Genomic DNA, 71,654 nt, shown 5'->3' with positions numbered 1-71,654 from the left:
GCCCATGGCCAGAAGTGAAAAAATCTGGGAGCGCAAGGTTATGGGTTGAATAATGTAAAACAGTGTGAGAAATCGATTTTGGGGGACAGGTGTCAGGGAATATAGGAAAATTGAAATTTTCCGACATTTTCCTTTAAAAGTAAGTACTTTTGGCTTGTTTGCATCAAGTGACCCCAAAAAAGGAAGCTCACCAACTACAGTGGTGGCCATTTAAAAAGACAAGTGCGTTTTAATGTCTTGATCCCAAGTAGATACAATGATTTCACTGATGTGGTCAATGGAATGAATGACTTTGAGTTCTTTTCCCTGGCTTTGGATGAGAGCTGCGATATACGGGGCACTGCCCAGCTGCTCATCTTCATGCGCGGGATCAGTGCAGACTTCAGAATCATGGAGGAGCTGGCAGACATGAGGTCAATGAAAGGGACAACAACGGGGAGTGATCTCTTAGCTGAGGTAAATGCATGTCTGGAAAGCTTGGGGCTGAAATGGGACAAACTGGTGGGCATGACAACAGATGGGTGTCCAAATCTCACAGGAAAAAAAGTTGGTCTATTAAAGCGAATCCAGGACAAAGTGTGATAAAGTTCAACAAATCCAGATACAGGTCTTCGATAACTGATGATCACCTCGCAGCTGTCCTGCCACATCAGACATTCAGCCAGATTTTAATGCACTTGTTGATGCCCAAGACAGACTGGACTTTTCTCATTGAAGAAGTAAACATTGAACATGATACTTGACACTTTATATTCCTTTTAGTACTTCAGTTGTGGAGTACTTTCTTTGTAGTAGAGGATTTTGCAATAGTCATAATACTTTGATCCTGTGAGTTCTTACAGGTTTTCAAGTCATTCCAGTTTCATTTTGTAGTTATTGTATTGTTACCTAAAGTGCTGTTACTTTTGTGTGTGTACCTCTTTTTAAGGTTTTGTCGTTTAAAGTACTTTGTGGTACTTTTTCCCATTAATTTTAATCTGATTGGGGGTACTTTTGTGTTATTTAGTCCTTTTATTCAAGTTGAAGCACTACAGGTCCTTCATGCCTTTCCAATACTAAAAAACATTTATTGTTCATGTATACAGTTGATCAGTTGTATACAAAACATTTCAGTTGTGAAGATATTAACAAGTTAAAAATAAAATTAAAATGTGATGACTTTGTTTGTTTATTATTAACTATTAATTTGATAGAATTAATACTAATTCTCACTTCAACCTAAACCACAATTCATGTTTATAAATATTTAAATATTCTTATTTATTACCAAATTAATCTGATTTAAATATTTTATTATAAAAAGAAATATGAGAAAACATAAGTCAATATTAAATTTGAGTCATTGCTGGTTCGGCCCTCCAACACATTTCAGATTTTTCATGCGGCCCCCTGAAGAAATCAATTGCCCACCCCTGCTTTAGACAAATGCCAGAGTGGCTAATCAGGGGTTTCAGGAGGATTCCAAGTGGTTTCCTCACAAATTGGTCCAATGTTTTGATTAAGGAGGGTATGTGGCTGCCTACAGAAAACATCTGCACTCAGTTCATTTAAAAAAAGTTATTGCTTGTTTTGCACAGCTGCTGCAAGCATTTTAAATCTACGAACCTATTAACTTTTCAGAAAGGTGCCGGTGTCACCGCTGTCGCTGCACTACAGTCTGACTCTTACTTTAGTCTTTTTAATCCATCCCTTGACATTCAATTTGTGAGCAACCTTTGAAAAGACAAACCCAAAGTCACCCAAAATAAGCAAACCTGGCAACACTGGTTGGCTTTTGCTCTCTTTAATTATATCATCTCATGAAAATGTGGTTTCAGACCTGAAAACACGAAACAAGACACAAAAACAAATTAGATTAAATTTAGTTGATCAGCTTCTGAAAAAAAAAAAGAAAAACTCCCCCTTGAGCTGTCACCTTACCGTGGGGTGGGGGGGGGGGGGTTGCGTGCCTCAATGAGTCTGGGAGCTATGTTGTGTAGTGGAATTTTTTTTAATCAAGGTGGATAAAAAGTTTACTCAATAACAAGAGAAAATCTAGATTTTGTCTTAAGTTTATTCAAAGGCACAAAAGCATTTGAACAGTCTCCTGCCCTGAACAGAATGAGCACAGCCAATATATAGTGCGGAGGTCATCTCTCCCCGTCAGGTTGGGAAACAATAACCCCCTCCTCTGTGCTCTCTTATACATCTGAAACAACACAGTTTGTGAGGTAGCCTCTTTACGACCCCCTGAACTAACCTCCCCAAAAGGTGTCGACCATAAACATTCCCCCGATAGAGTAAACATCTGTTTTCCCTCACTGACCATACAGAAGGGGTCACAAGTTGAATAGGTCAGATGGAAAACAACAGACTTTGGATAAAATGAGACAACTAATACCACTAGTACTTACTTACTAAAAGACTGCAACTTAAGAATTTTCCCATCACAGTTGTCTGGGGCTTTAAGCCCCTGGTAGGGTCACCTATGGCAAACAGATCCTAGATGAGGGACCAGACAAAGAACAGCTCACAAAACCTCTAAGATGAATGATATTTTTGGATTCCGTGTTCCCTTGCCCGGACGCGGGTCACCGGGGCCTCCCCCTGGAGCCAGGCCCAGGGGTGGGGCCCGCCGGCGAGCGCCTGGTGGCCGGGTCTGTGCCCGTGGGGCTCGATCGGGCACAGCCCGAAGAAACGACACGGGTCCCCCTTCCTGGTGCGCGAGGCTGAGCGGTTCCGGCTAGATATAGTCGGACTCACCTTGACGCATGGCTTGGGCTCCGGAACCAGCCTCCTCGAGAGGGGTTGGACTCTCTTCCACTCTGGAGTTGCCCACGGTGAGAGGCAAAGAGCAGGTGTGGGCATACTTATTGCCCCCCGGTTGTGCGCCTGTACATTGGGGTTCACCCCAGTAGACGAGAGGGTAGCCTCCCTCCGCCTTAGGGTGGGGGGACGGGTCCTGACTGTTGTTTGTGCTTATGCACCGAACGGCAGTTCAAGGTACCCACCCTTTTTGGAGTCCCTGGAGGAGGCACTGGAGAGTGCTCCTCCGGGAGACTCCCTCGTCCTGCTGGGGGACTTCAATGCTCACGTGGGCAATGACAGTGAGACCTGGAGGGGCGTGATTGGGAGTGGTGTTTTGTTGTTGGACTTCTGTGCTCGTCACGGACTGTCCATAACGAACACCATGTTCAGGCATAAGGGTGTCCATATGTGCACTTGGCACCAGGACACCCTAGGCCGCAGCTCGATGATTTCGACTTTGTAGTCGTATCGTCGGACTTGCGGCCGTATGTCCTGGACACTCGGGTGAAGAGAGGGGTGGAGCTGTCAACTGATCACCACCTGGTGGTGAGTTGGCTCTGCTGGTGGGGGAGGAAGCCGGTCAGACCTGGCAGGCCCAAACGTATTGTGAGGGTCTGCTGGGAACGGCTGGCGGAATCCCCTGTATCCCCTGAGTTTCAACTCCCACCTCCGGCAGAGCTTCAACCATGTCCCGGGGGAGGTGGGGGACATTGAGCCCGAATGGGCCATGTTCCGTGCCTCCATTTTTAAGGCGGCCAACCGGAGCTGTGGCCGTAAGGTGGTCGGTGCCTGTATTGGCGGGAATCCCCGAACCCGCTGGTGGACCCCAGTGGTGAGGGAAGCTGTTAAGCTGAAGAAAGAGTCCTATCGGGCCTTTTTGGCCAGTGGGACTCTGAAAGCAGCTGATGGGTACCGACAGGCCAAGTGGAACGCAGCCTCGGCGGTTGCTGAGGCGAAAACTTGGGCTTGGGAGGAGTTCGGGGAGGCCATGGAGAACGAATTCCAGACGGCCTCGAGGAGATTCTGGTCCACCATCCGGCGGCTCAGGGGGGGGGGGGGGGGAAGTGGTGCACCGTCAACACCGTGTATGGTGAGGGCGGGGCTCTGCTGACTTCAACTACGGACGTCATGAGTCGGTGGGGGGAATACTTCGAGGGCCTCCTCAATCCCACCAACACGCCTTCCGATGAGGAAGCAGAGTTGGGGAGCTCGGACGTGGGGCTTCCCATTTCTGGGGCTGAGTTTGCTGAGGTGGTCAAAAAACTCCTCGGTGGGGGTGGATGAGGTCCGTTCTGAGTTCCTCAAGGCTCTGGATGTTGTGAGGCTGTCTTGGTTGACACGGGGGCAGTGCCTCTGGACTGGCAGATCGGGGTGGTGGTCCCTCTCTTTAAAAAGGGGGACCAGAGGGTGTGTTCCAACTATAGGGGGATCACACTCCTCAGCCTCCCTGGTAAGGTCTTTCCGGGGGTACTGGAGAGGAGGAACCACCGGATAGTCAAATCTCGGATTCAGGAGGTGCAGTGTGGTCTTCGTCCTGGCTGTGGAACAGTGGACCAGCTCTATACCCTCCGCAGGATCCTGGAGGGAGCATGGGAGTTCGCCCAACCGGTCTACATGTGTTTTGTGGACTTGGAGAAGGCGTTCGACCGTGTCCCTCGGGGACTCTTGTGGGGGGTGCTCCGGGAGTATGGAGAGCCGGACTCCTTGATATGGGCTGTTCGGTCTCTGTATGACCGGTGACAGAGTTTGGTCCGCATTGCCGGCAGTAAGTCGGACATGTTTCCTGTGAGGGTTGGACTCCGTCAGGGCTGCCCTTTGTCACCGATTCTGTTCATAATTTTTAAGGACAGAATTTCTAGGCGCAGCCAGGGCGTTGAGGGGGTCCGGTTTGGCGACCTCAGAATCGGATCTCTGCTTTTTACGGACGATGTGGTTCTGTTTGGCGTCGTCGGACCGTGACCTTCAGCTCTCATTGGAGCGGTTCAGAGCCGAGTGAGAAGCAGCTTGGATGAGAACAGGGTCGGACTGGGAAAAGAAATGGGCCCTGGCATTTTCCTTCTGGACCAGCCCCCTATTGGCCCGACGAATCCACCCCCAAACACGCAGTCACCCGTCCATATCGAACCCCAAATGAACAAATACTATACACCTAAACACCATGAACACACACCTAAACACACACTTTCACTGGCATTACATCTTGATCATAGTACAAAACAGAAGCAAAAGCACACAGACGGAAAAAAGCTTTTGTGTCTCCAAAATATGTGTGTGTGTGTGTGTGTGTGTGTGTGTGTTTACTTTATCTTACCTTACAGGAGACAGTCTCAGGGATGGCCACATGTTAGGCGATGAGAAGGCGTCTCATTAGGCTGCTCTTTTCGGCCACCAAGTCAACAACTTTGTCTGTGTCCAAGGGCATCAAAATGTATTTTTCACATTAAATTAGCATGAATGCCTCCAGGTGGTCCTGGCCTGTGGTGCTCCATAATCAGTTTTTAATTAATTTCAGTGTGGAGAAGCTGCGTTCACATGCCACTTGGGTAACAGACAGGGTGAGAAGGAATTTATATCCCAGTCCAATAAGGTGGTAGGCATCCATTAACAACGTTAACAAGAGAGAATGTGATAGCAGCACACTGGACAGTTTTTGCGTGATGTGCAGGCCTTAGTCAACACTTCAAATTCCCCTTCAGATTTGTCCTGTCCATAGTCATCATCATCATTCTCAGTGCTGGTTCTCACCATATATTCCTCAGAAACAGACAACTTCGGTCTGTCCCAATGAGAAGCCTGACTTTCCAGCTCCACCTTGAGGGCATCTGCTGTAGCACAGCTGTCATATCTGAGAAGCTGTTTACTCAGCTCCTGGAGCTGAGATGCCTGCACACCTTTATTCTGTATTTCAGCAAAGGAGCGTGGGTCAAGAAGGCACAATTCAGCATAAAGTTTACCATTTTTTTCAAAACGCCGGCTAATGCTCTCGGTTACGGTGTCCAGGATGACATTATGGACTTTGTTTTGGTAGTTTGTGTTGCTGTCAGTAGTGGTCTCATCCTCCACCCTCTCATCAAACATCCTCTTCTTCTTTCTTGGTCTTTTCCATGGCAGTGCATATTCAACCTCCACTTCACAGTCCACCTCATTTTGCAGCTTGTCATTTGCACATGCAACGAAGGCATCTGCTGACCTCTGAACAGATTCAAAATCCCTTGCATACTTTCTGAGGTTCTCCTGGGTGCCAGTGACGAGGCGATGAGCTGTGACTAGATTCATTCCAGAGGTCTGTAGGTATTTCGACAAAGCAGATGTCTGTTCAAAGATGCGTAGGAAGATGTGAGCTGTCAATGTTGTTTCATATTTCAGCAAACTCTCCACATAGCCTTTTGTCTTTGTGCGCACAGTGGATGCCATGTGGGTGTTGTCTCTGATGCCAGTGAGAGTTAACACAACACTGACATATGCACAATTATCAGGGACACCATACGCTCCAAATATTTTGGTTAGGGCAACGTCCTTGGCCCACCACCTTGTCTGCCCGATGACTGTGAGGCGCTTCATGTGAGTATTAGCTACCTCTTCCCAAACACCCATTCTTTGGTGGGATTCTCTGAGGAACACGGCAATTTCATTTAATAGAGAGAACAGGGAAGCACTCTCTATGACCACACCTGTTGTGTCTGCAAGCACCAGGTTCAGTATGTGGGCATAGCACCAAACGTGCACTTGCCCTGGGGCATGAGATGAAGGCAGAGTTGAAAATCCTCTATATTCCCCTTGCATATTTGCTGCCCCATCTGTCGCGTTACCTGCACACAGCTTCAGGTCAATGCCCATTTGGCCGAGGAGATTTTGGATTAATTCAACGAAGTACTGACCAGTGGATGCCTTGCAATTAATCACACCTATCAGTCTCTCATGAAAAGCATCAGTTACATATCTGATGACGACAGAGCACTGGTCATGTGAGGATATGTCCTGTGTTGTGTCAATCTGAATGGAAAACATCTCTGCTTGTCTGACCTCAGCAGCAACCTTATCTTGAATGAGGCGGCCAATAACCTCTATCACTGTGTTGACAGTTGACTTGGACAGGAAAGTGACCTGTGACCCTCTACCCCTGCCTGCCTGAGCCATGTAGCTTTTTGCTTGCCTCAATGCATTCATGTACATGTTTATGCAAAGAGGGGTCAAACTTACTCAGCAACAGTACAAGTTCCAGAAACATTCCATGATCCATTGTGGCATCGTCAAGGATGTATGCTGCCTCGGATATCCCTCCTCCTCGAAAGCTGAGCCCACGCTTCCCAATGACTTTGACAATCTCAACGACTCGTTCCATCACTTGTCGGCGCTGTTTCACTTGCTCACGCCTTGTGGACATCTGCTGCTCACACAACAAGGATGCGATGTCCTTCTTACTGGCCCATAGAAGATACGCATCAGCGCATTCTCGGTGCTGCTCACTTCTCTCATGCTCCTCGATGCGCTGTTTTATGACGCCAGTCCTCCATACCTTTTGTGAACGAATTCACGTGAGAAGAAAAGGCTAAGCAGAGTGAACAAAATGCAGTCCGTGTGATGTCGTCATAAGTTAGCCATGAACGTTCAGTACCATTCCTGCAACACAACCACTTATTCAGGGTCTTTTTTGTGTTCGGTGTTGGGTGTTTTTCAAAAAATAAAGACAGCTCGTTTCGGCCAGGGCGGGTGAAATAATCCATAGCAGGCTCGGCCTCAGACGTACCTGACGGGACGTTGACAGTAGAAGCACTAGAACTACTAGCGTGATGGAATTCAGGTTCTGTCATCTCATGTGCATCCTTTCCCACGACCTGCTCTCTGGACACGGAATCCTCCAATTCCAAGTCAACATGGACATCAATTGGCTTTGAACCTGGACTAACCTCTCCAGTAAAGTTGTCCTCATTTCGCTTGTAGTCGTAGAAGTTGCATTTTCGCCCGTTGTAGTAGGCACTTTGGGAGCACTAGCAGCAACGGTAGACGGAGCACTGCCCACAGTAAACAAATTATCTATTTTAAAACACCCGGACGCGTTAGCTTGTAGAGCTTTCTGCTTTTTGTCCCGAATCTTCTCCGCTCCCCCCTTCTTCCTCTTTTTGCCACCTCTTTCCATAATTTATCCAGTGAAAATATAAACGCAGCAACATGCATCCTAGTTCCCATGGACCAGCGCACCACAATTAGCAAGGTTGCCAGATGTGACTGACTGATGATTTAGAGTCCAAAAAATAATCAAAAAACGCCTGGATGCACTAAGTCTCGCCCAATTTAAAAAAGGTTTATTGATCTCTGAGGCCATAAATGTACAGAAAAACTTGTTTTACCCCCAGACGGCCATCCTAAACTGCCAAATTGGGGAAATAGCCCAATCAGGCAACAATGCACAGAGCGGGATTCCCTCCTCGAAACGTTAGCACCCGGATGGACCATACGTCAGTCCTAGCACCGCTTTGAGTGGTTGTAATGTCAGACATTACATTTGCGAGGCCAATTAATTCTTAATGCTAACACTTATTTTGCTTGCAGTATGCAAGTTTGATAACCAATGTGACTGCTCAACATTTCAAAGTATAATCATGTTTAAATGCTTATGTTACTACCTGCCATTTTCCAACGTCACGTCATTTCAAACGATGCCATTGGTTACCAGATGCATACCCCCATCATGCACTGCAACACATTTTTTTGCTAAACATTCATTATAAATTCGCCAAACACAATAGGAACATCGTAGTTTGGTTCAAACAAAGTATTTTTTTTATTATAATGTAGTTTGTTGCACTTTCAAGGATGTAAGGCTACAGTTTTAATAAAAAGAAAATTATACCATCTGCCAACCGTCAGGAAGATGTGTACTACAACAACATATATACCCATATAAGCTACATGCACCAATTTTAATTTGACAGTTAAAGTTGAATTCTCCTATCGCTCTTTGAGTCTTCACTAGTGATGCCCATTCGCCTCATACTAAATGGGGCCGGTGAGGAAAGTTGAGGGCCGGTGTAAACTTTGTATGCTCGGCCCTCGCACGTCCAAAAAATGGACCGGATGAGAATCAGCACTTCAAAATCTGAGACCATGGTCTTCGGCCGGAAAAGGGTGGAATGCTCTCTCTGGGTAGGGAACGAGATCCTTGTGGAGGATCTCCCCAAGTGGAGGAGTTCAAGTATCTCGGGGTCTTGTTCATGAGTGAGGGACGAATGGAGCAGGAGATTGACAGACGGATCGGTGCGGCGTCTGCAGTGATGCGGGCTCTGCACCGGCCCGTCGTGGTGAAGAAGGAGCTGAGCCAGAAGGCGAAGCTCTCGATTTACCGGTCAATCTATGTTCCTACCCTCACCTATGGTCACGAAATTTGGGTAGTGACCGAAAGTACGAGATCGCGAAGACAAGCGGCCGAAATGAGTTTCCTCCGCAGGGTGTCTGGGCTCTCCCTTAGAGATAGGGTGAGAAGCTCGGTCATCCGGGAGGGGCTCGGAGTAGAACCGCTGCTCCTCCACATCGAGAGGAGTCAGATGAGGTGGCTCGGGCATCTGGTTAGGATGCCTCCTGGACGCCTCCCCGGTGAGGTGTTCCAGGCCCGTCCCACTGGGAGGAGGCCCCGGGGAAGACCCAGGACACGTTGGAGAGACTATGTTTCTCGGCTGGCCTGGGAACGCCTCGGGGTCCCCCCAGAAGAGCTGGAGATATATGATAATGGACATCATTGTGTCAAGAGAGATTTATGAGGGGGGTAATAAATACGTCATTTATGAGTGGCAATAAATGACGTGTGTCCTGATCTCCGTACGTCCGGTCACATGAGAGCCTAGCTATAGCATCTGGTTGAGGGTGTGGGGTGAGGAGGGTGTATTTATAGCTAAGTTAGTTAGTTTTTTGGTAATAGTACTGATTCTATAAATAGATAAATTTTAAAAAAAGGTTTAGGGTTTTAATAGAAGTGGTTTAGTTTAAGACGGTAAACTGTCGAGATTTTAAAAAGACACGTGTATTCTTGAGTGTTTCAAAAAAGACAGTCAGAGAGGGTGCTCAGAAACTGGTTTTACATTTGGTTCCAACAGGCTGTTAAACTCATGTTGCCAACTTCATGCAGCTGTAGGGAGTGGTGAGATAATAAAAAAGATAGCTGATTCACCATGAGAAGGACAAGAAGCCGTGCGGTAAAAGAAGAAGAAGAGAAATCTTCGCAAGCGCAGGAGCAGACCCGGCGGCAGAGACAAGCTATTGGACGGGCATTGAAATGAGTAGGGGGGGGCCCCTAGCGGGGGGTCTGGGGGTCGTCCCCCAGAAAATTTGGTATTTCTTAGATGCAGTTTTCTGCATTTTAACCGAATTGTGGGCCCCGTTTCAGCCCAATAAGGAACTGTCCTTTTGTTACTAAATACGTTACGATTTCATTATTTCAAGAGACGGTTGGCAACTCGTTTAGGCAGCCCTGGCAAACACATCACGCTTCCATTAAAGTAGGCATTCGGAGACATCTCGAATAGCCTGCACAGTTTAATCCACTCTGTATAATCATCGGTGCATAAATTGAACGCAAAGCCCAGATCACGTTTGCCCCTTTCTAGTTGCCATTAATACTAATACACACAACGAGCAAACAGGAGCGCAACAACAACAACAACAACGCCCACGCACGGCCACAGTGAATTTAGACTGGCGTTGAGCCGACATCAGAACGCATTTGAACATGTAGTTCAGGGTCGGACTGGGAAAAAAAAAAAAATAAAAAATCGGCCCTGGCAATTTTCCCCGGGACAAGCCCCCCCTCAGTATTAATTAGTATCTCCAATCTAATTAAATAAAAATAAAAAAACGAGCACAAACCGCTCAGTCAATGGCATGTACCCATAGAAAAATACACACACAACACACAACCTGAATATCGGCTAACAACCATGATCAGTAACCTACACAAACCCAGACACATAATGGCTCGGCGGCCAGCAATCGGATAAACCAATGAAGTGAATCAATCCTGTGAAAGAATGAAAACAAGTGAATGAAACCTGCACTCACCCATTATGAAGTTAACTCTGCCAGCCCCATAATCTTGCCCCTGCTCAGCCAACTCCTTGACGTCGGGTATGGTTGGTAACGTTACGGCGGCTAGCATTAGCAACGAGGCTGCTAGGCATGCTAAATCGGTAAGCATTAGGCTACTGAAGAAAGCGAGTCTTTTTAGCTACGTTATATTTTCATCTTTCTTCTCGGCTATAACCTTTGTTTACGGCCACTGGCCCTAACCTGACGCGTTAGCTTAGCTGTCAAATCACCGGAAGTTTTCACCGGAAGTACTGGCGCACACACAAAAGCTCTCTCCAGACACATCTTTCTTTCATTCCGCCCAGATGAAATTTAATGCCACTCTTTGAAAATCAGAGAAATTTAAGACATTTTAAGACCTTAAAAAACGTATTTTTTATTTAAGACTTTTAGATCGTGTCCCCTCATGCACTGCAGTGTTTGAGGCAATCTCCGGTCAAACATCAAAGTGAACCCAGGGGGGGCACACCGGCGTGGATGGGGGGGCAATGCCCGCGAGTGCCCCCCCGTGGCGCCGGCGCTGCGCAGGAGCGGGTATTTACTCGGTGTTCACTCATTTGTGAGACTCCGGTGACGATATATCAAGATCCTCCACTGAGAGTATGGTGTTTCTGTGCAAGGACACAGCAACCTCCGCCTGAATCTCTACATGAAGAATAGTCGTTCAGAGATGCACAGTCAGAGGGGGTGGTCAGAAAGTGTTTTTTTTTTTAAACTCATGTTACAAGTCAGCCAATTGATCATCAACGCGTGAGTCCGCAGCTTCAAGCTTTTATTACTGCATCAATTCACAAGAGATGTGAGTTTCCACAGCAAGGTTCCACGGGAAGTACCCATAGTGAATGAGTTTTAAAGTGGTTAACCTATCTGCTAATTTACACGGGACTGTTGCTTCAGGCAATCGGCATGGCGGGAAACTGTTTTTCGCCATCAATTGAAATGGGAATTGGGGGGTCGGTCTTAAGTATAAAAAAAGCGACAATCCAACAGTAGATAAGAACTCTGCCAAGAGGACAGCACAACATGGACTCGGGTACGTGTTAAAAACTTTTTAAACCATTTACGTTGAAAATAGAAACAGGTTAGAGAATACAGTTCTTGTTTTCTGTAGGAAAAGCGAGTGGAGTTCGAAACCTTAGACTGACATCCAGCGATTTTGATGATATATTCAACCCGTTTAACAGTAAGTATTCAATCTTAATAAGATATGCATACATTTGTTCACACTTCTAATTTCTAAATGCCATCTCCAGAACTGGATGCTGAGGACTTAGATGACTTTGTATTCACACAGAGTGACTACGGTAAGTGTTTTTTCACAATTTCACTATCCTCTGACTTGCATAATAATTAATTAATTAAAAATACTACCTGTGTGGTTACTTACAGATCTATTAGCAGCCACTGAACACAAGGGCACCAAACGGAATGGATCAGTTTTTAACGGTGAACTGAGTCCGTTGAACTCCAACCCGTTGTACAGGGTGAGTTGAAAAAACTAAAAAAACGTTTAATTCTTTTCATTTTTTATTTTTTTTCTCTCAGTGGATAAGTTTACATCTGTGTTTACATTTAAATGTAAAACCGGGCTTCCTACGTGTGTGTACTACATCACTACGGGAGTGACGTATTAGGGGTTGGTATAACCGAGGGATAACCGAGGGATGTCAGGTCTGTCAGTTGGATGAGTACAAGTTCATACATTTCATCATCTGTCTATATGGTCGATCAGAAAAAAGTGATATTGTTACTCAACAAAACATTTTATTTTTCTCCTTCCAGACACCTCTCCTGCATAACTGTTGTTCTTTCACAGCCACACCTCGTGGTAGAGAGATGGACTTCACTTGATCCATCCAAACAGCTGCCTGCCCATCGAGATGGAGAGCATCAGGATTGCATATCAGAAATTACTATTAGTGTCTTACCCAGGCCACACTTGAATGTTATGAAAATGCAGAAATAAATATGCTTGTTGATGGGTCACATAGGAAGAACCCTGATGACACAAATATTACAAAAGTTGCTGTCGTAACAGAAGCTGAAGTTCTCTTAAAACGACTACCACCAAACAATTGTTTTAATCAAATAGCTGAATTGGTAGTTGTAACTAAAGTTAGTAAGTTAGAGAACAAACAGGTGGTTAACATTTACATTAGCAATCAATATGCTCCCTCAAAAGTATGCGGGTTAACATAGCAAGGGAAAATAGATGTATGAGTACATCCACAGGTGAATCTGTACGTCATAAAGAATTGATTTTAGCATTATTAGATGCTATTCAGCGGTTAGCTAAAGTAGCAATTTATAGATGTGCTGGACACATAAAAAGCTTGTATAAATCATGGTGCAGTATTGAGTCATTGACTAGGTCATGTCTCAACAGGGGGGATAGTAACAATAAGAAACAAAGGTTTTTACAACATATGGGTTAACTAAGTACTTAATAAATAATAAATAAGTAAATAAATTTGTGTCTAACAGGTCAAATATATGCAAAACGGAAGCCACAGGGCACTCAAGTGAAAATATGAGGATAATTCTTTAAAGCTAGAGAACCCTTTTCATCACATTTGTATGAATTCCATTGAATTAACTAAATGGGAAGAGAAACAATTCTGCCAAGTGATAATAAATGTGTTTACCAAATGGGTTGAAGTATTTCCTTGGGCAGAAGCAGATGCACTCTCAGTAGCAAAGGCACAGGGAAAATAAATATTTCCTAGATTGGGAATTCTGGAAAAACCTACAGTAATAAGGGAACATACGTAGTAAACAATGTCTTCTCCCTGATGCCAAAGAACTTAAAAATATACCTTAGAAACCACTAGACATATCACCATATCAGTCAGCAGGATGACTGGAAAGACACAATGGAATAGTTATGTCAAGACTGAAGAAAAATCATAGAAGAAACAGGAAAATGGTTTCACTGTTTACCACTAGTAGTCCTAAATGTCAGATAGGGCGGATGCGAGGAAGCATGCGGATACAGAATTCTTTCAAAAACTAAACTTGGTCTATTATCAAAAAGGTTTGAAGGAAAAGCGCAGCTGGGTCGGATATTAAAAACCAAACAGTAACAAAAACAAAACATAACTAAAGTTAAACAAAACAGGACTATGACTATGACTGAACACAAGAAGGGTACTTAATTTCAGTGACTAGTGACTAGTGAGGATTTGGCAGTGAACATTGTAGCGTTATTGGGCATTTATATATGCATCAAATATAAGGATTTATAAGACGTTCTCACTGTCTCAATACCTTAAACCTCGAATTTAAGGCACCACCTTCCTTTGTTTTAACTTATTTTAAGTTACAGTCAGGGAGGAAAACTGTTAAAATCTTACGATCCTGGTATGTTAAATTAATAATCAATTTAATAATCAATTAATAATCAGTCTCATATCTCGCTACTTTCGTGAAAGTTCTCATTTGGTTGGACAGACATTACGTAAAGAAAGCATACTACACAATCTGTGATTATAACTTATATATATGTAGATATATGAACTATTTATTAAAATGATATGACCAAAGACATGAACCTTTAGACAAACATGAGATGCATTGAATATGGGTGATTATATAAAACACTTAGTGAATGGAAAATAAAATATGGGGAATGGAGAGATACTGGATGTATTCAAATAGTTTGGGTTGGCTGACTATTTGACGCTAAATACTGACATTTCGGATTAATTTATCATTCTGTGAAAGCCTCGAGACATCCATCAAACCCACTTTAAGGTGAAAACGGGTCGGTCTTACTGTGCTGAAGTTCTGCTTAGTCAGCTCGGAACACGGCAGCGGCCACGCGGGTCCGAGGGGATTTCTCTTCCGCTCTCTGGGCCTTCCTGGTTGTGGTGGCTGACTTTAGCGGACTTCTCAGTTGCTTCTTTTCACCGGAAAACGGGAACGATGGTGCCGAGGGCTTTACTGTGGGATGAGCCTCAGAGTGTCAGAGTTGGTCCGTTGCTGCTTTCTCTGATGAAGCGAACTTAAGTTCACAGAAGGTTAATAAAAGGTTGCTTGGAGTTTGCTTCTTGGTAGGAAAAGGTGATGGTGGCGTGTAACGGCGGAGGTTAGAGCGTGCGACGTAAAAAGGACATAGATGACGATGGACGAACAAAAAACACGAAACACAAAAAACACGAAAAACGTGCATCTTCAGTTCAGCATCTTCTGTTTCTTTCTTCGAGTCTTTCTTCCTTGGGTCCTTCTGCCATCTCCTTCCTCCCTTTTGTCGTCTTCTGCACGGCTCATCCTCTCATCTTTCCGCTCTCTTCAAATCTCTCTGAGCAACTGATCTGATCAATTCTCCATTGTTCTTCTCTGTCCTGTTCTCTCTCTGAAAAACTCTCTTCTGAAATTCTGTGTTGAAACTCCTTCTTCTCTGCGTTTTGGATTCGCGGGTTCCGTGGTTTGACTCTTGGAGGCGGGGCATGACGTAAGCTTACACTACTCTTTCAGCCAATGATATGCCTGAACTGTGGTGAACGTCTGCCTGGGTTTCTCTATGTAAGATGATCTACTCAGCCTTTTATATGGGGATTTCTGGATAGAACAAAGAAAACTCTTATTTCTCCATTACTCCCATCTCATAGAACATTTGTCTCGGTGATTCTGAAAACACCACATCTTGTTAAGATATGCAGGTTATATATATATTGCAAGTCTATGTTATATATATGCAGATATAACATAGACTTGCAATATAAAGACATCAAAATAACACACAACGTAATACAGATGATTATGACTTTCAAAATTCAGATGGATATCTATAAAGTCGTGACATATGAATAGCGAACCACACAATGTTGATTTTCTGTGTTAACAATAGCCGCTTTCGGACAGACCGTTCTAAGAAAGTAGTTATCAGAACTACCCTCCTCGAATTTCGTTCTGATAACTATCCTTCCCCAGCGGAACTGTTTCAGTCTGCATTCGCACATGAGTCGGGACCTGATAGGGACTGATGCGCCGCGCGCAGCCGTCTGCTTCAGTGACGTGTTAGCCGTTTAGCGCTACATTCAAACACAAAATAAAACGGTAAAAGTAAGGAGAGTAGAAAAAACACCACCAAGAAGCTAATATGGAGAGCGGGGAGGCCACTGTGTTTATGGTCTGCATGATGGTGATATTAATCATGGACAATCACATCAGCCGTCTAATATCGAGGCTGGAAAAGCTCACAGAGAGAGTCAGGAGAGATACTTTTTCATTTCATGAAGGAAGAAAGGAGAGCAGAGCCCTGCAGACAAAGGAGACAACGTGTAAGTTTAACTTATTAAACACCCGCTGGTTGTGTCTGTGTCTTATGAGGAAACATTTCAGCCATGATAGCATGACATGGGGCGTAGCTACCGACCACCACACACCTCCGTTAGATTAGTTCTATAAGAACTATGAAAAGACCCGACCTCGGAGAAGGAGCTAAATAGTTATAGGAACTAAGGGAGAAAGCCCCGAGTTCCTGTATGTCCAAACACGGGAGAAAACGGCCCCGCGGATTAAAAGGTTATTAGAACTGCCAAAGGTTCCTACAGTCCGAAAGCGGCTAATGGGGACACCAAACAAATAACAAATAGATACTGAAGGGACATCGTTAAAAGTTAAATTGTTGCATATATTTTGTCCATTTTACTGAGTCCTTGTGTTCAGCTATTCAACAATATAGACCACTTGGGGGTCAATGTTGTTCCATTGGCGAGTTGGGCATTTCCCAACAAGTTTATTTCTTCGTCAATATTTAAGCCAGAATCGTACAAATTATCTCTATATGCGTCTTGTGATCTAGCTGGAAACCTGAAAGAAATTGTATACGGTTATCAAACACATTTAATATAGTTTAAGATTCGATTAAAGGTGAGTCTTAGTGAAGTATTCTCAGTTCGTGTGTAGCCATCTGGTCGGTTCTCTGGTGGAAAAGGGTGTTAAAGTGTCAACTTCGATTTATGGTCAAGATAACATATTGAGGCACGGCACTGTGACTGCTACAACATGAAAAAACCGGATTAGTGATTGAGTGCAGTTGATGGCAGGATAGGGGAAGGACTAAGGAAAGGTGGCATGACATGACAAAACTAAATACGAAACCTGAACCTAAACCTTAACAAAACTAAGAAATGGTAAAAACTAAGAACTAAACAGAAAACTAAAAGCGTGCCAAAACTCCACAGACACGACACTAAACATGCATATCATTTCAATTATCGCAAGATTAATGCCATTTGAGATAATGTACGACTATTTGTACTCCCACAGTGGAAACCATTCACCAAACACGAGGAAGAGAGACAAGAAACCGTTGCAGAATACATGGTTAAAATGTTAACAAGGAGAGAGATCTCTTCTGTCAATTCTGTTCCAGGTGAACCTGTGGAGGAATCTCTGAAGACAGTAAAACCCGGAGACTGGATCTTCGTCAAACCAATAAAGAAAAAGGGACAAAGAACCGGCCCAGTCCAAAGGGGGGAAGGTCCATATCAGCTACTACGTACAACACCCACAGCAGCTGGAAAAAGTAGAAAGGACTTCCTGGATTCACTCATCACACTGTAAACTAGTAACACCACGACCTTCAGAAAAAGGGAAAGATTAGTTACCCACCACCGTTCTCTGAAGCATAAGTCTGACTACAAAGGGGAACTTTCTCAACAGGAGAGGTTCATCTCAACCTCAGTGAAGAAAACAACGGCTAAAACGAGAACATAGGGTGCGGCTAAAATAAGACAGAAAAATGGACAGACATTGGCCGTGGCATCCATTCAGATTACCAGGATTTTGTGGGTTAAGAGGAACTACCTGTGTATTGTTTATCATTACCTTTATTATAGTATTTCCCATTTTATGGTATGAAGCATGGATTAACAAAAATGAAGACGATGCGGAACAGAGTACCACCACTGCTCCCGTGACAACGCGGTTGCCACATAGAAATTGGGTTTAGGCCTCAAACACACAGAACAATACCAAGAAATATAAGAAAGATATTCATACATAGACATAGATGTTCACATATAGGCTACTGAAGGCATCAAAGACCTGCTCACCCATTAAAGTTCAATATTAATGTGTACTATTTGACTGAGATCTGCAAAAACGTGAGTTAAAATGTTAAGGAGTCCATAGTCAGTGTGAGAAAACTACAGAGATAAATGACTGTATGTACGTTAAAACAGAGATGAGAAATTGAGAAAAATAATAGTTTGTTCGCTTGTTTGTATGTATGTATAGGAATGTGATCTGTGCATAAACTGGTTTGGGTTGTAATTATCCAGTAGTGTCTCAGTGAAACAACAGACTGGGGGAAACATAACGAAGTCAACAAAAAACAGTGTTCCACTGATCTGATCAGTTGCTCAAGTGTACTCCATTCAAACTGGTTGGCTATTAAAGGGACATAAAATGGGGAATGCTTGTTTAGAAGAAAATAGGAATTGAGATGGGAACGTCAATAAAATGTTTTAACGGGACACAGATAATATTAAATAGGCCACTCAGACGAGAGGGGTAAAAGAAGTTTGGTTTTTAAGGAAATCTCAGTGCGGAAGGAGACACAAAATTATTGAAAACAATTGAAGAATTCCTTTCTGAAGTATGGTTTACCACAGATAAGTCTTTGTGACCAAGCACAGGGTAGATCACTGTACGGCCCAGTTATATAATTAAATCAAATCAAATCAAATTTATTTATATAGCACATTTCATGTACAAGCAATTCAAGGTGCTTTACACAGAATAAAAGCATTGCAGCAGGGAGTGGAAGAAGCATTTAAAATGCAAAAAAGAATAAAAACAGAAACAAATAAAATCATTTAAATTAATTTAGAAACAAGCAACAGTCCAGATAAGTTCAAAGATTGCTTGCAGATTTCATGCATAGACACATGAGAAAAGAATTGTTTTTAACCTGGATTCAAAAATGTCTCCATTTGGTGAAAGTTTAATCTCCACTGGCAGTTTGTTCCACTTGTTGCAGCGTAACAGCTAAATGCTGCTTCTCCATGTTTAGTCTGGACTCTGGACTGGACCAGCTAACCTGAGTCCGTGGATCTGAGAACTCTGATAGGTTATATTATCTGAACATATCACAAATGTATTTTGACCCTAAACCGTTCTGGGATATGTAAACCATCAGCAGGCTTTAAATGGATCCTGCTATCAGATAGGCAGTGAGTTGGTAGCCGGCTACACGATAGTAAAGCGCACGGAACGGATTTTGTCGTTGAAAAAGCTAGACCTAGATGACAAAATCACACTTAAAGATGTGAATTTGATGCAGGAAGCAGCGTGTAAGATGGACAAGCAGCGTTGGGCTAAGAGGGTTGCCAGTCAAGACCCTACGGGTCTTTGGAGAAACCATGAGGGTTTGATGGTGGCGCCCCCAGATTTGTTAGGTCTGCTCATTCAGGAAGCACACGGGCAAGCCCATGTTGCAAGGGGGGAAGTTAAGAGAAAGATCACACAAGAGTACGGGGTTTTTGGGCACCATACTTGCTCGAACAGGCTTATCACGTCATCGGAAGATGTGCCATTTGTTTGAAGAATAACGTTAGGAGAGGTATGACAATTCCTCCAGGGCACATTCCGACTCCAAAAGGCTCTATGCGGGAGTTGGTCATGGATTTTGTTGACATGATAAAACCAGTGGACGGCAAAAGGTACATGTTGGTGGTAGTGGACAGGTTCTCACTATGGCCAGAGGCCTGCCCAACTAGGCGAAAAGACGCTCAATCTGTTGCTAAGTTCCTGTGTCGTGAAGTCATACCCAGATGGGGGCTTCCAGATAGAATATCATCAGATAACGGGCGAGAATTTGTTGATAGAACTGTAAAACTGAGCCTACAGAAACTAGGAATCAAACAACGTTTTGGAGCGGTTTATCATCCACAGAGCCAAGGCATGTGTGAGAAAATGAACGGCGTGTTGAAAAACCGTCTTGTAAAAATCTGTCAACATACGGGACTGAATTGGGTGGCAGCGCTTCCACTTGCTCTAATGGCATGCCGTTCAGGCGCACTTCGCGAATTGCAAATGACACCACATGAGTTGGTGACGGGCAGACGAATGCTCACGCCCTTTTTGCGAACAAACGGGAAAGGTCCAAGTTTGTCGCTGTTGGAGGATGAAATGAAGACATACGTTAAGTATATGGTTACATAGGAACATATCCACGTATGTCATTGACAGGCAAAAACAGGACCACGAGCAGGAGAAGCTTGCGGATTAAAAGAGAGACATTTTGCAGCCAGGGGACAAAGTGTTCGTGAAGATCTTTATGAGAAAGTGGTTTAACGCACGCCGGGAAGGACCATTTGAAGTTGTGCGTAGCACAGGGACAGCGGTCCAAGTAAAAGGGTCTCCCACGTGGTACCACCTGTCACACTGTGTCAAGGCAGCAAAAGAAGAAGAGACTCAAACTAAAGGTACGCAAGGCAAAGGGTCCAACGGAGGGAGCACCAACAGATTCGAAACACCCGAGAATGCTCAATATCAAGGTCCGAGAGAGGAGACTGATAAGGTTGCAAACAGCTATGATCCGGCTGTACCGGTTCCTGATGACACCGACCGGGGCCCACCAATACAAAGCTTTGGGGTCATCGATTTGCAACACGTGCCAGAGACAACGGGGGCCTCCTCTCCAAAAAGCAATACTGGTTAATGAGGCAAGGAGGGTAAAAAAAAAGAAGGAGACTGTAGTCTGTTTGTGCGTCATGTTCAGAAAAGGGATCAAGGAATGTATACGTGTATATATTTTGGGTCCCCAGCCCAGGGGAAAGAAGGGCGTAATAGAGCTGAACCTGAAGTCAAATCTGTGAGGTTAAGGTTAAGAAATGGAGGGGCGGAAACAAAGACGATAATTCCTAAAGCAACACCTGTCTCAACACAACTCCCTCCACTCGTACACACATCCAAAGGGGAAATAATAGAACCGGCAACCACTAGTATTGCTCGGGGGACTGTAGCGAAAATGAACACTACCTCCAATAACAATAATAGGATAGGGAATACCATAGCGAAATCTGCTCCGCCAACAAGCGTGGTGGAGAAAAAGGTGGTACCATCGGACACAATTTACCATGTCAATAGGAAAGTAGACAAAGAGACACCAGATTTTGAACAGCAAGAAAATGACGCAGCTGAGGATGAACAGACAATTTATAAAAGAGAAAATAAATAGAGGGCATTTGGGTTTGATTCTTCGGTATTGCAAATTACTGACCCATGGGCTAATAAGAACATGTGGTTCCAACAACTGACTCATTCCGTACGGCGAGCTACACTTGATAACTGCCCCTGCTTTGTAAAGGTTCCAGCACCAAACACGTGGCCGTCAATTCTGGAGACAATACCTGAGCCACTTAGTCCCTTGTGTCAGGAGTATGCGTTATCTTGGTTGTTATATAATCAACGAGCACCAACGGATAGGTGGTTGGCTCTGTCAAAACATCTATTTACACCCAAAAAGGAATGTACAGGGTTAAGTGATTTGCCATATCTTAATTTACAACATCAACAGGAGAAGGGGGCAGCAGCACGGCCCGATCCAAGGGAAGTAGTGGCCGTTAAGGCCAAAGTCTGTTTTTGTTCAAACGACACTCACGGTGCGGTAGCCAGGGATGTTCGTAGGACAATCAGAGTGCGATAGCTATAAGATGCAAGTCAGAAGAGAAGCAAACAACAAGATTGAAGGCCAGACAAGGGTAACTTTCCATGCCCTGGATAAACGAGAGAGTAGGGCCCTGTGGGTTAAACATGAACTAATCCCTGTAAATGTGACCATTGGAACCGTTAAAGACATATGGTGGGTGGGTGGTAATAAAGTTTTTTTTTTTTTTTTACCATATGGAGAGGTTGTTTTTTTATGGCTAGTCTAAAACTGCCATACTGGGTCGTTACAATCCAACAAGAACCACCAGCAGAAGAGATTGACCCCATTGACAGTTCGGCGAACAGGAAAAAGAGGAGAAGCAAGCACAAAAGCCATTATTGGAAAGGGGTAGGTGAAATGACGACACGGAAGAGGTGCAAGCAGAGGATGATATCATGGATATGTATCCACTTTAAAGATACAACTAAGACAATCATGCAGTAGGAATGGACGGCCATTTTGTTAACCCAGTTTTCTCCTGTTTATATTACTCTAGGGAAGTAAGATGACTGTATTTTTGGTTTTCGCATTAATTTTGTCAGGAAAGTCAACCATATTCAAGATAGACCTGTTTTGTTTGTTATTTTGGCCAGGGTCCACTCCAACTCGTGTTCCTAAGAAATGTGCTCATTGCGGAGTTGCCAGTTGAGTGAGGAAAGGTTGAAACCAGACTAGAAAAGAGGTTCTGTTTCTAGCACCATGCAGGAGCCACTCCTGGGATGGAAAGCTTAGCGTTTATTACCACAAACATATTTTATAGTTTTATACTGAGTGTGACGTTTTTACATGGTTTATCTGGAAGCGGAGTTTGGACACATCGTGCGACAATTATGTAATCATGCAATATACTGTAGCATAAGTTAATTTTCCGGCAAGATACTGGTGGGTGTTTTCTTTTCTTTCTTCTCAGGATGACATTCTGGGAAATGGGAAACGAACTGAGAGACACTGGCTGTCCAGGGACCCCCACGGAATGGACTCAGAGACTTGAGACGGGGTGATGCAAATGGACTGTGGGACCCTGGACAGGAGAATACGATAAAGGAAAATGGACGTTGGATAACAAAAGAAGGAAACTAAACTGCATGGCTACTCCACTGCAAATGCATTGATATTTTTCAGTAGTACTAGTTTGTTAAAACTCTAGAATTGTGTAGATTGTGTTATAATCATGAAAAATGTAATCGTTGATGTTATAATCTTGGTTGCTGTTATGAACCATTTCAATCTGCATTGTATGCCATAATGGAGTGTGAACTTATATGTTACTTGTGATATTGTTGTCATTATGCTTTTGATATAGCCTATTCTCTGTAATACAGTAGGAGCCACGCTTTGTGGACATAATAGGACCAAATTGGACCAAATTGACCATAAAGGTCCTGAAATTAGACGTTAATGGTAAAGGTAATTGTTAATATGAAACAAGGATTGCTTGCTTAGATTGGCACCAGAGTGACATTCCCTTAGGTCATCCAATCTTTTTCCCCACTTTTTAGGAAGGGTGGTTTTTTTATCGACTGGATGACAACTGACCTGCAGGTTCCCCACAGAGACGCACAGATTGTATGGGAGAGCAGGACATGAATGTTTAGTCATGTCAGGAGACTGATGAGCTGTGTGACTGGAGGGAGACCGGTAGGCTGGTTTACTATTAGCCGAATTTGGACTAATTATATGATAGATTTAGCTTACCTTGTCTAAAATAGTTAAAATAATGTGCGCATAGACACGTAAATAGGAGTTTAACTAATCAGTTGACTCAGAAGTTGAGGGCTTATGATATATTAAGAGATTGGGCAATCAATAATGTCGAACAAGTGAAGTCTTTGTTGATGCAGGTTCAGGGGTTTGACCATTTACCATGACACATATTGTAGAGGCCATTTTGTGTTTCGAGACTCTAAGTAGTCCCGAAGGGGGGAATGAGGTGTATGGACCCACAGACAAAATGGAGGAACAGGCCTTATTGAGTTCATTGAGTCCACAGCTGGTTAGTTTCATCAAGTGCATAATTGTTGCGCGCGCCTCCGCGCGTCTCCGTACAAGCCACTGAGATACACTGAAAAATAAACACTTAATATGACCAAATAAGGTAGATTTGATGGGATCCTTACAGTCAGACCATATCTCTTGGCTTTACGCCTGGACCAGTGGCCTTGAATCTTCTTTAAAACGTAGGGACTTTCTCTCCAAGAGCAGAGGGTTTTTCCATTTGACTCTCCCAGAAGATGCATTTTCTGTAATGAAGCGGACTTGACGACAGAAATAAAGATTTCTTTTGTTCGACTATGTCCGTTTCAGCAGCTTTCTTCATCACTCATTTTCTGCACCGGTTTTTGAGGCGACCTCTCTCAGAATTCACTACAGCAGTTTGGTTAAAACTGCTGACTTTCCCATTTTAGTTTGGTTTCTTGGATTATCAATGCACTGACAACTCGTGCTAAAGACTTACTTCTGTATTAGTCTTCATCACCACAAGGTCTTGAGAAAATGGTCGTTATTAACCACTAGAATCAGAACGGCCAAAAAAAAAAGCAAGCAATGGAGATGCCAAATCTATGGGGAGTTCTTGGGCACGCGTGGCAGAGAGAATGGGGAGGACATGCAGCAAAGGGCCTCAGGCCAGGACTGGAACCCAGGCCAGATACGTTGAGGAACTACAACCTGCGTACCTCACAATCGCTTGGGGAAAATAAGATGTTTTGGGATGAGGGTCAACATCTCAGTTAGATCCAGAATAAATAAAGATAAAGAGAAGCTTTGGTAAGAAATAACTTGTATACAGTGTAAAAGCGCACTGTTTAATACATTAGCTTCATTCTGAACTGAACAGACCCTGATTAAATGCCACAAATTGTTCAGGAGAAATGTTTTGCAAAAGCATCTCCCGGTTTTATTGTAAAGAACAGGAGTGAAACATTAATTTTGTGCGTCACCGTTTCTGCACAGCTGTGGTTGAACTCTGACTGACTCTGAATGTACAAAACGTTGTATGGAACATGTTTTAATGGCTTTATGATATTGTTTTGCGTCTGAATTGGCTCAATGACTTCATTCAAAGCAAAGATGAAATAACTACTGATTTGGTCATACTGTACTGGTGGCCTCTTCTGTGAATACCTGAGTCCTAAAGTAATAAAATATGATGCCAGAGATTTACTGTGTGCAATAAAAGTCACACTTATTCCCCGGCTTCTTGTTGCCATCTCATTCCTGTTTTATCATTTGAAGAGTCCTCTTTATCACTTTTACAGTAAGACCATAAACGCCAATTTTCTCCTGATCTTTTTATTGGAAAGGCTCACTATCAAGTGTCCTTTGGGCTTTCCGAAGAGGGTGTGTTTGTTAAGCGCTGTAACCCTCAGCCTTTATTAGGGGGCAATTTAATCCCGTCTGTGCGAAGAGTCTCAACTTGCTTAACTCAAGATGGGTTGGCGGCGCACAGACTGCCTGTCGAAGCCTCTGACGGGCCTTTTCGAAAAACTTGGATCGACAGTAGGCTCCTGTCCTTTTTATTTCTTTGTTATTCCTATTTTCATCTCAGCGGCACTCGGCGGAGGCTTCGTTTTTCTCAAGGACAGGGAGGACAATGATCTCGAACGGCAATTCACCCCCAAGAAAGGACCCTCGAAGGTAACAAGAGCTTTTGTAAGAGAGAACTTTCCCTACAATTACTCCATGTTTTCTCAAGACAGGCTGACTGACATGGGCATGTTTGCATCCGTCATTGCCGTGTCAACTATCAACAATAATGTGCTTGAAAGTTCTTCCTTTGAAGACATCGTCCAGCTCAACAATAAGATCCTCAACATCACCGTGGACAACGGGCGGCTGGGATTCAATGAGCTGTGTGCCAAAGCCAGCGGAGAATGTGTCTCCAACATCATCCTGGACATCATCAGCTCTGCTAAAAGCAATGGAACCAGCATCACCTATCCAGAACATGTGCACAAATCCACATCAGTGTTTCTGGGCTTTGAGCTCGGCGGGGTTGATACAGATTTCAACAGCACAGTCAGAAGTGCGAAGGCTTTGAAGCTCTCCTACTACTTGGACGATCGTGAAAGCACTGCTGAGGTCACAAAAATGTGGCTGAGAAGATTTAAAGCGCTCCTGTCTGATGAGCTGGACACCAAACACATTGACGTATGTATCCCGCTCATTGTTTTATTCATTCACATATTATTTTCTTCTTTAAAGCTGAAGCATTTTGTACAAAAAAAAAAATCAGACTTTGGCAGATTTCTGAAAGGGTTTCAGGGGACACTTGTTTTTTATTTGAAAGACAAATTAAATTGTAAATAATAATAACTAGGGTCAGATGTTCACAAAACCAGAGATTAGTTTCCCTGCAACATCATCACAGAGCTCCTAATAACAGCAAAGTGTCTGTCATGCTCACTCATTCTGTCAAAATCCAAAACTCATCCAGACTTAAGACTTTAAGACAGACTTCTCTTAGAACTGCACAAAAAAAAACATAAAAAAAGCAAAAAGGATTCCGTTGAATGCAGATTTTAAAGATAAAAACCATCTCTCAATCATGCATATCAGTGCTTGTCTGGGACAGTAGCTGCTGCTGATTACATTGATAGCTTTGACCGTGCCGTTCATATAAATAAATCTGTAATGCTGGACTGCTGTGAAATGTCTCTATTCTTTTTATTTTTTTTTTTAATATACAATATGTTACAGTTACACTTTATACACCACCCCTTTTACCGTGAAGACAATAAATGCCATTTCCTTGTTTCAATCTTGCATGATATGCCGTGAATTAGAAAGTATCGTTATCTCAAACCCCGCGAAAATGAACAAAGAAATGTCTCTATTCAATGTACAGTCACAGTAAGGAAACCTTGAATCAAATATGCTGAGAGACTGAGACCCCAACGCTATTCTTTGCAAGGTGTCATTTTTAAACAGTAAAAACAGCTTAAAACAGTATTTTCTGACTAACAGCCTCGTTAAAGCTGTTTGACTGTAAAAAACTGTTAAACTTGATCCAGGGAAGGTGCGTTCTCCATGTCACTGAGTTAAGCAATAATGATGATCAATGTTTGTACTTAAAGTTCAGTGATATTAGATCAGATGTATGTGAAAGGTCGGACTGAACTGTTAAGGCGATTGGTCAGATTAACAACCCACAGCAACACTTTTTTTACACCAAAAACTGGTCTTGATTTTCTTTTTATCACTTAATTTGTTTGTAGATGCTGTTAGAAATGACCGAAACCTACAGTTGTCCACCCGTCATGGGTTAGTGATTTACAATGTGTGACAGTAAAATACAGGTTGTTTCTGCAGCCAGTGTTTTTCATAATTCTGTGACAGGTTGAATCTGTTTCAGGCCATTTTTGTGGTCATTTTGTTTCTATTTGAGCTTGTTTTGGGTCTTTTTTTCCGGAACATTTTAATAAAGACGCTCAAGCTGACACAAAATAGCCACAAAGAAATCCCAAAACAATACAAACTGCCACAGAACAAAATGAAAAAAACACAGAAAAAGGGTAAAACTGTGATTTTGCACCTTGTCAGAAGAGTCAGAACAATCCAGAGGAGACTCAAAAAGTTCTCAAAATGATGTAGAAAACATCACAAAAAGTGACGATACAAGACAATACAGACTTTGCTCAAAGCAGGGGCGCAGAAGGGATTTTTGAACATAACATCAAGTTATTTTTGAATAATTTGGGCATTAACTTGCGCTCAAGCAATTACTTTTGTAATACCCTATGGGCAGGGTTGGGGAGTAACGGATTACATGTAACGGCGTTACGGTAAAAGGATACAAAATAAAAGTAACTGTAATCCGTTAGAGTACAAGCAAAAACGATGTACTCAGATTACAGTTACATTCAGTGAGAATGGGGGTTACTTAACAGGATTACAATTTGTGCGAGGTTGCAGTGACAGAAGTACAGAGCGGCAGGGTCGGACTGGGGAAAAAAATCGGCCCTGGCAATTTTCCCCGGGACCAGCCCCCCCTCAGTATTAATTAGTATCTCCAATCTAATTAAATTAAAAATAAAAAAACGAGCACAGACCGCTCATACAGTCAATGGCATGTACCCATAGAAAAAATACACACTCACACACACATCACACAACCTGACTATCGACTGCTAACAACCATGATCAGTAACCAACACAAACCCAGACACATAATGGCTCGGCGGCCAGCAATCGGATAAACCAATGAAGTGAATCAATCCTGTGAAAGAATGAAAACAAGTGAATGAAACCTGCACTCACCCATTATGAAGTTAACTCTGCCAGCCCCATAATCTTGCCCCTGCTCAGCCAACTCCTTGACGTCGGGTATGGTTGGTAACGTTACGGCGGCTAGCATTAGCAACGAGGCTGCTAGGCATGCTAAATCGGTAAGCATTAGGCTACAGAAGAAAGCTAGTCTTTTTAGCTACGTTATATTATCATCTTTCTTCTCGGCTATAAGTTAACCTTTGTTTACGGCCACTGGCCCTAACCTGACGCGCTAGCTGTCAAATCACCGGAAGTTTTCACCGGAAGTACTGGCGCACACACAAAAGCAAGGGTGTGCAAAGAAAAATAAAATGTGATGTAAAAGTCTTACTTTGCTTATTTATTACTAAAGTAGAGCACTTCATTGTCATTGCACATGTATTAATGAAATGCAGTTTGGCATCTTATCAAGTGTAACGCGTGCAGATTGTATAGCATGCAGTATTTAGAGATAAAATGCAGTTATTTACAGCTAGTGTAAGGAAAGATGGTTAATAGATATGTGCAGAATAGATCAATTACCTAGGGAAATGCATGTATGTGCAGAGAATGTATAATGTAGTTATGGCAGTACAATGAAAAGAAAAATAGCATGGTATAAATAAATGTGATAAATACAGATGGAATCATACATATAATATACAGATTATCCTATACCACAAATAGGTAAAAGTAATCCAAAAGTAATCCAAAAGTAATTAGTTACATTACTTTTTTTAAGTAATCCAAAAAGTTACACTACAATTACATTTTAAACAAGGTAACTTGTAACTGTAACGGATTACATTTTTAAAGTAACTTACCCAACACTGCCTATGGGCCAATAGTTTGCACTAAAAAGCCATTGTAGAATTATTTGACATCATGGATAAACAATAATGAAAATTGTTGAACAAAGGCCTACCTGCTCTGATTGTCTTTTGTTTCTTCATTTTCTTTTTTTTTCTTGAACTGAAATCAACCGCTGCGTCAGTTGACACTGAAAGGATCGGATAATTGACTGAGTTATTAAGTTCATGTAGACACCTTAATGGGTGTCGAACTGGTCCATGAAAGGGCCGTGTGGCTGCAGGTTTTTGTTCCAACCCTGCAACAGCACAGCTGACTTGTTTCCTTCAATCAACTGAACTGGTAAGACCTTCAGTGCAGACATGTTTTTGTTTTTGTCTTGTATTGATAGAATAAATGCAGGTAGTGATTTTAAAAAAGCATATATCTGCAAAGTTTGTAGCTTTATTTTTTTTTGTTATCGTGTCCCCCCCCCCCCCCCCCCCCCTCTGTAACCTGAAATTTTTCAGCAGCAAGGGGTTTCGGCGATTTTCACTTTTTTGGATGTTTTTGTTGTATATAATGATCTGAAATGTAGACTTAATGAGGGTGATAAAAAGCTGGAGTTGGCTGGATGTCTTGCCCCAAGTATCTACTTGAATTTAAACCCTCAATGGAGAATTCCACACTGTTAACAAAATTGACGGTCATGATTTATGCTAGTGTGACCAAATTTTCATTACCGAATTGAATTATTATTATTATTATTATTATTATTATTATTATTATTATTATTATTATGCTTGAAGTTGTAGTAGTGGTTTTCCACCGATTTTTTTTTTTTTCAGGTATTGTTTTCTGCCCCCCAGGTGAGCTAACTGCCCACCCACACATGCCATTCTGGTCACACCTCTGCTTGCTCAACTCATTCTTATTGTAATTCAGCCAATTATCCGATCCTTTCAGTGCCATGTAACCCCACTGACTGACACGTGTGCAGCAACCGGTTCCTCCTTAGGACCCTGGGGAGTGAAAGTCGTCATCATTAGTTGTAGCACACAAACGCCGGGCTCTCAATGCACACTGCTATGTGAATTAGTCAAAGTAACGGGACATTAATCATCGGTTTTATCGGCGATGTTTGCCGCCCTAAGTACGGATGGGATGGGGGTCCCCAGTGCCATCTGCTCCCATGGCTTAAGGAGACTTAAAATTGCCACAAAAAGACAAACAACAACAAAATGGTCCCAGATAGATGTAAAAATAACCACAAAGAGATGCTGAATGTCCACAACAAGACGAGAGGATCATGTGAAGTTTCAACAAAATGATTACATGACCTCAGAACAGTACAAAAACCTCACCAAATTATCAAAAACAATTGTGTGTCTTTTGTATTCTTTTCATCATTAAGTATTAAACACAAGTTTTGTGTCATTTAGTGTCATGTTATCTCAGGTCAGCAGATCAATTACAGTTAGAAAACAATCAGAAAACTCAGAAAGGACCCAAAGCTGTGGAGTGAGTTACTGTTTTTAAGTCTTCTCCTAAAAGAATTTTTTTTTTTCATTGGCTTTTAATTCACTCTGAGGTATTCTACCGTAAATTTGTTTTATGGTTTTGGTTTTTAGTGTTTTATGGTTTTAATGTTTAAGCGCTATATACAAACAAAGTTGGATTGGATTGGATTTAGTCTCAAAACACAAGATGCAAAACAAACTCAAAGAAATGCAAAAATTACTGACATTTTCTCCTTGTTTTATGCTTTCACCACACTCACTGCTACATTTTACACTGAGATCCAGGAGCTACTGAAAAAGTTAAAGGCTGGATGAGTGGAAAAGTCCACTTTGAAGCAACTAATCTAATCAAAGGTGTTTTCAATTCAATTCAAAAATACTTTATTTATCCCAGAGGTAAATTAAATGTTGATGTAACTCAATTAAATCAAGGCGTTATTATAGATGCTGATGGCTGTGGGCAGGAAAGATTTCCTGTAGCGGTCCGTTTTGCATCCAAACTGAAGAAGCCTTTGACTGAAGAGACTCTGTTTTCCGATAACAGTCTCATGGAGAGGATGTTCAGGGTTGTCCATAATTCTCTTGATTTTATGCAAAATCCTTCTTTACATTATTGTCTCCAGAGGTTCCACAGTCGTCCCCAGAACAGAACCATTCTTCCTTATCAGGTTGTTGAGTCTTTTTAGGTCCCTGGTTCTGATGCTGCTGCCCCAACAGATGACGCAAGAGGAAATGACGCTCTCAACAACAGACTTGTAGAATATCTGCAATAGAGTTCTCAACGGGTCAGGTCGGCCCGAAAAACCCGACGGGACCCGCGGCTTCGGGTCAAAAATATAAGCAGATGACTCGGGTCGGGTCGGTCCTCGGGCTTAATCTTTTCCGTCCAGTGAAAAAAAATAAAAATAAAAAATGTATTAATCATAGCTGCTGTTTACCGTGAATCATGGTGAATTTCCCCTTGGGGATCAATAAAGTATCTGCTATCTATCGTAACGAAAGTCTGCATGGAGCGGGGACAGACATGACACTGCTGCGTGCACGCCGCAAACTTGCTGCAGATTGGTTAGACACACAATTCTTCAGTCTGACAAACTGTGGTCTGTTTGTCAGGTAGTCATTAATCCAGGTGATTGTTGAGGCCTCCACCTGAGTCTTCTGGAGTTTCAGACGAAGCAGATCAGGCTGAATTGTCTTAAATGCACTGGAGAAATCAAATAACATGATCCTCACAGTGCTGCCTGCTTTGTCCAGATGACAGTGGGTTTGTTGAGGCAGGTGTATGATAGCGTCTTCAACTCCAACTCCATGGTGATAAGCAAACTGCAGGGGGTCCTGATATGTGCTGGTTTGCTTACACAGGTGGGTCAACAGGAGTCTCTCCAGGACCTTCATGATGTGGGATGTCAGGGCAACAGGTCTGTAGTCATTGATGACTGAAGGATGAGTTTTCTTTGGTACCGGAACCAGACAGGATGTCTTCCACAACAGTGGTACCTTCTCTTGGGTCAAGCTAAGGTTGAAAAGGTGTTGCAGAATCCCACAGAGCTACTCTGCACAGGCCTTCAGGACTCGGGGGCTGACACCATCTGGACCTGCAGCCTTGTTCCGGTTCAGTCTCTCCAACTGCCTCTTCACCTGACTTCTAGAAACAGAAAAATGGGAGGGGGAGGCAAAGGGGACAGCAGCATCTCCTGATTGGGTTGAAGACAAACTAGTGGAAGCAGAAGAATCCATGACTGAGGTGGAGGTGGAGATGTTACAGGAAAGCTGTGGGTCAGAGGAGGATGAGATGTCTCTTTGGCTGGGAACAGGAGGGGAGGATGGTGAGCTTGTTCCTGAACTGAACCTGTTGAAGAATGTGTTCAGCTCATTTGCTCTGTCCAGACTTCCATCCATCTGATCCTCCCTCTGCCTGAGGCCTGTGATCTTCTTCATTCCTGACCAAACATCTCTGATATTGTTCCTCTGCAGTTTACTCTCAAGCTTCTTTCTATACACCTCCTTGGTCTCTCTGATCTTGACTTTGAGCTGCTTCTGTATACTCCTCAGTAACTGCCTGTCTCGCTCCCTAAAGGCTCTTTTTTTCTTGTTCAATAGTTCCTTTAGCTCACTGGTGATCCAGGGTTTGTTATTAGGGAAGCATCTCACTGTTCTGGTGGGGATGGTGTTGTCCACACAGAAGTTTATATAGTCAGTCACACACTCAGTCATGGCATTAATGTCCTCTCCATGTGGCTTACAAAGAGAAATCCAATCGGTTGCATCAAAACAACCCTGTAAGGCTTCTTCAGCTTCCTGTGACCACTTTCTAACAGTCTTTTTTGTGACAGGTAGTCTCTGGACAAGGGGTGTATATGCTGAACAGAGAAAAACAAGGTTGTGATCTGATTTACCAAGGGGAGGTCTTGATTTGGAAATGTATGAATCCTTGACATTTGTGTAAAACAAATCCAATGTCTTGTTTTCTCTGGTAGAGCAGCTGACAAACTGTTGAAAAGTTGGCAGTGTAGCAGAGAGTGAGGCATGATTAAAATCACCAGATATTGCCACAAAAGAATTGGGGTGTTGTGTCTGTATCTTAGCAACGGAACTGATGACATCACATGCAATGTCAGCAACAGCTGAGGGTGGAATGTAAACAGCCACCAAAACAACACTGGTGAACTCTCTTGGCAAATAGTATGGACGAAAACTTACTGCCAATAGTTCAATGTCAGGACTGCAGAGACGACTCTTCACAGTAACATGTCCTGGGTGACACCATCTGTTGTTGACAAGCACTGCCAATCCACCCCCTTTCCTTTTCCTGCTACTCTTTAAATCTCGATCTGCTCGTACAGTCAGGAAGCCCGGCAGAGAGACGCTGGAGTCGGGGATATGATCCTGCAGCCATGTCTCAGTAAAACACATAATGCTACATTTCCGATATTCTTGCTGAGTCCTTGTCGAGGCTAGAAGTTCATCCAACTTGTTAGCTAACGATCTTACATTGCCCATGATGACGGATGGCAGAGATGGTTTGAACTTCTTTCTCTCTCTCCTCTTCGCTCCTGCTCTGCATTTTAAAGCAATTAAATAAACCGGGAGCCCTTTTATTGTTTAATGTTTAATGACGAGAGATTATCATATTCAGGTGAAGGCCAAGTGTATTTATTCTCTCCAAACTAGAACACACTCCACCCAAACAAATTGATTAGTGGAAAAATACCAGTTAGCCTCCAGTGTCGGCCACATTGGAAAGCTGTTTGTGATGGAACAATTTTCTACCTCTATTTTATGACATTTGCTCTCTGCTCCCATTAGAACCTATAACCCAAGTCTGCTGTTATTGTGTCTTTTTCCATAACCGTGAAATCTACTTCAGGTTTAATGGAGAAATTTAGCTTGTTAAGTGTCTGCACCTCCTCTCATTTATCTATAATCTGAATATCTTCTCAGATGTTTCTGCAAACACAGACGTACATTATCCAAACTGAATGCACTGACACAGAAAAGTCTGTCGGAAACCACCTGAAGAAGTCAAGTTGATACATCAACTGTGACATATTATCAAAGAAGTAATGACATTTATTAAAGCAAATGTGCCCTTATAAAGCCCTCTAAATATGGGTGGATTGTTACACAGTGTGACCTGCTGTTGCACGTCAGTCTATAAAACAAACGTAGGTCACGTATATTCTCGTCGCCTTTTGACTTACTGTCCTTAATTCCAGTGTGACTTAGTCACAGTCATGATCATACTGGCTTCTTTCTGCTGCTCCCTCTCTTAGGTGTCCTACTTCACCTCCAAATCCAGGCAGGAGGAGATTGACAGTCACACCACAGATGGCTTCCCCTTATTCGGCATCAGTTATGCCTCTGCTATCACCATCTCGGTGCTGTCCTGCCTGAGGTAAGAAGCCGGTGAGCAATATCCTGACTGCATGCCAAGTCCAGAACACAGTGAGCTGCTGTAAATCAATTTGAGTGATGTAAGAAAGACCTGTGCAGATACACTCAATTATAATAATAATTCAGTCCATCAAGGAAGTACAAAGCAGAGCTACTACAGATTAAATATTAACTTATTCCATTTACTTGTGCGTACACACCTCTTTTCTTTGGCTTTTACCACCGTCTAGGTTGTTTATTTTATTTGAACAGTTTTGTTTTATGATGTTTTATTGTGTTTATTTTAATGTACAGCACTTTGGTAACCTTTGTTTGTTTAAAATGTGCTTTATAAATAAATTGATTGATTGATTGATTGATTGATTGATTGATTGATTGATTGATTGATTGATTGATTGATTGATTGATTGATTGATTGATTGATTGATTGATTAAGGTTATTTACAAATAGTTGGGCAACAACATATCCCCACAAAGTTGGAAGCATCTTTTGTTCAAATTAAAGAAAAAAAAGACTGGTAAATGTGGAAATAAACCCAGTTATTTGACCTTCTGTTGGAATACATGCAGTGTGTGGTTTAGCATTGTCTTCCTGAAATAAGCAAGGTCTTCCGAGTGGGACCATATGTTGCTCTTGAACCTCTATACCTTTCAGCAATGATGGTGCCTTTCCAGATGTTCAAAATGTAAGATGCCAGCTCTGTAGGCACTAATGCCCCCCCCCCACCCCTCAAGGTGGTTTCGAGGCTGCTCGGGTGGAATTTGTCTGGGTCAATTCAAAGAAAAAGAAACTTGGCCACACTTGCTGTACCTCGTTATCTGTATCAGCCATATAAATTTGATTGCCTTTCCCCTTTATCTTTACAACGCTGGCAGGTCGGACAATGTGAGGAACAAAGTGTGGGTGGCTATCTTTGGCGTCGTCTCCTCTTGGCTGGCAGTCATCTCGTCGTTTGGCTTGCTGCTTTATATCGGAGTGCCGTTTGTTATAACAGTGGCAAACTCTCCTTTCTTAATACTTGGTGAGAAAAAAAGCACTCTAAATGTTTCAATCCCTCCTGCATGTTAAGGTAGATGCTCATACATAGATGGTTCTTTTTTTAGGGATCGGTCTGAACAACATGTTCGTAATGGTGGCCGACTGGCAGCACAGCCACGTGACAGACCCGGTATCAAAACGGATGGCTCACACTTACAAAGAGGCTGTCATGTCTATCACCATCACCGCCCTGACAGACGTCCTGAAGTTCTTCATAGGCGTGACGTCCGACTTCCCATCGGTGCAGTCTTTTTGCTTGTACACCGCCACCTCCATCATCTTCTGCTACATCTACACTATCACCTTCTTCGGAGCCTTCATGGTTCTGAACGGCAGGCGAGAGGCCAGCAACAGGCACTGTTTTACCTGCATGAAAATACCATCGCACAAATCCGAGAACCAATCCGACATGTACAACATCTGCTGCGTAGGGGGCAACTATGATAAGACCACAGGAGCAGAGAAAAAACAACAAGCGAGTCAATTCTTTAGGGACTACTATGGCCCGTTTCTGATCAGACCCTGGGTGAAAGGAGCTGTGGTCTTACTGTTCGTGGCATACTTGGCTGCAAGCGTTTTTGGGTGTTTCCATATCAAACAAGGGATTGAGCTTTATGATCTGGCTGCTGATAACTCCCATGTTACAGCATTCAATATTAAGGACAGGGAATATTTCTCTGATTATGGTCCATCTGTTATGGTCATTGTGAAAGAGGAATTCCCATACTGGGACAATATCAAAAGAAGCCAACTGCGGGGATGCATACAAGACTTTACGGGGCCCCAGTTTGTCGACAGAGACATCTTTACATCCTGGCTTGTCTCTTACTTGGCATACGGAGAAGAAAAACATCTGAACCTTAACGACAGGGGTGTTTTTCTTACAAATCTGCCCCAGTTCTTTGATTTGTTTCCCTTTTTCAAACTAGACGTGAACCTCACAGGAGATGTCATCCACGCGTCCCGGTTTATAATACAGACCGTTAATGTTTCTGATGCCGAGCGGGAAATTGAAATCCTCAGAGGCCTTCAGTCCATTGCAGACAGATGCAGAGTGGCGTCTTTAATATTCTACAACCAGGAGTTCATCTTCTTCGACCAGTATGATGTAGTGGTGAGCAGCACCATTAAAAACGTGGGTGTGATCACAGCTGTGATGTTGTTTGTCTCTCTCCTGCTGATTCCTAACCCCATCTGCGCCTTGTTGGTGACCTGTTCCATTGGTTCGGTGACCGTGGGGGTGACTGGTCTCATGTCGCTCTGGCAGATCAGTCTGGACTCCATATCCATGATCATTTTCACCGCCTGCATCGGCTTCACCGTCGATTTCTCCGCTCACGTGTCCTACGCCTTCATCTCCAGCAAGAAGGCAAGTGCAGACGCCAAGGCTGTGGACGCTCTCTCCAGCCTGGGTTACCCCATACTTCAGGGCGCCTTGTCCACCGTATTAGGGATGTCAGTGTTGTCCTTGTCTGAATTTTACATCTTCAGAACGTTCTTCAAGATCTTTTTCCTCGTCATGTTCATTGGGATGGTTCACGGCCTCGCTTTCATCCCAGTAATGCTGACCATATGCGTGCGCGGCTCCGATAAAAAAGAACGCAAAGAGGAGGTTGTGATAATAACTAAACTCTGACAGCTCTACGGATTTAATTCTGGGTCCTATTTAACTCTTTTAAAACGACATTTGCTTTCAAAAGTGAATGAAAAGTCGGTATGAGCAGTTACTTAAAGTAAACTTTGTTGGAAACAAACACACAAACACATTTCATAAAGGAGTTTTACTCAAAGAGGGATTTCCATGATGAATGATTGAGCTACTTTTTCTCCGTCATATCTGAATTAATTCAATTCAATTAAAGTCATTTAAATCAGATAGACAGTTCACACATGCAAGTGCACAATAGTTCATAAATGCTATTGGGAATGACAAAGATGTCTTTAACACTTCCTTCAAATTGCATAATTTGCCTTTAAATATCGACTCTTTTCTAGTATAATGCAGAATGTTTCATCAGCTGCTTCCAGGAATGTAGGAAGTAGCAGGATTTAAGATATCAGTAAAATTCCCATAAATTGGCTACTAGAGGTGCTCTTCACTGTTTCCTGCAGCACGTTTCCTGTAAAAACTATCTAGGGAGGCTGCACTAATCCTAGAAATCAGACATTGTCCAAACAGCATCTGCAGCAATGGAAGTAATCAACATTTTTATTGTTTTTCTGGAAATTACAAAAGTCAGAAATACCATTAAGAAAACATAGAAGTGTGAAGGTGTTAACATTAAAACCTGACTTCTAGGGGACCTAAATGACATACAGTTTTGAAATCAGCAGCAGTTAAAAGAAATAGTCCTTTTTAAGGGCCAAAAGGTCCAAATTATTACACTTTCAGCCGTATTTAAAAAAAAACCTCTTACTTGCAGAAGCCTTAAAGGGATACGCCACCCCCAGGCCAAATTAAGTGTATCCCCGCATTCTCGAGACATAAATAAGTGTGTGGGAGCGTTTTCCTGGCGACCCAGGCATTGTCCGAATCTCACAGCACTGACCACTGCTTGGTTGCGCGTAATACATACATGCTAGCGTCGCCAGCGTCGCCACTCGAAATATTTCGCCCAATGTGAATTAATTTACTTGATTTACCTTCTAATTACTGCGTGAGTGGTGTACTTTCACATCGAATGCAAATGACTGTATGAATCTACACGGAAGGTTTGGTTTGCTCATGTCGGTTTGGGAACTAGTTTCCAGTGCGGAAAACATAGCCGAAGCACACTCCCCGCTACGTCATTGGGAATCCCCACCCCCCGGCTGCTTCACGCTGGTTTGTTTGAAGAAGTCGGAGGTGGGGATTCCCAAAGACGTAGCGGGGAGTGTGCTTCGGCTGTATTTTCCGCACCTGAAACTAGTTCCCAAACTGAAATGAGCAAAACAAGCCTTCTGTGTAGATTTACACAGTCATTTGCATTCGATGTGAAAGTACACCACTCACACAGTAATTAGAAGGTAAATCAAGTAAATTAATTCACATTGGGCGAAATATTTCGAGTGGCGACGCTGGCGACGCTAGCATGTATGTATTACGCGCAACCAAGCAGTGGTCAGTGCTGTGAGATTCGGACAATGCCTGGGTCGCCAGTAAAACGCTCCCACACACTTATTTATGTCTCGGGAATGCGGGGATACACTTAATTTGGCCTGGGGGTGGCATATCCCTTTAATACAACAACAGATATTCATACTGACACCCTTTGCTTCCTTTACTAAGCAGAGAAAAGTGATAAAAACCGTTACTTTTTTTTAAATCAAAAGGTCATTTTCTTGTCAACTTTTATTAGCGTAGAAGTTTGCTTATTGAAGAAACGCTGGACCCGAGGACAAATTGAGAAAATATCAATCATGAACGCACCGAGCAGCTCAGAGCAAAGGCACACAAACTTAACTTTAAGAGATATTTATCTCTCATGCAGCAGATATTGATTTCACATCACACTTTTAGTATATTTGACCTTCCTTTTACGGCAGTAATTCTATACTCAATAACATGTTGGCACGAGTGTTTCTCACCCTGCAGCAGCCAAGAGGTAGACATGAACATCAGGTAGACAGGTACATTATGAACTGAGATGAAAAACTATTTAAAACTCTACAAAAAAGGGTTTAAAACTGTATCTTCAGAGGAATGTCCATTAGTACTCCAGAATGCATTATTGTGACTTTAAATGTCATCTCTTTAAAAGTATTTGGTAAAATTTTAATGATATTTTTGCTACATCTGGTTGAATTTAACACATACATTTAAAAAAATGAACATTACATTTTTACATTTTTGACACAAAGAGGACTAAAATAGTATTTTTCCTCTGAATTTGGATTGAAATGAACGCTCTACCTAACTTTTAAAAAGGAGTCCTGAATCATGCGCTCCACCTCTTCGGCCAACACGCTGTAGTCCGCCTGACAAACGGCGTGGCCCCTCCTGTCTCGGTCCCTCAGGCATTTCACCATCTCTTTGTGCGCTTCTGGCCTGGAGGCAGGGATTTCCAGCTTCTTCAGCTGCTCCACGGGATCCACTGGAATATTTTGGATTTGCAAAGCTTTGAACACAGCGGGAGAAAACTTCCCATAGTGAGCGGTGGAACAAAGCACCACGGGGCAGGCGCCATCCTGCAGCCTGTCGGCCACGACTTTCGCCACGGCGGTGTGTGTGTCCATGACGTAGCCCGTCTGCGTGTGAACGCTGCGGATGGCGGCCAAGCAGTCGTCCTCAGAGCACCAGCCAGCCAGCACTTCCTGCTGCATCTTGCCAAGCAGAGGCTCGGAAACCTGAAAGTGTTTCTCGGTGTCTAAGCGTGCGAACAGGTCTTTGACCAGGCAGCTGCTTCCGTCTGAGACGTGGTAGATAAACCTCTCGATGTTGGAGGACTTCAGGATGTCTATGGCCGGTGAGCTGGAGGGCAGCAGAGGCCGCCCCCGCAGATCGTACTCGCCTGTGCTGATAAAGTCGGAGATGATTCGGTTGTGGTTGGACGCGCAGATGACTTTTCTTATCGGGATGCCCATTTGCTTGGCATACACGGCTGACATGGCGTTGCCAAAGTTACCAGTTGGGATGCATATGTCAACGGGCTCCCCGAACGCGATGACGCCGTCTCTGCATAGATCCAGATAGCTTGAGGAGTGATAGACCACCTGCGGGAGGAGGAACAGATATCATAACTGTGTCAAAGTGTACGTAATATGATTCTGTTCTGTTTCTTATATCATAACAAGGGCTGGGCGAGTTAACTCGTTATTATCGTGTTAATGCATTAATCATTTAATGCCGATAAATATTTTATCGCGCATTAACTTTTTTTTTTGAAAATTAAAAAAAAATAATAATTTGAGGTCTATTAAGCCTTTAATGGATAGGGAAGTTCAGAGAGACAGGAAGCAGGGGGCAGAGAGAGGGGGAACAACACGCAGCACAGGGCCGTCCGATGTGGGACTCAAACCGGGGCCAGCTGCAGCGAGGATTATAGCCTCTTGTACATGGGGCACCTGCTCAACCCACTACGCCACAAACCACCCCTGTTTTATTATTTATGTTATTATTGTAAAAGTCTGTTGCTCACAGGCTTTTATTTTGTAAAAGTCTGTTGGTGTCTGCTGTGGAACCGGAAAAGAAAGTAATCGGCGGATCCACCAAACATGGAGAAGGGTACGGAACTTTTACTCGGCCATTTTCATTTTACAGTTCTTCCAGACGGTGGAGTCGACAGAACCAAAGTCATCTGTAAACACTGCCAAGTTGAATTGTCTTCTCAGCATAGTAGTTCCAGTCTAAAATATCACTTAAAGGCAAAACACACAACTGATAGCAGCAAGTCATTCAAGGAAACAGACAGTGGAGCGAGGCTTCTACATAAAAACTACAGAAAGATGCTGATGTTAAAAGTGTGTTTGCACAACAAATGTTATGGCACTTTCATTCATATGGCAGCACATTTAAAATAAAACTAAATGCTAAAAGCTATACACTACTTTTGGACTCATTTTTGGATTTTGTGTACAAATGTGATTAATCGTGATTAATCAGGGAAATCATGTGATTAATTAGATTAAAAATTTTAATCTTTTAATATTTTTTATGTCACCTTCTGCTTTGTAAATAATGACTCTATTTTCCTGTTTTTCGAGAACTTTCAGACTAAAAGTATAATCAATCCAAACAAGAGCCATTTTTCACGTGTCGCAACTGGAAAAACAGTTTCAGGTGTAGGACCCTGGTGTTGTAACAGACTGTTTTACTGGCAGAGTTGTGTTAGTGGTCAATAAAACCTCCCCTCTCAGTGTTAAAAGCAAAGCATACAAACTCTGTTTCACACAGTTTTGTGTCAGCCAACAGTGAATTTTTAGCTAATCACGATGCTTCGTTTTTCCTTTGAAGTTTTCATTCTTAAAGAAATAATGAGGGTAAAGTCAAGAATTTATAATAAAAGTGAGGGTTAAAGCTCTCAAATGGTTTCTAGTTTCTTCAGAGGCTGAACATTTTAATTGTTTCGGCGGCCTGAATGGGTTTATGAAAATTAAATTAAAAAACACTTTATTTATCCCAAAGAGAAATTATAAAATGATGAATGGTTGATACAATAAACGTAGTTTGGAGCAGGAAAAGGCTGATAGCGCATCAGTCAGTCGACGGACTTTCAACTCTGTTGGAAATGAAAGGTCTTTGACTTGAATAGAACAAAAGAAAATCATCTTAAAAAGCCGTTATCTTCAGTCAAATGCAATAAATATGCCACCTTATAACCTACAATCTATTGAAGTCTTAGTTGACTTTAATTTAAATAGAAACTATTCAAATGCAAAGAATTTATGACGAGGAAAAAATATTGGAAAATAGAATAAAGAAACAGCGACATGAGGAAGAAAGGTGGCGCTGGTTGCTAACAGAGGTCAGAAAGCTACAAGACTTTCGATGATTCTCAAAGTCAGGGAAGGACTCTAAACTGCTTCATATCGTGGATGCTGGGTCATTATAAAACCTCATCCAAGGACAGCTTGATGTGAAGGAGCCTTTGAATGCTTCTCTGTATCCTTGGTGTTCTCAGAGCTCGTGCATGTCAGAGATGTTGCCGACAGAAGATGGACCGAGGTTAGTTTTTCCCTGTTTTTTCCGTCGCTGCAGAGTTAGAATTGTACAATGTAAATGTATTTTATTTATACAGCCCTTTACAAACAACCATTACGATGTACCAAAGTGCTTTACAGCAGGTAATAAATAAAGAGAAGAATAAGTAAAAACAAATAAAAACAATAAAAGAACAGTGAAAGCAATAAAATACAACAAAATTGAATAAGATAAGATAAGATAAAAGTGTCATCATACTACTGGGTATTAAAAGCCATCCTAAATAAATAGGTTTTTAGCCTAGATTTGTAGAGGCCCAGGTCAGAAATAAGACGCAGCTCGACGGGGAGCTTATTCCAGAGGGATGCTCTATCAAAAGGACAGCAAAGTATTCCCTGATGGTGCAAATGGCTGATAACCGCCACCAGTTATTAAACAGCCATCTGAGTTAGGTGGCAGTTGTGTCGGTTTAGGGTGAAGTTGATTCTATTACAGAGTGTGTTTTCTATATTCAAGCTTCAGAGGGACATGACGAGGAGGACCACCTGACAGCCACAGAAGGAGAGCATCTGTTTAGGCATTTATTCATCAACGAGACATTCTGAGTTGGTGGAAATAACAAGCATAAATGTAGGTTTAGGTTAGCGACATATGAACTATACTCCCACTAAGTTGGCTCATTAGGTTGCTCATTAAGTCTGTCTGAGTCTGTGTTTTTGGTGCAGCTCTGAGATGGAAATTCTTAGCCGTGGCCTCTCAGGATATGATAGGACTTCAACCACCCCTCATTCCTACATATATTTCCAGGATAACTGGGGGAGATTGTTGCACTGATTTGCAGAGACATACGTAAACATAAATGGAAATACTGTAAATAAGGCAGCACCACACTGTGATTATCAACCCACCTGTGGCAGGAGCCGCGCCCAGTTGATGGAGTTGGCGGTGCTGAGGACGGTGCCGTACTCCACAGCGAGATGCCCGGTCAGTCCCGACTCTCCAAACATCTTCTTGATGGTCCTCTGACAGAAGTCAAAGTCCGACAGGACGCTGACGGCCCTGGCGTTGCCTTCGCTGTAGCCCGTCATCTGCAGCTTTTGAATGTCACTCACCCCTTCCTCGGGGAAAAACACCAGCACGCCTGTCCGGTGTCGGTCGACGGCGCTCAGGCTGCTGAAGCCGCTGAGCACGGCGCTGCCGGTGTCCCCTGATGTGGCCACCAGGATGAGGTAGTTGCACATGGGTGGGAGGCAGTGGGCGAAGAGCTGGGGCATCAGCTGCAAGGCAAGGTCCTTGAATGAGGCGGTGGGGCCATGAAAGAGCTCCTGAACATACTGATTGTGGATGAGATGTTTCACGGGTGCAACTCTGTCACTCGAAAAGTTTGACCCATAAGCTTTAAAAATCATTGACCTGAGATCCAGAGCAGAGACCTCCAGAGGATGGATGCACTTTTCAAGTAAAACCAACGCTCGCTCTGGGTATGACATGGACACTAATCTCAGCCATTCCCGTGCATCAATCACTGGAAAGCCATTTTTAGGAATATAGAGGCCTCCATCTGCTGCCAGACCCTCTACGACCACATCACTGAAGTAGGTTTTCTCATCAGCTGCACCGTCACACCTGGTTGATTCATAAGTTTCCTCATCGTGCTTCTGATATCTCTCCACAGTCCTCAGCACCTTCTCCGCTACCTCCTCCACCGTGTCTCCTGTTCCACACAACACCCGCACGTCCAGCCATCTCTCGTAAAACTGCCTCCTGTAAAGCAGAATGTCTCTCATGGATGCCCCCGCCTCCTGGCCCACTATCCTGTTCACCTTCATCCTGCTGAGTCTGTGCATGATGTCCTCGCTGTCCACATCCAGGTAGACGACCAGACCGCTCTGTTTGACGTGCTGCATCGCCTCAGCGTGAAGCGGGTTCGAGCCCGTCAGGGAAATGACACATCCAGAGGCGGAGAAGTTGCGCAAAGCCTGACCTTCCTCCTCCAAGAAACCCTTCCCGCCCACTGCTGCTAGCTTGGCAGCCACTGGCATCTTCCACGCCGTCTCCAAGATGTCGTCATCAACGTCAATGGCAGGCAGCCCCAGCTTGTGGGCCACGATCTTCCCAACTGTGGTCTTCCCTGCTCCAGGGAGACCCATGAGCAGGATGTTTTTGTCTCCCAGGAGGCCAGTTTTGGTGGAAAGCCATAGTTTTGATATTGAAAGTGGGTACAGCCAGCATCTGGTTGCTCTTAATGCAAATGGGCTTACATTTAACAAACCCATTTAAAAATCGAATAAAAGCAGCTGTTTTTTCCTGTGGAAAGACAAGAAGTCAGCTCATTCTTTTAGTTGAGGACTCATTGGTGGAGTCATTGTAAAAACAAATGTGCACATTCTTATTAAAGGATACTTTCACTGTCTGTTGATGTCCTTATCATTTAATAAACCACATCAAAGTGGGCTCTCTTTTGTTACCTGTGCTGTTTATAATACTTCTCTTTTGTTACGTCAGTATAATGGACTAAAGTGTCACTAACTGACCTGCTCTATATAAGTCATGAATCATTTACCGAAACAATCTAAAGGTGGTCAATAAAAGAACTTTCGACCCCTACATCCCGTTTTAAATGCTATGAAGTATAGTTATAAAAGTATAAAAACTATAAATTATAGTTCTATTGAATAAGACACTCACCTGAATGGTTTATACCTTCAACTAAATTATTTAGCTGATGTATTTGGTCATACGGTTCACTCTGACAAGGTGAACAACACACAACTCCGCAGTTCAGTCCACTACGGCTAGCAAGTAGGGTCAAATTTATTTTCTCTGTGGCAAACATTGTAAAATGTTTTTGTAAAATTACAGTATAAGTTTCCCTCGTGTCTCCTTGATTTTTACAAGGCACCATAGCCTGATTTTATAACGCTGATGATGTTTTGAAATGACTTAAATTAGCATTTTTTAGTAAAGCGAAACTTGCTCGTACGGGTTTCCCTGTGCTGACTTCAAGTGCTCGTTAAAACCTCGGGATTTCATCACATTCGCCTTGAAAATTGATTTTGTTTCTCGGACGTGAAAATGGAAAATGCGAAGAGACGATAAAGTAATAAGGATTTCAGAAACTGAATATTTATCATTATTAATGTAGGTGTATTGTAAGGTTATGATATCATACTTATCATAGGAAACACTTACTGCGAGAAGGAGACGCCACTCAAATTGACCGCTTTACGACTGTCAGGGAATGTCGCATGTGTTTTTAGGTTGCCTAGCAACTAGCCAGTTTTTGCGTTGTCAAACGAATTTTTCACGACCGCTGACTTCACTGTGGTGTTTTTCTTGTGCCGCGTGTTACGACTTATTTAACATGGCCGAAACTATTCATCCACGTGAAAGTGTGTACAATTGGATTCCAGAGGAGGAGGAGAAAATTGAGAAACCAAAAAGGTTTGTACATTTACGTTATTTTAGTCGGGGTTGAGTCAGATTAATTGAAATAACTGATTCTCAAGTTACATGGCATTCTTGTATCAAGGTATTCATTTAAATAAACTAATGCAATGCCATATAATCTAAATACACTCGGGAATACTTCAAAACCTTGAGAACATGGTCAGTTTAATTTAGTTTTATTTACAGTGCCAAGTGACAAGAAAGGTATTCACACTTAAATTACTCTTAAATGGCAGCTCGACGGTTTAAAAAACATAACTTGAGTGTTGAAAACATATATTCATTATGTCTATAAATGCTTAATAATCACATTTAGACATCTTTTACTATCCTATTTTTCTATCAGAGTTTTACACATTAGAACAAATAAATACAGATCAACAGTGACGTGCAGAGTCAGCAGTTTTATAACTATTTAAACATTTAAACTCCAAAGTTTCAGTCATTATTATTGTTGGTACACTCATCCTTGAGCTCCTTAATGCTCTTTCACTGCTGGCCTGTATTTTTAGCACATCTCTAAATGGTATTGTAAATCATGTATAGAAAAAACGTAGTTCATCTTACATATTTCTACACTTAAAGGTCGTTCATGTCGTTCATATGCAAGCTGCACTTTCTGAGAAACTGCTCCGGAAACAAGATGTAGGTGTCCTGTATGTATTCTACAATTTATGGCAGACTTTGCTCTTGTCATGCAACAGAACTATTACCCCCTCACAAAGTTCATGTCTTATTTTCAAGCCATTAAAAGCAATATTACCCTGACAAATAAATGCTGGAATGAAGACGTGCAGGTGTTCTGTAATGTTTTATTCAGGTTTTTGTTGCCTTGCTTTAAAGACGTGAACAATATGTAATCAAGCAATCCTCATGACCTTTACCCTGTTTCTACTAAACTCTGATATTCGACCTTAAAAATCAAATCAGTAGTTAGTTGCTGCTTAAAATATCAGACAGCAAAAGGAAAACAAGAGATGACGTGTGGTGGCTTTAACTGACTTTGAGCACAAATCTCACATCTTAATTCAGATAACAAGAGCCATGAAAGCACCACACAAGTATCCTCCTAATTTCCATTTTTGATCTTATCGTTCGATAGGAGTAATATGTAAGTCCGTGTTCAGTTGAAAGGAGCTGTTTTTATTCTTGAAAACATTGAATAATGAAAATAAAACATTGATTTAGAAACATAGTTTTGCTCTCATTTCTATCCCTAAAGGTATGTCTCCAAGTTCAGGCCAGCTGTTGTTCTTGAGAGCAAGGTAACCAAGGATGCGAGGAGAATGATGGGACCAGCGAAGCTGGAGCTACCATCTCCACACAAATACCTGAAGAAGCATTCAAAAGACCCCAAACTGTCAGAAAGTGAGTTTGGAACCTCCTGGTTTATGTAACGGTTTGCCAGTGATTGTTCGCTATTTGAAGTCATATTTTTTGTTTTTTCAGAGCCGCAGCCCTCGAAAGATGCCCGTAGCACCTGCGCTTGCACTGAGAAGAAGCCAGCGGTCCCCGCGAGGACTGATCCCCCACCGATGGGAATCCAAACCAAGCGGGACTTTACGAAAACAACCATATTTGTTCCGGTAAAGCCGAAACCCACCTATGTGGACACCAACAAAGGACACAAAGAGCTCCTGGAAAACTCAGGGCTTGTCCCCAAGTACCTTTTGAAAAAGGTATTTTCCTGCAGTGCTTTTCTTCACATGCTAATAAAGATAAACAAGTTTGTATTTACTGTACTGTGCAAAAGTCTTGAGCTACCCTTCGATTCTTCATATATCGGCTGGAAAATAAGAAATAAGCGCAGCAACAAATGGACACATACATGTAAATACAATATATAAAGGATAAACAGGTTTGTTCACTTCTAATGAGCTTGAAAGTGAATATCTGGTCTGAGCTCCTTTATTCTCCAGCACAGCCTGAACCCTCTCAGACGAGCTTTCTGTCCTTTCTTTAAGGAGTCTTCAGGAATAGTTCTCCAGGCTTCTTGAAGGACATCTCAAAGCTCTTCTTTGGATGTGGGCTGCCTTTTGTTCCGTTCTCTGCCAACATGATCCCACACTGCTTCAGTAATGTTGAGGTCCGGGCTCTGGGGAGGATTCATCCCTCCATCAGACCTGCTGCCACTGATTTTCAGCCCACTTCTTGTGTCCTTTGGCACAGCTCAGCCTTTTCTCCCTGTTTCCCTTCCTTAAGAACGGCTTCTTGACAGCCACCCTTCCATGGAGCCCATTTGTAGACAGATTAGACCTGCCACTTCTTCTTTTGTCCTCCACTTGTCCAGCTTTCTAAATTTCACTCTTTGGCTATTTGGGATGTAAAAATCCTGTTTTCTGTCTGTCAAACTGTCTTATCTTTGGTGTTTTTCATAGATGCAACTAAAGAAATGAGAACAAATGATGTGTCTTTGTGACAGGCTGCTGGTAACAAAGTGCCTAAAGATACAATTATTTAAAATGGTTTTCTTTGCTAAGTTGTCTGTTATGTCTACCATAAAATATTAGTCTGGCAGCTTGGAAGCAAGATATAAAGAAATCTTATGAATCAAGATTGTTGCAAAGTGCTGTGTATTGTCAATCATCCATTTGGGGAGCTGATTTCATATGTAAATATGTACAATGTGAACATAAAGTGTCTTGTTTGTGTCTGCAGGATTACGGTGAAGCACCTTTGTACCTGCGGCAGCGCAATGAAGCAGAGCGGAGGGCTCAGGAGGAGAACGACCGCTTAATAAGGGAAGAGAGGGAGCAGGCAGCCATGCATCACCTGTCGGATGAGGAGAGACACGCTGTCCTGCAGGTATTCAGACACATGTAGTACCTTTCCTAAAACAGCAGGGGGTTCATTAAGACATCTGGAACCGCTGGTGGAGCACAGGAAATAACTCATCCTTGTTAAGTTACCTCAGAGCTGACAAGTTAGGATATTGTCTGTTTTGAATTTCAGCACAAATCAAATGTGTTTACCCCTTAAACTGTTGTCTTGTGTCATTTGTGGGTTTCCCCCTTCATGTATCCACACTCCAGGACATGAAGAAGAATTGGGATGCTCTGCATCGAGAGTACCAGGGCCTCTCCCTCATCATCGACACCTTGTCAAAGAAAGCTCACAAGATACGACTGGAAGAGGCAATGAAGCAGCTGGAACAGGACATAAGCCTCTTTGAGAGATGCAAAACCATCTACATACCCAACAATTAGTCCCACAGTGCAGCGGATGTCCTTAATCAGCTCGTGAGACAAATAAAAATATTCTATATTTTACACTTTTTCACGTAGTTTTTCCTGTGGCCTCTACAGTCAGTCCAAGAATCTTAACCACAATGACTACAAAGCTCATTTATTGCTGTGAATTTAAACTTAAAGGCTTTTTTTGTCATGTACAACCCTTTTAAAAGAAATGTTAACCCACTAGTTAATCAAAAGTGGTCCAAAGTCATTTGAATTTGATGCCATTTCTCTTGCTTTTCAGCATTTCCACTGCTCAACAGATCAGGATTTCATCTGTGCTCTTCTTATTGTTACATAACGGACCAAACGGGCAGGTTTCGCTCCTGGACCCTTTACCGCAGAACCATGCTGCTGTAATAAATGCAGAAGCAGGTTTGGCATTGTCTTGCTGAAAAAAAGCAAGATGTTCCTCGAGTTTGCAGCTCCTGATAAGTTATAACTTCTCTTTGTGGATGCAGCAACTAACTGCGTTCACAAGGAATCGTGTTTTTAATGCAGCGCTGCCTGAGGCCCTGAGCGTGCTCGGTCATTATCTGTAATGGTACGTTTCATAATGAAATCACTTGTAATTTATCGATTATTTCACGGTCGTTTCCTTTGCTGCTTCCACAGCTTTTATTGTAAACTTGTTGCTTTAATGAAATTCAAAATGATCTGTCATGAAAGACAATTTTCAATATGTGCGTTCATTTTCATATACTCTATTGTTGGAAAACTGTATATAGATTTTCATTTTTAGTAAACAACATTTTATAGACAGACAGACAGATTGTTTTACGTATGCTGATTGTAACTAAGCTGTTTAATAAAAAGAACTACACGGGGAAAGTCCGATAGAGTCGTTTGAGCGCGGGTGAAGGAGTAAGTTCTGTCACTCCGTCCGGCTCCCCTTGCAAGTAAAAATACAATCTTGTGCACTGTGTGTTTTGTTGATCACTGGGGTTGTCTTGAGTGAACTGTGTTCCAGCTGGGTTAACTTTTAGACCCAACATTTATCTATTGTTATAAGTTTAAATGCAACTTATTGTAACAGCGTTGTGGTCTTTATCATCTCTTAGTTTCTAATTATACAACAGATTGAATATACCACTCTTTAACTTAAAGAACATCAAGTTATTGTCACATTTTATTGATACTGCAGTGTGGTTTACTCAGTTTTTCATGTATACTGCACACTTCCTTAACCAGGCTGTTGGGATAAGTTACACATTGTAAGTTATACCAAATGTAATCACAGTGGGTTGTTGCTATTTGTTTGCTATTTGATATTTTTGCAGCAGTTTTAAAGTGTCAGCAGGAGACGATGACCAATATTTACTCTCTTTCCTGCCCTTCGTTGTAACGAAAACAATCAGGAAACCAAATCTTTTCTTCTGACTGGATAAATCTGCCGCACAGAAACAGAAGCAGACAGTTCGTAGTTCATTCCCCCTCCTTTCTCCTGCAGTGGCCTGTGATGCGGCCACAAGCCAGCACAGCATCACATGAGGCTGATTATCCGCGTAAGTCTCCATGACCAACACAACGCTTTCCTTTTACCTAAATGACTCGAGCGTGATCGCACACAGCCCATGTGGACGGCCAGGACTCCTCTGGATATCTCTGCAGTCTCGCTTTGCAAGCGGCTGCTCAGAAGAAGGCAACAAAGCAGTAAGTTATTATTTGGTGATCGTGAATTAGAAGGGTAGCTCAGGCTCAAGATTTCTCTTTTAGAATTTAAGGAACTTCCAGGTTTATAGCCCACTTAAAGCTGGTGTTTTGCTCTTTTCCTCTTGTGTCTTTAACATTTCAGAAGAAAGTAAAAAATCCTCTTCGATATCTCTGTCTTACCCCAGAGAAGGCTGCGTTTTACCATGTCAGCAACGCCACAAATGGAGAATGCAGGGGTGAAAAGAGGAATTGTGGTAGGTTTCACAGAATAAAACGTTTCTATGTTTTTGGGTGGTTATTTCCTCAGCTGTCAAAGCTTTTGAATTCAACCAGAATCTGCTTTTTAAAAACGTGTATTTACTCCCAACCCAGAAGGTAAATCAGGTGTTACCTTTGTCTCACACCTAAGCTGTCTCGTCCCGAAACCTTTGATGCAAAGTTTCCACCTGCAGTAACTGACAGCTAACAGTTTTTACAAGCTTCTCCTATTGGCAATGAGCTTTCAGATGAGGGTTTTAAGGATTGGATGACATTTTCTCTTGGTCCACCGGCCCTCCCAGTGTTTGACAGGCTGCTGTTCTGTCTGTCGTAGATTAAAGACGAGTGGCCAGGCTACAATCTGGAGTTGTTCACCTACCCTGAGCACTACCACGAGGACATAGAGAATGTTTACATTCCACATGGGGTAATCATGGACAGGTAAGCGCACACACCCGCCAGATGAGTGTTTAAATCCTCCCCCGGTGCGTTTTTGGTGAAGACATTTCTCCTGCAGGATAGAACGCCTGGCCCGCTACGTCAGGGATGACTTTGGGGACGACAACATAATGGTGCTGTGCGTTCTGAAGGGGGGCTACAAGTTCTGCGCAGATCTGGTGGAGTTCATCAAGATTCTCGGGCGCAACTCCAACCGGTATCTGGAGACACGGGTGGAGTTTATCCGTTTGAAGAGCTACCTGGTAAGTAGTCTGAGCCAAAAACAGCACACCCACAAAAAAAGGGCTTTTTGAGTAGATATTTAAAGTCCGTCAGGAAGCGCCATACTGATCACAACATTGTTTGTTCTGAATCAGAATACAAACATAATGATTTGGAATATAATTAATTGGATATAATTGGACTTTATCTTCAAAGTACAGACCATCTAAAACTAGGTTCAAGAACATCCAGCCTGGTCAAGCCTGAACTGGATCATCCCTCTGATAATAAAGACATTTTAAGACACAGTGTGTGGGATTTTATAATGTGTTTTACAATAGAATAAAAATTATACCGTATTGTACTGTAAAGAGTCTTTGCTACACAAGACATAATGTAATAATCCAGTCAAGATTTGACATGTCTAAGTATTGTGGAGGTTTTTTTTTAACTAGATGTGGTCTAGTTAACAATAAATGCATTGGAACGGCCCTTTTTTACATTTTCACATATAGAACAAAGGTCTCACAAATTATAAAGTGGATTTTAAAATAGTCTATATCCTCCTTAGGACTTGACCAGTCAAGATTTGATACAGTCTAGATGCTCTAATTCGCCAAAAATTGCAGTGAAACGTCCCTTTCCTCCACCACTGATTTGGAATCATCTTTCATTTCTTTAAAAATATCCCGAAAATATATGTAAAAACCACAGATTTTCAATTTTGATGGGTTCCATCTCTTTGCAGCTCATATGACAACAAATTGAATATGTTTGGGGTTTGATGGAGGCAACTCCAAAAGTCAGCTTATTTCCCCTAAACTTCACACATTTTTTACACAAAAGAAATTACTCACTTCTCACCGCATTAAAGATGCATCCGCCTTTTACCACCAGATGTCGCTGCTGTTCGTGTTTAGTGGGGAACGCGGCACAAAGGCTGGACGCCTCAAGGACGATTAATTGTGGAGCCCTGAGCATGAAAATACCAGACGGCTAATTGGTGCAGTTGCTGCTGCCAAGAAAAACAGCTCATGACAGCCTCTAATACCTGGAATGTGGCAAGTTTTAGAATGATGTAGCAGTTTTTACAGATGTATTACTTTGCAGCTGTCAGCGCAGTCACTTGTTATGTTGTGGTTTATTCTGGCACACAGAGCAAATGTAAAATAGTTTGATTCATATGTTTCTGCATTTAGACACATTTAGTCGACTCCCACTCCTCTACAAGGGAGGATTCAACATTCATATTTACTGAGCTGGCTGTCAGAAGAGTTAAAGACCCTTCATGTTGAATTTATAAAAGTTAAAACACACTGGGGACATACGGTCATTATAAATCACTTCTCCAAAAAAAACAAGCACAAGAAGCTTTTTATCTAAAAAGGACACAATGATGGAAATACGGTTGTTTACAGACTTACATGCTAGAAAATCGTGGAACAAGATGATACAAAATACTAAAAAGGCATAAAAAAGGTTATGGAGTGGTATAAAAAAACATTTTGACGTCAATAAATATGGCAGTAAGTAGCACACTGGAGGACAGACCGATGACGCCATGAGTCAATCTCACAGGTCATGACTGAGTCATGTGACCTGCCTCGGGCCAGGATTCTGTCCACCGCTGCTCTTATCCGAGTGATGCATCTGCAGCGCGGCGAGTCTTCAAAGCTTTACATTGTGCTTCCTACAGGGACAGAGAGGCCGTGTCTTTGTTTTCAAGTCTCTTTTTTATGCATTTGTCGTGTTGTCATGATGATGCCGCCCCCCTCATCGCTTTATGTTTTCCTCCCGAGCAGCCAGACTTTCTGCTAATCTTTAAAAGTGGTTTTGAGTAATAGTTCTGGATTCCTGAAGGTTCTTCAAAGTTTTTTCTTTGGCTGTTCATTTCCAGTCCAATCCTTGCACTGCACCATTTTCAGACGGGTTATATTTGACCTATATAAGTCATCCAAGCGGAAAAAAACAAAGGACAAGACCCAGTGTTGTGTCTACACTTAGCAAAGAACCAATTTAAAATTGTATCTTTAGGCACTTTGTTGCTAGCAGCCTAACACAAAGACACAAAAATTGTTTCTTTGACTGATTCTATGAAAAATCCAATCTACTGTTGGCCCAAGCCTCATCAGAAATGGGCTCCATGGAAGGGTGGCTGTCAAGAAGCCGTTCTTAAGGAAGGGAAACAGGGAGAAAAGGCTGAGCTGTGCCAAATGACACAAGAAGTGGACTGAAAATCAGTGGCAACAAGTCTGATGGAGGGATGAATCCTCCCCAGAGCCCGGACCTCAACATTACTGAAGCAGTGTGGGATCATCTTCATCTCTTTCCTGTCAATGTATGAAGAAATGAGGGGTGGCTCAAGACTTTGTACAGTACTGTATATGACTGGGCATCTTGTGCAGTTAAAGAAAGAATTAGAAATGGTGCGCTGCTTGGTATGAAGAATCACTTATCTTGTTTTCTCCTCTCCAGAATGACCAATCAACAGAGGACCTGCACATCGTGGGAAGCAGTGATCTGTCTTTTCTACGTGGAAAGGTTTGTGTTCAGTTATGCAAAGTGCATGGTCAGATTAACAATTTAAATGTTTCTAAAATGAACGATCTTAACCTGAAGATGGAGCTGTTCAGCTAACTGAGGATGGGCTCATTGGTTCCCAGAAGAGCAGAGAATTCAGTCATGGAGATGAGTGTTTAAATTAGGACACTAAACTGTCTCTTTGCTGAAGACTTTTCAGCAAATAAATGTTCTCATGAGGCAGAGTTTTTGAGCTCTGCCAAGAAAGATAGAAGACTCAAGCTGTGGCATCATGAGGAATCCCCCCCCCCCCCCTCCCAGTCATATCATCATTCTCTGAGATAGCCAGGAGACAGAAATGTTAGGAGGTCAGCTGGATGTGTGCAGAAATGTGCTCACAATGCTAAATTATCTTGTCTGGGCTTTGAAAATGTGCTTTAGCTGAGGCCTATTTCAATGCAAGTAAAACTGTCCATACAATACGGCATTAACGGCGCACCTTGACACCTTTATGTCGACCGGTTTGGTGGAGTGAGCAGATTCTTGGGTTTCCAAAAAGCTGAATGCCAGCATTGTGCAGGATTCCAACCAACCACCCCTCCCTACCCGGAGAATCTGACCCTCTTTTATTTACGAGCGCAACACTCGATTCCAGTTGTAACTCTCAGACTTACCGGTCGGATTCTTCGGGGCGGGTTGGAATTCAGCACCACACCAACCAGCAGCATGAAGCAGATCTGTTGGAAGTTTCCAGCTGAATTTTTACTCAGCCTCTCAAACTGTCAATTTGTTGTACTCAGACATCTTAATCCCATAAAATACAGTAGTATTTAGGCCTTCAGTGGAAATAGTTTTAGACTGTTGGAATCACCCCCTAAAAACCTAACACTGATGGATATTCGAAACACCATTTTCACACTTAATTTAATCCGTATTAATGCTGTTTACGCTATATTTTGAATAGATAAAACGGCAACAACCTGAAACCTGTTTCAAATAAAACAACGTACCGTGGAAATTACTCTAGTTGGGGGCTAAAATGTAAAGAACACAGCTGTGATCCATAAGGTGAACTTTAAAAAGAAAATACATCTCTAGTTTTCTAACATCCCCATTGGAAAGTCTGTTACTTTACAAGTGAGAACTAGTTGCAGTGTTGAATTCTGAAGCCTCATTTCCAGGGTTAAACGGTGACCTAATGATCCATGAACTATGTCCCCTTTTGTTCAGTGAAAGGACATTCATTTGGATGGAAACTTCCCTGCAGACACGAGAGAAGCTAATTTTAGCAGAATATTTCTTGGAGCACTGTTGCACAATAAAATTACCAAAAATATACGTGAAAACGTAAATTAAGTTAACTTTGAGAAGCGTATTGCTAAGAATATAAACACTGTAATCTGCACAGTTTGTGCCTTATCAACTCAATACCAACATTTCCACTTGAAAATGAAAACTAGATATTTGGACTTTCAACAATATGAAGCGTATAGTTTATTAGCTTGTTAGCTTGTCCATTGTCCACCACAATTAGGATTCAGGATAATAAGGAAGGAGGTGTTTCAACCACTTATCAGAGTTTGCTATTATTCCCAGGAATTAACCCCATCCAGTTGACTCTGGCATAACTAAGTGAAAAGAAGGCTTCGGGACCAACACTGCAAGATGGATTTGCACTAAATTTGGTGCACCAAATTGAGCATTTCCCTCACAATGACTCATACGTACCTTAAACTCATTACTTTCTTTACTTTAGTGTCTTGTACTTTTGTAAATAAATGGAGACGTAACATTTTTCCCATTACAGCCATGTCACTGTGAGCATATTAGCAAACACAAGTGTTAGCTAACATTAGCATTAGCTTAGACCATATTTATAATGACTTAAGAGGTAAAACATTTTCTTCAATCATTACCTGGCCCCAAGACAAAATAATAAATACTGCTACTACTTAATTTTTCAATTTTCTTGCCAGTATAGCTCAGTAGTGTTTTTGTGCCTGTATATTTAGTGTGCCCACTGAAGCTAAATCTTTTCCCAGATTCAAGAATGATTGAGCAATTCTTGTAAAACCTGTTATCATGAGATCAGAGGAGAGCTGTAAACCCCGTACAGTGATGCCATACACAGTTACAATACATGTTTGTTGACCAATATACTTGTAGCATGTAGTAAAACAGGTTGGCTATGGTTGAGTTTGTGTCTTTTCTTTGCTTTTCCCAATCAACTCATTGTCTCTGGGTGTTATGTAACAGCATGCAGGTGTGGACCAGGAACACTCTGCCTGCATTCTCTCTGATCACTCTCCCCAAACCATAGATACTCTCTACTGTTGTGGCAAAGAGCCCACAGCTAAAAGAACAAGGATTCATTTGAAACCCAGCAGCAGGGAGAATGTACAGGACCCTAAAGCTCAGGGTGACTTTTGCTCACTGTAGAAACAAATGTTCATGTGTTTATGTGGAAAGGAGAATTAATTGTCTGTGTTTTTGTTACAGTGCTGAGGATGCTGCCAACATTGTTGCTATAGATACCATCTCTAATAAATGCAAGAAAACAGCTCAGTCTTTATTTTCACTTGGCTTGAACCATGTTAAAACCTTCTGTTCTTTCTTTACATGTTACCAAAGAGTGTGCTCATTGTTGAGGTGAGTGTGTGTTTATACTTATCAAATTACAGCCTTTTATACCTTTGAATTTACTTCATGCGCTCCTCTATCTTGTTACTTGAAAAGCCTTTGTGTTGCTTTGTTTTGGTCCACACAAGAACAAATTGTTTTTCTTCTTTGAGGTCAGATTTCACTTGTAAAGGTTTCTGGATTCAAGTCACAAGCACAACAGCACAAAGGCCATTTAAAACAAGAGCATGCTGTAAAGTTTTGAATTGCGCCTGTATTTGACTAAATGGATAGTTTAATTTAGTGCTTTGTAATCTCAGTGAATTAAAAATATCTCTGATTTCATATTAAATAAAGCCTTTATTGATATTTGTAATAAAAAAATGGACATTTCCGCTGTTGATGTTTCATGAACCAAGATGTGTGACACAAATTTTACAGCCGAAGGCAGCAATGTGGAAGCTTTCCATGTCATAGGAAACTTGAAAAAAAACGTCCGCTTTATCTTTTTATCTCAGCTCTTAAATGTTCCGCACTCCTCCCTCCTCATCGCTGCCTTTCCTTTGCTCTTCCCTGTCCTCAGGCCATAGTCGACACAGGAAAGACCATGAAGGCCCTTCTGAAGCATGTGGAGACCTTTGAACCCAAGATGGTCAAGGTTGCGGGGTGAGCTGGTTTTTCAGTCGTCCGTTATTTCCCCTGCGAGGGAAATCTGACCAGCAGAAGAAGAAGAAGAAGATATCACTTGTTCACAGGGACTGTTACAAAGCACTCCCACAGTTCACAGTGACAAGACAAACATCACACATGGTTCAATGAAAGTTTATTTCCTTTTGGATTCGTGACAGCACTGCAGAAATTTGAATTACTTCTATTTGGCACCGTGAACACCTCTAAATAATAACAACAATAACTCACAGCTACAGTTAAAGTCTTATAATCTGTCACCATAGTAATGCAGCATCTTAGAGATAAACTCAGAGATGCATGTGTTTCAGGCTCCTGGTGAAGAGGGTGCCAAACATGGCTGAAAGTCTGACAGACTGTAAGTATTTTCTGGTTTTATTGTTGCTCTTTACACTTATGTTATACCCCTCGGTGGACAAACCATGTTTTCAGTCTGTTTTAATGAATCATCTGTGTTCTTTGCAGTGTTTTCTCAAAGATTATGTAGTGCAGATGCAGTTTTCATCAACCTTTTTCTCAGGTTTCACTGATCAGGGCTTTACTCGGCGACTGTTTGACACAGTGATGGCAGAATACATTCAGAATACAATACAGAAAAATAACTTTTTTCACTCAAGAACACATGTCTTTTGTGTGAAAAGTGTTCACTTGTGGAATAATGATTGGATATCGTAAAAGAAAATCCTCTTCATGTGAGATGACTATTAGTTTGATTCAGTGTGAAGCATTTAGATCATTTGGCAGAAATTCATTGATGTAGAATCGGGAGAATGAATCATTTATAGGTTACCGACACGTTATGACATGTTGTTGTTTCTACAGTAGCCTAGAAGAGTCAAACCAGACACTGGCTCTAGTGAAGGCCTTTTACGTATTTAAAGGAAATTCATAGTTTCTGTGTCGGCTTGTGTGCCATATGAACATTTTCTATCTGCACCAGGTCACGAGGGTCCACTGGGTTCATCTGCGGCCAACTGCATGCAGCTCAAACATTTAGACGGACTGAGCGCACCAACAACACACCAGAACCGATCTTTATTTTAAGAAAATTAAAACACATCAGACTAAGAATATGTGGAGCAGAAGAACTAAATAAACGCTTGTTTGGAGGCAAAGCTTTACAAAAAACTAGGGCTGGGCGAGTTAACTCGTTATAATCGCGTTAATTATTTAACGCCGATAAATATTTTATCGCGCATTAACGCAGTTTTTTTTTAAAATTTATTTTATTATTGGAAAAGTCTGTTGCTGTCTGCTCCGGAACCGGAAAAGAAAGTAATCGGCGGATCCACCAAACATGGAGAAGGGTACGGAACTTTTACTCGGCCATTTTCGTTTTAAAGTTCTTCCAGATGGCGGAGTCGACAGAACCAAAGTCAAGGCTGAGTTATACTTCTTTTAACTGCCCTTGCGCTTTCTTCTTGCGCGTATGTTAATGGCTCGAGACGTTTATACTTCATTTAGCTTTGTCGGCGCTTGCGTGTGCTGCATGGCGATTCACTGCCAGGACAGTAGGTGGAGTAGCGGGTTTTTTCAATGACAAGCCTACTATGATGAAAGGAAATTCACCGCCAGGACCTCTTCGAGTGATTCATGCTTCTTCTTCTTGTAAATAGCCGGTATTTTGTCAGATTTTCAACACCTTGGGGGTGTAAATGACTACTTTCTCACCTGAAAATGTTTCAAATGTTGCTAAAGTTATATATTTACAGAGTTTATAGCTTAAGGGAAATCAGCTTTTCAGGCTGGCTGATTTCGGCTCGGGCAGGAGTGAAGTGCACTGTGTGTAAACGCTCTGCATGCTGTCTGATCGATGAGTATATCGTTTTCAAGTAGTAGGCTTGCGTCTTTTCTTGCGTGAAGTTTAGAAAATTGAGGTGACACACGCAAGCTCGCAATGGGGGGCTTGCAACCGCGCAAGGGCTTGCGTTTCTTCTTGCGTCTTGCGTTACCGACTATAAACCAGGCTTTATCTGTAAACTCTGCCAAGTTGAATTGTCTTCTCAGCGTAGTAGTTCCAGTCTAAAATATCACTTAAAGGTAAAACACACAACTGATAGCAGCAAGTCATTCAAGGAAACAGACAGTGGAGCGAGGCTTCTACATAAAAACTACAGAAAGATGCTGATGTTAAAAGTGTGTTTGCACAACAAATGTTATGGCACTTTCATTCATATGGCAGCACATTTAAAATAAACTAAATGCTAAAAGCTATACACTACTTTTGGATTCATTTTTGGATTTTGCGTACAAATGCGATTAATCGTGATTAATTGGGGAAATCACGTGATTAATTAGATTAAAAATTGCTGTGTTACTCTTCCATATTGGTTTGCTATTGATTGACACTGCAGTTAACCAATATAGAGGCAGTTATTGTCTTGTCATTGGTGTTATATACGTATTTCCCAGTTATTTTTGAATAAATCATGAAACATACAGTATGGTTTTATGTCATACAACCTCAAACAATGTTGGTCTTTACATAAATCGCGACACTCTTTTTCATTCACTTCTCTTGTTTTGACAGATGTTGGATTTGAAATTCCCAACCGATTCGTTGTTGGCTACGCTCTGGACTACAACGAATACTTCCGTGACCTCAATGTAAGTCCTGAGTTTAATGTCACTGCTGCACAGCAGAGGACCTTTTAAAGCGCTTGAGAGCGGGAGATGAAAGAGACAGGAAGGGAGAGTAAACACTGTAAATCAAAGAGATGTCCTCCTCCCCCTGAAACCTAAACTCACCCAACAGGTATCCTCCCTGCCTGAAGAGATTTTACATGTAGTCAAAGCAGTTCAGGTCTTTCATATCGGTGTGAGCGGTTTCTGTGGGAGTCTTTGTGTAAAACCTCAGCCTAAAACAATGTCATTCAGAACTATTCTCAGTGTTGTGGTTCCTTTATAAAACAGCTCTACATATAAAAGATGGAATGTGTTACAGTTTTACAACAGTGAACTTTCAAGTGTGGGTGTGGAAATCCATTCTTTCGCATTTTGTCCTGAGGAAGATCTGGATTACAGAGAAACTTTGTATTCGTAGTACAATCACCACTGTACGGTGTTTAAGTCTTAATATAAGTACTATATAGTCATGACCACCATGTCATGCATTGGGTTTACATGGCACCGGACGCGGTGCGAATTTTTCACGCGACGTGATTACATTCATAGTCAATGCAAAGACGCGAATAGACGCGAATTCGAGCCGGCGGCGCAATTGACAAGACGCGAATTCACGCGAGTTCAGAAAATCCAACTTTGGCGAAATATTCGTGTCACGACAGCCTATCAGCGTTGAGATTCTGGACGACAGTGACGTCATGCGTCCCGGGATCTTTTTAATTGATTTATCTGCCACTCACCGGAGACAGATGGACAGGCGCTCCGCAGCTGAAATGGAGTCGTGTCTGGGTCAGTGACATCATCCGGAGGTGCACTCAGCTCAGAGAATTTCACCGCCTTCTCCAGGAGTTGCCTCTGGATGACGGCCGCTTCCAGCGGTATTTCAGGCTCACCAGGACCCAGTTTGATAACCTGCTCGGGAGGATCGGTGCCGTGATCTCTCGGCAGGATACCAACTACAGGCGCTCCGCAGCTGAAATGGCGTGTGCGTTTCCGACGAATCTCGGACTGCCACAGCAGGTACAAGGACGCGATGGTACTTACATCAGCCATGGTTGATGAGAGAATGAAATGGATAGCCCCTTGAGCGAAAATTTGCTCGTTGTTTACTCGCGCGAATAACGCGAGTAAATTCAACTACACCCGCGGCAAAACTCGCGAGAGTAACGCAACGCAAAAATTCGCACCACGTCCGGTCTGAACGCACCATAAGGCCTAAACTACAATAAGACTGAGTTATTAAGTTCATGTAGACACCTTAATCTGACAAGAAATTGGATCGAATTACTCGCGATCAGATTAAGACCCCGAGATAACTCGGTTGAAAGTCACACTTAACCTGCTCATAGACGATGAAGCACGTGGTGAATTGGACTTTGCGTTCTGCGCATGCTCGAGATTTTTTCCGGGATCGTGAACTGGAAGTCAAAGGAGACGATATTACTGTTGTTGTCGCCGTCGCAAAGGAACAAACAACGCGATGGAGAATGCTCCGTTGTGCATCGCGTTAGTGCAACAAGCAGCTCATCACAGACCAAATGTAGAGGGACGTAGTTTCATCTTGCTCTGCGTTCTCCATCTTTCTCCAATGCCTGAGTTTGTTGTTGTTGTTGAAGAGGTCAACAGGAAGTGGCTCTATTAGCAATAGTTGAAATGGGTACAGCGCCACCTATCGTACCGGGGTATGACACGCTTTGTGCCTATGATTCAATTCATTCACCGCCATATATCCAAGGATAATTACCCTTGCTCAAATAAGGAGCATAACCCAACTATAGCTATAATCCAATTAATCTCACCATGTAGACCCACTGATGACAGACATTCTCATATGTTTTCCCTGTTATGCATCAATGTTCAGTCAATCTGTTGCAGATATTCTAACCAAATCGGGAAAATCAGTTTTTTCTTTTCTTTTTGCCAAATTTAGTCAGGTTGGTGCTTTACACATACTGTTAATGTTTATGATGCAAACTAATTCACTTAGCTACGAGTGTCCAACATCAAAGGAGCCCCACTTAAACCTTAGATCATGGAGAACGTGATAGAAATTAAGCGTTTATGTTTGTTTAATGAAATAAAGTCACAGTCTCCTCATCATGCGTTTTTATTTTGCTGAAAATTTTTTCATATTTATCTACATACGTGCTAAATGAATATGCACTTAAAAACCTGATAAAAACACAGACTATTACTATCATTTCCTACCTTATCTAAGATTCTCCCACGTTATAAAGAAATTAAACATGACAAACTCAGGTCAGGAGTTCATTATTCGTTCATACCCAACAGTTTATTTCAAGCCAGTGTGTGCTTATAAAGTACTAACCTGTGGGAACTTTGCACATTTTTACATCTGTCAAGATGTGGCCTCACATTCACCTCTGACTCCCAGAACCTTGTTCAGTGTACAGTATGCTCTGCTCACACTTTACGCTTTATGTGATTGTGTGTGGCTCTCGTGCATATTTGAGGGGGGTGTTATTCATTGTGTAAGTATGAAGGACTGTGACCTGTGGAATGTGAAGGTTAGGATCTCATTCTCAGGCAGAGTTCAAGCTTCCCCTCTTATCTGTCCTCATCCCACTGAAGAAATATGAGTTGCACCCCCGAGACAAGCTAGAATAATGAACGTGTCATATCTTTGTAGATTACATTCCCTGCTTTCAAATTATTGCAGGTTTTATAGTTTCATTACTATGTGGGGAATGCAGAATGCAACTCTTTTGGTCTAGAATGAAAACTCCTGCTGTGAAGCTATCGGTTTTATCATCAATTGAGCGCAAGCTAATTTTGCTTTCTTGCACTTTTTTCTCCTTTCAGCATATCTGCGTCATCAGCAAAAGTGGAAAGACGAAGTACAAGATTTGAGAAGAATAACAGCGATAAATGATGCAAAGGTTAACCTTCGCAGCGCAAATTAGTCTGTCTACCTTCTTAAGAAATGTGTAAAGGTTTTAATAGTTTTTTTTTTTTGTTCTCCCTTTCCATGAGAATGTAAATCTATTTACCAATTAAACTGCGGGTTGCACGTGGTTAGCACTGTCGCCTCAAAGCAAGAAGGCTCCTGGATTGATTCCCGGCTGGGGCCTTTCTGTGTGGAGTTAGCATGTTCTCCCTGTGTATGCGTGAGTTCTCTGCAGGTACTCCTGCTTTCTCCCGCCGTCCAAAAACATGCATGTTAGGTTAATTGGTGATTCTAAATTGACCCTAGGAGTGAGTGTGAGTGTGCATGGTTGTTTGTCTTGTTTGTCTCTGTGTGGCCCTGTGATGGACTGGCAGCCCATCCAGGGTGTTCCCTGCCTCTTGCCAAATGACAGCTGGGATAGGCTCCAGCCCCCTCACGACTTTGAATTGGATTAAGCGGGTATAGAAAATGGATGGATGGATGGTGTTTAAATTGGTGTCACAGAAATGACATTAGTAGGTACATTTGTGTCCAATTTGTATAGTTGTAGGTGCTTTCAAGTTAAAGAACACAAAAAATATTTGCTTTAATGCAATCATTGCCTTGTCCATGGTTTGATGAGATGTGCACAGGGACAAAGAAATGAAAAAAAAAGTCAGGCTGCAAACCAGGAGAGGACGTTGGTGACAGATGGAGTGAGCTTATGGACCTTGGCATCCTCATGCCGGACTACGCCCACTCTGAGTCATAGAAAACACAGTGGGGGCAGCAGGCGAGTCCAGCGACGTCTCCACACCACACTGTACCTGTTTGTTTCCAGATTCAACCAGGCGCCAACTGCAAATAAGGCCTAACTTAAAGATTTCAAAATGACAAAGCTTGAATACCATTTTATTTGTAATATTGACGTAGCAGCTAACTGTTCTGTGCATGGGACAAGGCTGTACAAGTATGGTTTTACGTACACAAATACAGTAGCCTAGCAAGCCAGACCCGTACAGCAAATAGCTGTACAGGGCCCGGAGCAAATTCCATTTGCGGCCGCTAGGGGCGTCTAGATTTCTAGGCTACAAATACAGTGTGAAAATTTGAAACATCTTGCTTCCTCTGTGGCAACTTTTGTAATAAAAAACATGGAGCTGAAAAATATATTTTCGTTCCCAAGTCATTTAAGAAGTGTGTCTAATTTGTGAGATTTCACATCATCCTATAAACATTATGAGGCCATGAATATGAGCAAAGTAAAGATTAATAATGGTGTGTTAAAACTAATAATTAGTTATGGCAATCGGTTAAGTTACTGCTAACTAGAGGGATAGCATTAGCTAAAGTTTAAGGAGTTTACGGTTGATCTATACCTTTTTACTTTTACTTTGTAGAAGATATTTTAATGCTCTAAGATTTAAACAAGCTCATTGTAGTTAGGTTTATATCACATAATCACATTAGATAGGCCACAATTTGTATCATATAGCAAAGCCATGCTAAAAGCTAACTAGCCTAGCTCTTCGACTGCTCGTAGACCTAACCTAGCTTTAAAAAGAAGCACTTATGCCAGACTTTGATTTTTTTTTAAGCTATCATCAAGCTATCATCTTCTTAAGATTTTCTACTGCACCTTTTTCTGTGAAAATACAGATTTCTGAAACATTTTTCTGAGCTGGTTTGATGGTGTGCTGCTGGAATGATTTCTGCCGGTAACCCTGGCAATTTTCCACATCTGTTATGATGCATAACCATGACAACAGTAAAGTTGTTCACCTGTTGGAGCGGCTAACTGAGCTATCCAAAGCCTAAGAAATGTCTGGAATGAGACCCCAAATCAAGAAGAGTTGAAAAGGAGACGTCTGGGATGCAGAGCAGGAACAAAATGGAGGAAAAGGTTAAACCATTTCTTCCCTTGATCTACAGGGGAAGTGTGGGATCAATGACAGATAAAATGGACAAGCTTGGACCGCTGATGACAACACAGCAGGAATATCAGGAAGGCGGTATCTTTTTCTTTTAACACAGACATGGCAGCAGACGCAACTCTAACACATCTCTACTCAGCTCTAGAACTGTACAGGCAGACAGAGACTGTAGGCCGAGTGTTAACAGTAAAGGAGGGGGGTCACAGAGCTTGTTAACAACAGAATAGAATAGAATAGAAAAATACTTTATTTATCCCCCAATGGGGGAAATTCAAAAAATGTGTAATGTCAGATGTGTAATCCTGCACATGTCACCAAGAAGAAGCATCTCTGCACCCCAGATGTTGAATTGTTGGCTATGAGTTCCTGTCCATGTGGACTACTGAGAGAGTTCACCTTTGTTTCCTGCCAGCCCTGCATGTGCACTCATCAGCTGTGCTGTTGCCAAGCAACAAAAACAGCCCAACCCATTGATGACAACCTCTGAAGATTTCTATCACACCTTCCTCTCTGCTACACTTCCACCTTCGACATGTTTGTCAGCTGATTTATATATTTTTTTGTTATCTATCTATAACAAAAGCACATCTTTGATAATAATTAACGCCGAAGCAATGTAATTTCCCTTCTGGGATGTATAAAGTATCATCGTTTTGAATCGAATTTAACTGGGGAAAAAAAATGCATTATTCAAAAAGCAGGATTTTACTTTAGGTGGAGCTCATTTTAAACTTCTGTGTTATATTCAACTAATGGTAATTTTCATCATGTAAGTTATCTCCATCAATTCCCAGAGTGTTCAGTTCATAAAAACAGTGTCAATAATGAAAAATGGTGCCACAAGTGTAAACAGTTACCAGTTGCCCGAGTGCATCAAATTGTTCATTTGTAAATTAACCAGTGACAAAACAGTTACATATTTGTTGTAAAGAAAAAAGTATGAGAAACTTAGAAACACATAACAAGGCTTTAAGCTTTACAGTTGCATTTATGCCCAGACCATTTCAAGGCTCAAAGGTTCGACACAATATTTTAAACACACACACACACACACACACACACACACACACACAGACATCCTAAGGTATTATTTTGCTTAATTGTTGGGTGACTAAGAAAGTCAATTGTGCCTATCAACAGACGGACAAGAGCACGCTTCATTTTACAGCGTGCACTCGTGAGGCGTCATCATGTCGTTACGCTCTCTTGATTTTCAGTCACCTGAAACTCCAAACAGCCGCTACGTCTCGTAACTGGAATGTATACACACACAGATTTGCTATCAGCGTGGGACACCGCTTCTTGATTGGAATATGGTAGAAAAAATAGTAATAAATCTCACATGTTTAGAGGTCATCACATCTTATAGGTGACACCTTCTCTGCTCCATAGTCAAGCCACCAATGTAGGCAGTGATTCATCTAAGTGCATTGTCCTCATGGGTTTTATGGAGTAATTTCAACAAATAGATATATAACTAGGGCAACTATGGGCAACAATTCAATTTTTAATCTAATTAATCACATGATTACCCTGATTAATCACGATTAATCGCATTTGTACGCAAAATCCAAAAATTTATCCAAAAGTAGAGTATAGCTTTTAGCATTTAGTTTTATTTTAAATGTGCTGCCATATGAATGAAAGTGCCATAACATTTGTTGTGCAAATACTTTTAACATCACCAATAACTTTCTTTTCCGGTTCCGCAACAGACAGCAACAGATTTTTACAAAATAAAAGTCTGTGAGCAACAGACTTTTAAAATAATAAAATAAATAATAAAACAGGGGTGGTCCGTGACGTAGTCCTGTGCTGCGTGTCGTTCCCCCTCTCTCTGACCCCTGCTTCCAGTCTTTCTGAACTTTCCTATCCATTAAAGGCACAAAAGCCCCCCCCAATTTTTTTTTATAATATAATAATGAGTTAACTCGCCCGGTCCTATATATAACTGAAGGTTTATCTTGCATTTTATAAAAATGTCTCCAACCCAAAGGTAATGGTCCGGCTCCAGCTTCAAGGCCTCTCTAGCTTAAATGATCTGATAAATTGGGTGCAATTTGGATGACCTGAATGAATGCAAAGTTCTGAGAAGTTTTGAGCTCCCAGTTTACATGTTTCCAATGCACTCAAATTTCAGTTCTTTAACAGTAGACAAAATGTTTGCTAAACATCTGAAGGATCTTTAAATTCAGTCTTTTATTTATTACTGGTTTGAGAGGTGAAATAAGAAGGAGGGGGGAAAAAATGGTAGTTTTTTTAGCTATCTGTGCAGTCTGAGCCACAAAGACCCCCATTGTACCCACTGGCTGCAACCACCTGTATCCTTATCATAAAACATCAGCACTTGGTGGTAGTTGTTAACTTATCCCGGCGCTGATGCCCCCCGCACTGCCCTGGGAACTCTCAGGCCATTGTCCTTTACCTTCATCCAGGGTTTGGTGAAAGCGAGAGGGGACAAAAAGACTGGCAGATTTCTCATGCTGTAGCTTTGTAGAGCTCCGTCAAGGGAACAGAGGTTGGGCTACAGGTAAGCTGCCACCAGCACAAAAGGAACAAAACAGGGATTGTGCAGTTGAATGGCCACACATCTTTGCATTTGACATATGAAGCCGGTGGTTACAGACGGAGCAGTTGGATTCAATTTCACCTCAATGGAACAACGACTAAAGCACGTTTAATCTGCAGACTTTTTTACCTAGTTTATCTGCTGTGTAGGGAGAGTGGAACATTTTGAGAATTATTCTTACTTGCTGTCTTGCTGAGAGTTAGCCTACACTATTTATACTTTCTTAAATCTGATAAATCTTTAATGTGTAAATGGACTTGTCATATTGGTTTTTAAAGATGTTTAAACTCTCAACCAGAAGGTTTCTTCAGCTCTAAACTCCTCTAAATAAATTCTCATCATTCACAGCAGTGTCTGAACAGATTTCAACACAGTAAAACATGCGCTTCTTTTTAATCTGATGCCAGAATAAGATTTCACAAAAGTTGGGACAAACCCAAAAAAGACTGTAATGTTTGTGTGTAAAAAAAACTGTTTTTTAGAGGTGAAGATGGGAATAATTCAACAATTAATCAATTACATTTGTCAAGGCAAAAAAACGGAATTGGTCATTTATGATACATAAAGGAAATCTATGGACACATTGAAGAATAATACTGAATTGCAATGATTTTGAGACTTTTTATTGAAACAGAGTGCGTGGTGTACTGAATCACCGCATCCAGTCAGAAAGCCAATTTTATTCCAAGTTAAAAAATGTGAATAAGAAAAAGTGTATGGAAAGGGTAAAATTCCACCAATGCACCAAAAAGTTTATAAACTTGGTTGAGATCATTTTTTTTTCTGATTCAAAAAAGCTTGATGTGCATCAGAAGGAATGAAAAGTTCCATCTGACTTGGCAAACATTAAAATGAGGTGACTCACCAGCTGTTTCTGGTCTGCACAATAAAGTCAAGGACTGACCAACACCTTCCCAGATGTGACATAATATCTCAGATGAATAATTGAAAGTAGTCCCTGCAGACCTCTGTCTCAATTTTACTGTTGTTGATGTCCACTGCAGGTGTTGTTTTTTTCTTCTGAATTACAGCTACAAAGTTTGCGTGTTCTCCCCCATGCATGTGATGGTTTTCTCCGAGTCCTCCGGCTTCCTTTCACCATCCAAAAACATGCACGTTAGGTTAACTGGTGATTGTAAATTGACTGGAGAAGTGAGTGTGCATGGTTGTTTGTCTCTCTGTGGCCTTGTGATGGACTGACCACACGTCCAGGCTGTACCTTGCCTCTTGCCCAGTGGTAGCTGGGACAGGCTTTAGGAAACACCTCCAGGAAAACATCCCGGTTCAGTCTTCACCAGTAAGCTTACCCTCCAGGTCCTGGAACAGCGATGTGCACAAGCAGGGAACACTTGCTGCAATCTCACTGTGGGCTCAGGGCCCTTATGCAACAAGCCTACAATCAGTTGTCAGGCACATTTGGAGGGTCGGTCAACATCTGTCTCTCTTGTATTGCTGGTGGTCATGCCCCGTCACCATTGTCATACTCCATCAAGGTTAACATGATGAATCAGTATTGAATCTGTTAATTAGAGCTCACAATGATTGGCTGCTCAGTGTTGCGAATAAAAGCAGAGGAAAGGAGGCGGCTGTGGGTAGCTGTGTTCTGTGCAGGCAGATTGTAGATTGAACTCTCTGCTGGCAGCTGGAAGCCATCCTTGTGGTGTTTTCAAGTGCATTTCTGTTTGTCAGATGTATCAATGTGAGGAGACCAAGCATGTGGCCTCTCGACACCTGTGCGTCTTCACAGCAGTTTGGTATTCAAGAGCCCTCAGCAAACGTTGAAGAAGTCTCTTTCTGTTATGTTGCAAAATGTCTCTTATTCTCAGTCTGAGGGGTGAGTTGATGTAAACTTGTAGCATAACGTGTGAATAAAATACATATTGGCTTGAAACGATTCAGGCTGTTTAGTCATCTGTGTAGGTGGGGTGACAATTTCATGACTTGTATTTTAATTCAGATATAACAAACTACATAAGTACCTTCACATACTAGACATTTATTTATCTTTGAGCCAAGTCAGGTGTGACATTTCTCCTGATTCCAGTCTTTATGAGCTGATCATGGGCTATAATGTCATATAAATTCCACCAAACTACTGTTTACCCAAGTTATAGCATCCTGGCTTAAAGCTAGATACTTGAAAACCTTTCAAGGTTGCCCTCTGCTGTATTTGTTGCCACAAGAAACGGCCTTCATTAGCACGATGGAACACAACATATACTGCTCCAGTGACGTAATCTTGGTACACAAATAGAAAGAACATCCTCTGCAGAGTATGTCGTGTGTAATTTGTAACTTCTCTGGCCAGAGCACTGCTGTGTTTCATCCAGTCATCGAACTCGATGCCAAATCCACTTATGCAACCTGGAGTCATCCTCTTAAACTCAAACTCAACCACGGCTTAAAGAGTTTCTCAATGAGTTGGATACATATGCCTTTGATGAATGTAGAGTTTGGATGATGGGTGTGTGTGTGGAGGCCTCAGCATACAGAGCTGCACAGTCATTCCCACCTGTCCTAATCCTAACGCTGCCCAGCTTTGAACTTGGGCTTCATGTGATGTCCTAATCCAGCCAAACATTTCTCTGCCACTAAAGAGCTCGTAATCTCTCCTCTGCTGAATGTCTGAGACGCATTCAATCTGCAGCTACGCGTTTGGCAGAAAGGATCCAGTGAGAGTACTTAAACGGGCTTTCACAAAACTTCACTGGGAAGCTTTTCTCGCCGTTTAAAAAGAAGCAAACATGGGCTACATGCACGCCTCAGACTGCAATAGTGCTGTGCAGGTGGGAGCCTGTACTGTTGCAATAAGGCAAAGTACAACATATAAAATGTTTTACAGGTGGTTTTCAGTAATTATCAAACAATAAACAGCTAAACTCCTTTGCTAAGTTTTGCCTCTGATGCAGAATTGTGCCACTTCCATCAGTTTGAGTTCTCCATTATCTGGGTGAGAGTGCACCAGCTTTTTAGACAATAGCCCCTCTCTGAAACCGGGGAAACCTCGCTGCAGTATGAGGTTAGCAAAGTCCTATTGTCCGACCGTCTATTGTGCTTTTGGAGTAGCCCGCAAACAGAACACTGTCAGGCTTTGTCTTTGTATGGATCAGCTGTGCAGCCCTGCTTTTTCATGCTCTGCCGAGTCCCATGTGGCTGCCATGTCCTACATGTCACCATAATAAAGTGAAACACTCTGCTGTTACAGTTGATGGAAAAGCAAATATGTTTCACCGGTTAGGAAATTGGGGAGCTCAGCAGATGTGTGTGTGTGGGCGTCAGGGCTTTTCCCTCAATGTTTACAAAAAATGTGCTCACTGAGGGTATGTGGCAATAAAGTGTAAATTAGCTGATGTGTAACTGTTTACATGATGCATTAGTAGTACTGCTTGCTAGATTTACAAACTAACACAACAAAAAGTACTAAACTTAAGTTCAGCATTATATAGGTTTATAGAGAACATATTGGCCAAATATATCAATGTGTGTGTGTATATATATATATATATATATATATATATATATATATATATATATTGCCACATAAGCAGCAGAATGATTGCACCAAACTTTTGGTACGAGACATTTGAATCAAAGCAGCATATATATGGAGGTAGATTTGTTTCTTTATTATTCAATCAAAAAAAAGGTTGCTTCAATCAAAAAATATATTTTCAATCAAAAAAACCCGTTTCAATCAAAGAAAAAAAGTGTTTGAATGCAAAAATATATTTGAGACTCAAAAAAATGCATTTGAACACTATTTTTTTTTGCTTGAAAATGTTTTTTTTGATAGAAGTGAAGGTTTTTTTGTTTGAAGCAACTTTTTTGATTGAAGTATTGTTGTTTTGTGTTTGGGCCATATTATGGGTAGGACATTTGTGTCTTTATAATTCAATCAAAAAAGAAGTTGCTTCAAACAAACAAAAAATATTTTCAATAAAAAAATCACTTCAATCAAAAAATAAACCTTTTCAATCATAGAAAAAATGTTTTTGAATGCAAAAAAATATTTGAGACTCGAAAAATTGCACTTGAACACTTTTTTTTTGATTGAAAATGTTTTCTTTGATTGAAGTAATCTTTTTTGTGTTTGGACCATGTTATGGGTAGGACATTTGTGTCTTAATTATTCAATCCCAAAAAAGTTGCTTCAATCAAAAAAAAAACATTTTCAATCAAAAAAAAATATTTTCAATCAAAGAAAAAACTGTTTAAATGCAAAAAAAAAAAAAAATCATTTGAAGTGTTTTTTTTTTTGATTGAACTTTCTTTTTTTTTGAATGAAGTGAAAAAAGTTTTGAAGTCGTTTTTTTTTTAAATCATTTTGACACAAACGTACCGCAGTGGGCGGGTGCTTCCCCATTGGTCAGACATGTTTGAGTGACAAGTGTCTACACCAACGACGTCTTTCTGACAAGCAAGTCATGGTCGCCACTCGCCAGCGAGCCAGGAAGCAGTGGTCAGGCAGTGGTGGAGTTGTTGGTAAGTAGATAAAACCGTATTAAAATGATTGGTGTCACGTTATTAGCCTACTCTGTTTGATATTTCGATTAAACATACAGCTTGCTAACTTAGCTCACGTTGACTAATTTGTGTGATTGTGTTAGATATCTGACGCCTCATATTGTCAGGCAGGCTAGCAGGGTGCGCTAACGGCTAATTGAATTGTTTATTTCACTTAAGTAACGTTACAGAGGCTTGCTATGTGCTAGTGCTATATTGTGTTATAATACGTAACGTCATTAGTGGTCAAACAACAGTCCACAGGCCAACTGTTGCCCACAGCGCTGCCTGTTTAGCAGCAACAGGTCATGCAGAGCCTGAGTCTATCTTCTCACACAGCCCACAGGATTACACGACGCTGAAGTTGGCATCCGATTCGCCAGCCTCCGATTCGCGCATTAAAGGGGTGGGCATAAAGGGCCA

The 71,654-nt window shown here is 42.0% G+C and overlaps 4 protein-coding genes across 4 annotated transcripts; 3 read left to right on the top strand and 1 right to left on the bottom strand.

Annotated features, from left to right (window-relative positions):
* The first annotated feature begins 24,955 nt into the window (after positions 1-24,955).
* Positions 24,956-36,650, top strand: LOC142370110 (patched domain-containing protein 3-like). The gene is made up of 4 exons (XM_075452550.1): positions 24,956-25,675; positions 33,855-33,976; positions 34,852-34,997; positions 35,080-36,650. The coding sequence occupies exons 1-4, from the start codon at positions 24,956-24,958 to the stop codon at positions 36,648-36,650; spliced, it is 2,559 nt and encodes an 852-aa protein (XP_075308665.1).
* Positions 36,651-38,210: 1,560 nt separating this feature from the next.
* Positions 38,211-44,414, bottom strand: thnsl1 (threonine synthase like 1). The gene is made up of 3 exons (XM_075452248.1): positions 44,322-44,414; positions 42,542-43,940; positions 38,211-39,706 (listed from the first exon to the last, which is right to left on the bottom strand). Exons 2-3 carry the CDS (start codon positions 43,907-43,909, stop codon positions 38,903-38,905), a joined length of 2,172 nt encoding a protein of 723 aa, XP_075308363.1. The 5' UTR covers positions 43,910-43,940; positions 44,322-44,414; the 3' UTR covers positions 38,211-38,902.
* Positions 44,415-44,997: 583 nt separating this feature from the next.
* enkur (enkurin, TRPC channel interacting protein) lies at positions 44,998-48,651 on the top strand. The gene is made up of 6 exons (XM_075452624.1): positions 44,998-45,077; positions 46,306-46,451; positions 46,533-46,762; positions 47,742-47,888; positions 48,116-48,322; positions 48,561-48,651. The coding sequence occupies exons 1-5, from the start codon at positions 44,998-45,000 to the stop codon at positions 48,287-48,289; spliced, it is 777 nt and encodes a 258-aa protein (XP_075308739.1). The 3' UTR covers positions 48,290-48,322; positions 48,561-48,651.
* Positions 48,652-50,190: 1,539 nt separating this feature from the next.
* On the top strand, positions 50,191-62,278 carry prtfdc1a (phosphoribosyl transferase domain containing 1a). Its single transcript, XM_075452278.1, has 9 exons — positions 50,191-50,223; positions 50,562-50,668; positions 50,745-50,928; positions 53,363-53,428; positions 56,039-56,056; positions 56,610-56,692; positions 57,025-57,071; positions 59,244-59,320; positions 62,162-62,278. Exons 1-9 carry the CDS (start codon positions 50,191-50,193, stop codon positions 62,207-62,209), a joined length of 663 nt encoding a protein of 220 aa, XP_075308393.1. The 3' UTR covers positions 62,210-62,278.
* Positions 62,279-71,654: the final 9,376 nt, after the last annotated feature.

This window comes from Odontesthes bonariensis, chromosome 20, assembly GCF_027942865.1.
Source record: "Odontesthes bonariensis isolate fOdoBon6 chromosome 20, fOdoBon6.hap1, whole genome shotgun sequence".
In the NCBI taxonomy this organism is placed as follows: Eukaryota; Metazoa; Chordata; class Actinopteri; order Atheriniformes; family Atherinopsidae; genus Odontesthes; species Odontesthes bonariensis.
This window is presented reverse-complemented; position numbering and strand designations above follow the sequence as displayed.

Coding starts and splice junctions, on each gene's coding strand:
- enkur (XM_075452624.1), top strand. CDS start 44,998: ATGGCCGAAACTATTCATCCACGTGAAAGTGTGTACAATTGGATTCCA. Junction 46,763..47,741: donor CCAAGTACCTTTTGAAAAAG/GTATTTTCCTGC, acceptor TTGTGTCTGCAG/GATTACGGTGAAGCACCTTT. Junction 47,889..48,115: donor AGAGACACGCTGTCCTGCAG/GTATTCAGACAC, acceptor TCCACACTCCAG/GACATGAAGAAGAATTGGGA.
- LOC142370110 (XM_075452550.1), top strand. CDS start 24,956: ATGGGTTGGCGGCGCACAGACTGCCTGTCGAAGCCTCTGACGGGCCTT. Junction 33,977..34,851: donor TCGGTGCTGTCCTGCCTGAG/GTAAGAAGCCGG, acceptor CAACGCTGGCAG/GTCGGACAATGTGAGGAACA. Junction 34,998..35,079: donor CTCTCCTTTCTTAATACTTG/GTGAGAAAAAAA, acceptor TTCTTTTTTTAG/GGATCGGTCTGAACAACATG.
- prtfdc1a (XM_075452278.1), top strand. CDS start 50,191: ATGGAGAATGCAGGGGTGAAAAGAGGAATTGTG. Junction 50,669..50,744: donor CATGGGGTAATCATGGACAG/GTAAGCGCACAC, acceptor TTTCTCCTGCAG/GATAGAACGCCTGGCCCGCT. Junction 56,693..57,024: donor AAGATGGTCAAGGTTGCGGG/GTGAGCTGGTTT, acceptor CATGTGTTTCAG/GCTCCTGGTGAAGAGGGTGC.
- thnsl1 (XM_075452248.1), bottom strand. CDS start 43,909: ATGGGTTTGTTAAATGTAAGCCCATTTGCATTAAGAGCAACCAGATGC. Junction 39,707..42,541: donor GGGCGCGGCTCCTGCCACAG/GTGGGTTGATAA, acceptor CTCCTCCCGCAG/GTGGTCTATCACTCCTCAAG.